This window comes from Felis catus, chromosome E3, assembly GCF_018350175.1.
Source record: "Felis catus isolate Fca126 chromosome E3, F.catus_Fca126_mat1.0, whole genome shotgun sequence".
In the NCBI taxonomy this organism is placed as follows: domain Eukaryota; kingdom Metazoa; phylum Chordata; class Mammalia; order Carnivora; family Felidae; genus Felis; species Felis catus.
The window spans coordinates 2,773,694-2,845,782 of record NC_058383.1 but is presented as its reverse complement, the minus strand read 5'-3'; positions in this window follow the sequence as shown (position 1 = coordinate 2,845,782).

Below are 72,089 nucleotides of genomic sequence, written 5' to 3'. Positions count from 1 at the left end.
TTTAAAGTGGAGACAATAGGGACGCCTGGGTGGCTCAGTCGGTTAAGCGGCCGACTTTGGCTCAGGTCATGATTTCGCAGTCTGTGAGTTCGAGCCCCGCGTCGGGCGCTGTGCTGACAGCTCAGAGCCTGGAGCCTGTTTCAGATTCTGTGTCTCCCTCTCTCTGACCCTCCCCTGTTCATGCTCTGTCCCTCGGTCTCAAAAATAAACGTTAAAAAAAATAATAAAAAAAAAATAAAGTGGAGACAATAGTAACACCCGCTTCACAGGTCTTTCTCATAAAGACAGCAAAGATGACGCAGAGAAGGTGTTTAGCTTTTTGTCTGGGTCAGGGCAGGTCCTCAGCAAATGTTAGTCATTGATATAAATTCTTTTAGAGACAAAGAAAACTATAAAACATGTTTTAACTGCTTTTTGTACAAATTTATTGTTCAGTATTTCTAAAGCTCTCCTAAGTATCATTCAAAAATGTCAACTATAATTTTTTAAATCCTTTCCATGTAAGATAATGGCATGAGCAGACTGTCAGGATGGCACTTTATACAATGCAGTTTCTTGAACGATGGACTGGGCTCTTAACACAGAGCCAGGACCCACGTTTCAACCTCCCAAATTCTTTACAATGTTACCACTGATCTTGTCCATCCTCTCCAGACTCCAGGTCTCCCATCTCTGTCGTAACACAGAGGATGATGCCTCTTCTCATTTCCTAGGGAAGACAAAGGTCACCTCTCATATTCCCTGCCTGTCGCCAAGCTACAAAAGTCCCTCTGTATCCATATGTCCTTCCTTTCTCCCACCTTATCCTTCCCCCTGGGCTCTGGAAAATAACCTTTCTCTAGGGTCACCAATGACTTTCCTTTGCTAAACCTCAAGTTCATACCTCAGTGCCCAACCAGCACATAGGGCAATGTAAACTCTGCCTCTCCGTGGGCTTGTGACACACCACACCATTCAGGGACTCGCCCTCCCACCATTCGCTCATGGCTACTCCTTAGTGCCCTTTGAGAATATATATTCCTCGGTTCCTTCAACACAACGTTCCTCAGTGAAGTTCTTTTACTGATTCTCTCCTTATTCTGCATACTCCTCTGAATAATTTTAATCACTCCTGACTTCAATTACCCCATTAGCAAATAAGTCCTGTGGCTGACACAGCAAGTTGCCTAACCAATGTCCACTCTCTCCTTTATTAATAGAAGTCTGCTTTTGCTTTAAAGAGCAATGTGCTTCCTTTTGAAAACAAAAAGCAGAAGCTGGATTTCTCAGGTTTCCTTATCATTAAAGATGGTTCTGGGATACAATTCTGGCCACAGACACGTAAACAGAAAACGAACGGGTGAGGTTTCTATGAATGCTATTATTTTGGATAAAAGGGGACAAACCTAACTGGAACATCCTTCCTCCTTTTGCCCGCCTGGATCACAATTGTAATTTCTAGAGATGCAGCAGCCACCTTGTTATCATGAAGTCAAAAGCCATAGAAGGATGATCAATCAGCAAGACAGAAAATGGATCCCTTACGGCACGGCACATTCAACTACCATGCATGTCCTAACTTTAAAAAGTTACAATTAAATTTAAAGATTGCTCTCTTTAAATTATTTACACAATTGTTTCTCTGGGTTTTAGTTACTTGCAGCCTATCTGATACAAGCCTAAATGATACAACACCAAAGTTGGCTAAATTAAATCCCCAACTCCTCAAACACACAGGCTAGGCCTGAAGCTACAAGCTATTCTGCAGACACTTCAGTGTCAAAGAATCCAAAACTCCCATTTTCCTGTAACTCTTAAAATACTATTTGCAAGATACAAAGATTTGAAGTCTTTCAAGATTATGAACCACTTAACAGCTTTAAAACAATTATATCATGAGATGCTAGTGAGAATTCTTAAGTATAAAGTAATTTTCTTCTAGTGCATGGGTTGGTTTAGCTACAATGGTATGCCATTTCCATCAAGTACATATTAACATCTTCATAAAACTGTAATGAATACTCCCTTCACCTATTAACACACTGCATTTTTTCTGTACCATTATAAGCCAAACCATAAAATAAATGTCAGTTTCTTTTCAGAACCTTTTTTTATTATAAAAGCAATCCACATTCATAGAAAACTTGAAAATCAAATATACAAGCATAAAAAAGGTCCTATCCATCTCCCAAGGATAACATTTTTGATACTAGCGTATTTATTGCTTTCTGATTCATGATACTTAAGTTTATGCTTTTTTGGTTTTTGCTAATATAATTTTCCCACATTATTCTTTGAGGCTTCCTAGTTTAAGACAATTTACGTAACTTTTTCTCCTTTCCCAATGGCAAGAATGAGAAAGGAAATATACAATGAAAATAAATCCATAGCAATAGTAAATATTCAGGACTGACAGCACTGGACCACGTTCCCCTTCATCTACCACGTCTTTTCACACCCTGTGCCCACTGCCGGGAACACTCCTGTCCTCATTCTTCATCATCTACGTTCTTCTCTTCCTTCTTATCGAAGGTCAACTGTCACTTACTCCAGGCAGAACTCCAGGGCAATCCCTCTCCCAGGACGTCAGCCCTTACATAGGCCTCCGCAGCTTCTCCTCCAAGAATGTGCACTCGTGAGTCAGTCATTTAACGCCTCTTCCCCATGAGACTATACAAGTCCAGCACAACAGGCTGTTTCTCCTCTTGTTTACCCTTATTTCCTAACACCCATCACGCTAACATTTGTGACACAGGTGAGTGAATTTCTGGGGGAAAAAATCTAAAATGGACAAGACACAATGATGGCAAATCTAAATACAAAGAACCTGTGACAGATGAAAAGTTTCCCTGACAGAACCTCCAAATAATCCCATTATCGGTGCAGTGCCGGCTAGAAAAGGGAGCTGACCACAGATAACTGGCCAAGTAATTAACTAAAGGGTACAGAGCTGAGTTAGTCCCCCTACTTCAAATGCCTGACTTGGAAATTTGCTCCAGAAAAGGGGTGGGTGGCCATGAGCACAGATGTCTGATAGAAGAGTCCTAGAAGAGAGGACAGGTGAGCCCACAAAGGGACAAAGTAAGTGGAGCAGAGCTGCCTCACCCATCAGGCCAGCTAAGCGAACACCCTGTCCTACAATCTGCCCCCTGCCTTCCCCCAAAAAGTTCCATGAGGTCAAGCTCCTGTATTTGAACTTGCATTTGCCAACAGGTGAGGAGAAACTCCCCACTGAGCTAAGAAAATCTAATCATAGATCCTTATGTACAGATGTGAACCGAAATACAAGAAACACCAAACTTTGAGGTAAAGAAAATATCATGAAAGAGAGGCACCATCCACCCAGAAAAGACGGCAACGGAGTTAGGGGATACAAGGATGGGCTTTTAGAGTCTGAATCGTGACCATGATTTCAGCATTTCCTCAGGTATAAAACAGGGTAATGTGCACACTCCTAACCCCTGAGGAAACAGGTAATACAGTAAGCAGAGGAAAACTCTGAAATGAATACACTCGAAAATTCATAGAGATAACACCCGCACAAAATAAGAACAGGTCATCTGAACACAAGTATCTATAGACCTCCCCTCCCACCGAAGACCTTGTGAACTGTATTTAAGTAAAGCTGAAGAACACTGGGACACAAAAAAATCGTAGGAGTGAAGGGAGCAAGAGGAAGCAGCAACTCTGCCTGGGAACACTAGACACTGAAGCACTCCAGGACAAAATCTCCTTCTCAACCCAACTTGCTGGCCCATTTCCCATCCCGGCAGCACCCAACAGGGAAGCCTGCCAAGCAACCCGCTCCACACACTACCTGGAGCCTGTGGTCAACCCTCCCAACTCCAGGATGCAGAAATGGACCTGTACGCCTGGAGACCAAACCCGTGACAGCTACCACCACTCATTAACCCAGGCCCTCATTCAAAACTATCAACAGTTAGCCAAGGATTATCAGGCCTTGGAGACAATCTAACAGAATGAGAGGGAAGAAGATAAAATGACACTAACAGTTAACCCTGGAAGAAAGTCACAATCAAGGAATGTGAAGTTAAAAAAAAAAAATTCTAATCAGAAAGATTCAAGAGCTATTATGCACATTACGCAACAGATTGCTGGAAAAGAATTTATCAGAAACAATAAGGTATTTTTAGAAGCTGCGATTAACTGGCAAAACAAACTTTTTGAAGTGGAGTTAAATGTTAGACTAGACACAAAACAAGGGACAGTAGGCAACACGGAAATGGAAGTTAAGGAAATTACTAATAAACAGAAGAAACAAAGATTAAATAGTAAGATCAAAATGTTGGTAAGTAAAGAAGAGATCCAGGAGGATCCAACAGGAATTTCTGAAGGGAAAAAAAGAAATAACAGAAGCGGAAAATGGGGGGGAGGGGGAGGGGAAGCAGAGGAAATCTGACTAGCCCAAAGAATCACATTTTGGGGGGGTTCATAATAATATATACATCTACCAGAATAAATTTATACAAGTAGAACAGCTAAATCACAGTGAGCACTCACTTTGTACCTGCAAATGTTGTCAGATGGCCTTCCAGAAAAGGGAGACCCATCTACATCCCCACCCACATTTTCTAACCTTCCTCCAGATCAAGCCATCTTTTTTACCTCATCAGCCATTTCACCTTTGCCAATCTGACAGGTACAATCTGATCTTTGATTGTTCTTAATCATATTTGTTGGATAACTACTGTTCATTCTTTTATCAGCATTTCTGTTATGAATTGCCTCCTCATGTCCTTGGCCATTCCATTTATAAAGAGTTCTTGAAGACATACTGCCTTTTACAATACAGGCTGCTAACATGTTTTCCCCATTGGTGTCTTTTCTTTCATCCTTGCTCATACCATTTCCTGGTCATAAAGAAGTTCTGAATTTTACTTTATGGTATGGAGATTTCACATTCATAATTAGTAAGTCCTTTGCTACCCCAAAAGTATGAAAATGTTCAGCTTTACTTTCTCCTAAATACATTAATGCTTCCATTTTGTATTCAAATCTTTGACCCATATGGAATTTCCTTGATAAAAGGGGCATAGTAAGAATCCAACTTACTTTTCCCCCCAACAATGGCTAGTTATCCCAACACCATTTACTTAATCCATTTGATCAGTTACCTACTGCTATATAACAAATTACCCCAAAACGTAGTGGCTTAAGATAACAATAAACATCTCACACAGTTTCTCTAGGTCAGGAATTTGGAAGCAGCTCAACTCTATGGTTCTGGTTTGGTGATCCTCTTGAAGTTCAAAGCAAGATGTCACCCACAGCTGCAATCATCTGAAGGCTTGACTGGGGCTGAGGGACCTACTTCCAACAGGGCACACTCTCATGGCTGCTAAGTTGATCTTGGCTGTTGACTAAGGCCTCAATTCCTCCTGACATGAACCACTCCATAGGGATGTTTGAGTGTCCTCAAGACATAGTAGCTGGCTTCACCCAGACCAAATGATCCAAGGGAGCACAAGACGGAGGTCACAATGTCTTTTACAACCTGTGTTAGATGCACACCAACATTTTCAACACATCCTTTAGGTTACACAAATCAGTCCTATACAACTGTGAGAAAGGTCCAAAAAGGGTGAACTAGGAGGCCAGGATCATTGGAGGCCATCTTAAAGGCTGGTTACCACCTATCTTTTTTCCACTAATTTAAAATAAAAAATATTGGACATATACTAAATCTCCATATATGCTTGGGATTACTTCCAGACTTTATTTCATTCCCCTGTCTATTTCTGGGCCACTATTCCAATGATTTAATAATTTACAACTTCATCATAAGTTCATTATGTGTAAAGGGAAGTCTACATTTCTGTTCACTTTCTAAAATTTTCTTCACAGGTCACAAATACAAGCATATCTTGACTACGTGTTGAAGAGACTATATATATATATATATATATATATACATATGTGTGTGTGTGTGTGTATATATATATATATATATATATATATATCTTTTTTTTTTTTTTTTTACAAACTGAAGGTCTGTGGTAACCCTACACTGAGGAAGTCGATTGGCACCATTTTTCCAATAGCATTTGCTCACTTTGTGTCTCTGTGTCACACCTTGGTAATTACCACAATATTTCTAACCTTTTCACTATTATTATATTTACTATGGTGATCTGTGGTCAGTGATATTTGATAGTAATATTGTCATTTGGCGGGACACCACAAACTACCTCCATTTAAGACAGTGCACTTAATAAATGTTTTGTGTTCTGACTACCCCACTGACCAACCATTCCCCCATCTCCCCCGCCCCTCTCTGGGCCTCCCTATTCCCAGAGACACAACAATATTTAAATTAGGCTAATAATTCTATAATAGCCTTTAAGTGTCAAAGTAAGAGTATCACGTCTCTCACTTTAAATCTAAAGTTACAAATAATTATGCTCAGTGGAGAAGGCATGTCAAGAGCTGAGATAGGCCAAAAGCTAGGCCTCTGGCACCAAACAGCCAAGTAGTGGATGCAAAAGTTCTCGAAGGAAATTAAAAGTGCTACTCCAGGGGCACCTGGGTGGCTCAGTTGGTTAAGCTTCTGACTCTTGATCTGGGCTCAGGTCATGGCCTCAGGGTTTGTGAGATGGAGCCCCGCGCTGGGCTCCGTGCTGACAGCGCAGAGCCTCTACTTAGGATTCTCTCTCTCCCTCTCTCTCTGCCCATTCCTCTCTCTCAAAATAAGTAAATAAACATTTTAAATACAAATGCTACTCCAATGAATACATCAATGATAAAAAAGCCAAACAGCCTTATTGCTGATATGGAGAAAGCTTTAGTGGTCAGGACAGAAAATCAAACTAGCCATAATGTTCCCTTAAGTCAAAGCCTAATCCAGAGAAAGACCCTAACTCTCAATTCCATGAAGGCTGAGAGAGGTGAGGAAAATGAAGATCCTAAGTTTGAAACTACAAGAGGCTGGTTCATGAGGTTTAAGGAAAGAAGCCATCTCCAGAACATAAAAATACAAGATGAAGCAGTAAATACTGATATAGAAGCAGCAGCAAATTATCCGGAAGATCTAGCTAAGATCATTAAGGAAGGTGACGACACCAAACAACACATTTTCAGTGTAGATGAAATAGCCTATCAGAAGGCTAGCTACAGAGAGGCCAACACCTGGTTTAAGTTTCAAAGGACAGGCTGACTCTCTTGTTAGGGGCTGCTACAGCTAGTAACTGTAAGTTGAAGCCAATGCACATTGACCATTCTGAAAATCTGAGGGCCCTTGGGAATTATGCTAAATCTATTCCGCCTGTCCCCTAAAAACGAAAAACAAAGACTAGATGACAGCACATCTGTTTACAACACAGTTTACTGAATATTTTAAGCCCACTGTTGAGGCTTACTGCTCAGAAAAAAGGTTCCTTTCAAAATCTAACTGCTCACTGACCATGCACCTGCTCACCCCAGGGCTCTGATGGAGATGAGGAATGAGATTAATGTGGTTTTCAACACAACACCCATTCTACAGCCCATGGGATCAAAGAGTCATTTCAATTTTCAAGCGTTATTTAACAAGTACATTTTGTAAGGCTATAGCTGCCACAGATGGTTATTCCTCTGGTGGGAAAAGTCCACTGAAAACCTGCTGGAAAGCATTCATCATTCTAGATGCCATTGAGATCATACAGGATTCAGAGGAAGAGGTCAAAATATCAATAGTGACAGGAGTTTGACAGAAGTGGATTCCAGCCCTCAGGGACGACTTCAAGGGTTTCAAGACTTGGTGGATGTGGTGGAACAGCAAAAGAACTATCCACAAGTGGAGCCCGAAGGTGGGACTGAATTGCTTCCATCTCACAGTGTAAGAGACCAGGATCGGCTTCTTATGGGTGAGCAAGTAGTTTCTTGAGATGGAATCCACTCCTGGTGAAGATGCTGTGAGGATTGTTGAAATGACAATAAAGAATTAAGAATCTCACATCAACTGAGTTGATAAAGCAGCAGCAGGTTTGAGAGGATGACTACCGGCATGAAAGTTCTCCAGTGGGTAAGATGCTATTGAACAGCATCCCACACTACAGAGAAATTTTTCAAAACAGGAAGAGTCCATCAGTGCAGGAAACTTCACTACTATTCTAGGAAATTGCCTGAGCCACCCCAACTTCTAGGAATCACCACCCTGATCAGTCACCTGTCAGCAGCATCGAGGAAAAACCCTCCAGCAACAAAAAGATTATGACTCCCTGATAGCTCAGATGATGGTTACCATTTTTAGTATGTACGTTTTTTTAAACATAACGCCATTATAGAATAAGGTAAACGTAACATTTATACATACTGGGAAACCAAATAATTCTTGCTTTATTGCAGTATTTGCTTTATCACAGTGGTCTGGAACTGAACCTGCAATATCTTCAAGGTATGCCCATATTCTTGTAAGTCAACATCAGGTTAACTTTGTTAGAAGGATAGACCAGATTGGCCTGTGACAGTGCTGAGGATTCCGGACAGGAGCTGTGTTAGGAAAATGCCTACATTAGCATCGCTAAATATGTTACAGGCACACTATTCATAAACCTTGCTTTAAATCATTATACATTTATTCATTCACCAGCAAATATGTATTTAATGTCTACCCTGTAGCAGGTACCTTTTAGGTGCTAGATATAAAATGGAGAACTAAACAGACACAGTCTCTGTCCTCTGAAGGGAATGACAAACTGTAACAAAAACCACGTATGATTATAGGTAAGTATTAAGAAAGAAACCACGGAGTCTGAACTAGTGAGTACAAGGGAATCAGTTTTGAAAGGCCAAGAGAAATCTAGGTTGTCACTAAATCTGAGTTCTGAAGGTTGAATGAGTCAACTAGGTGTTTGTCCATGTGGTAAGGAGTGGGGAGACCATGATTATAAACTGGTCCACGCTGAGGAACATCCTACATAAAGGGCCTGGGGTGGGGAAGAACTTGAAGTTTTCAAAGCACTGAACTATTAGAAGCAATTTGCTTTCAAGTGTAGAAAGGTGTTCATCAGTTGATCTTTTTCTTTTTTCTCATCATTCATCATCTTCAGATTGTAATAATTTTGATTCCTTTCTGTCATTCACTGTTTTTCAGTGTCACATAACATTATGTCATACTTCCAAAATGAAATTTTTAAATGTTGTTGATAACTTCATTAGGAATATTTAAATAAGCGTTTCTAGAATCACACCAGAATAAATGATGTTGACTTATTTTGAGCCACATCTTTGACTATGTTTAGAACATACTCTTCAATCTTTGTATTCTTTTCTTTCAAAACAAAAACTGTTAAATATTATCAAATAATTTCCTAACACCTATTGAGACCAAATAGTTTTCTTCCATTGATTTACTCCTAATTTCAATTATTCTTAGACTGAGCAAAATTCCACTTATTCTTTTTACATTAACTGCTGCATTCTAGTTTCTAAAATTTAAGATTTATCATCAAAATCCTACAGTTTTCTTTTTCGTATGTTGTTGTTGGAAAGTATTTTTTAAATTGGGAAAATGGGCACCTGGGTGGCTCAGTCCATTAAGCTCCTGGACTTAAGAGCATAACTCCATTAAGCAACTTCGGCTCTTGTCATGGATCCTGTGGTTCGTGGGTTCAAGCCCCGTGTCGGGCTCTGTGCTGACAGCTCAGAGGCTGGAGCCTGTTTCCGACTCTGTGTCTCCCTCTCTCTGTCTGCCCCTCCCTTGCTCGTGCTCAGCTTCTCTGTCTCACAAGCAAAACATTAAAAAAATAAATTGCGAAAATAACCAAAATATAAAAGATCTAGAATGTCAGAATTTAGATAATTTAAAATTCAAGATTTTGAAATAAGATCTATCATCTTTATAATTTGCAATTCTGCCAATACAGGGTATACTATCTTACATCATGTGCTATCTTCTGAGGCTAGCTTATTTTTACTTCAGTGTGTATCCCTAAAGGTACATTGAGCTGCACATAACAAAAACTCCAACTCAAAATCCCACGTAATTTTCACTATAAAGCTAGAACTAGTTTTAAGGTTCTTTAGTTCAGGGGCCCAATAATCTCAAAAACTCAGGTTCTTGGCCTCTGCTCTGTCGTATCAGGGTAGTAGACCTCTCAACAGATCGCTGCTCTTCCTAGTTTCAAAATGGTGTTGAGCAACTGGGAGTGTTCTGAAGCACAAAAGTGTCAATTTTGATAAAACTCAACTTACCAATTTTTCTCTCTCATGATTTTCATGTCACATCTAAGGAAGCACTTACCTAGTCCTATGTCCTCTAAGAGTTAGGTCTTCTGAGCTCTTATATTTAGGTCAGTGACACATTTTGAGTTGATCTTAGTAGATATGTAAGGCAAGGCCCCAGATTCTTCTTTTTGCACCTGAGGATCCAATTGTCCCAATTGTTAAAAAGCCTACTTCCTTTTCATTGAAGAGTTTTTTCAACACATGGTGCTAGGACCATTTCTTTCCCATTAATTGGCGCTTAAACCAATCATAGCCCACCACACCGAGCTAAGGATGGGATGGATTCCTGACAAAGTCAGCAATCTTTTCAGCAAGAAGGCAAGGAAAAATGGACACCTGACAGACAAGAGGGTGGTAAAAAGTTTCTCGCCTCTCTACATTTAGGAAGAATTTAAGTACTGTAGATATGATCTGTTAGGAAGAATTCAGCAACAAAACCAAGTGTATGTGTGCTGAAATGCAATGCTAACTCTCTAACCCTCACTTTCTGCTACTTAGTACTGCAAATCTTTATGGGTTTTCTCTACTTAAGGCAATTTGAGTAACATTTTCCTAGAAAAGTATCCATTTGAGTTTCAAATTTACGAATATATACTGACCTTTGAACAACCAAAGTTTGGACTGGGTGTACCCACTTATACATGGATTTTTTTCTTAAATACAAGCACAGTAAATATATTTTCTCTTATGATTTTCTTAAAATTTTCTTTTCTCTAGCTCACCTTATTGTAAGAATACAAAATAACTTTAAAAAAAAAACCTGTTATCAATAAGACTTCTGGCAAACCATAGGCTATTAAGTTTTTGGAGAGTCAAAAACTCTATGTGGTTGACACCTCTTTACCCCACATTAAGGGTCCATCGTATAGTCACCCAAAAGATATTTTTCCTGATTTCCCTTTCCATTCTTAATTTTTCATATTGTTTTCTAAATTAGGATATCTAAAGTCTGTTTTCCTCTAAAAAACTACTTAAATTTATCAATTGTATTGTTATTCTGTTTTCTAGTATTTTTATCTTTAATAACTTTGTGTTTTCTTTTAGAATGTCTGAGCTAAAGTGCATGATTTTTATTCCCTTTTGCTAAGAAACTTAAAAACATTACTTTTCCTCTAGGTCCTGCTTTGATCACATCTCAGTATTAATATGCACTTCCTGTAATTTGTTCTAGGAACTTCTAGAACTTTTGTAATTTTAGTTTTGCTTTCCTCTTTGACCCCATCAAAAGTTATTTAGGAAGTGGGGGCTACACAAGAATCTATGTTTTTTTTTAAATTTTCATATACATTTTTGAAATTTCATTGTGGTTAGACAATGTATTTTATATTATTCCCAGTTTGTTCGAAGTTTAGATTTATGATCTAGAAAAAAAATTTCTTCGGGGTCCTAAAGAGAAGACATCATTTCTATGTGCAGGGTAAAGCTCTCAATATGTATCTCCTAGGGCGTCCTTAATGATTATTCATAACCTCTACCATTATTATCTAACTTAATCTATGAAAAAGAAACCTATTAGTGTATTACTCTGCTTTTCGTTGCATCTTCCCATCATGTTCACTGTGATGTAATCTCACCCATAAAAATTATTTTACCGTGGCTTACACCTTTCATCTTTATGATTACTTCTGTCCCATTTTAATGTTCTTACAATACTGATAGAACTCCTATATTTTGTTTGCATTTACCATTTCCTTTTTTTTTTTTTTTTTTCCAAATGTAGCTTTTACAAAGGAAATATACTCGGACTGTTTTTGGTTTTATGTTTGGTTGGTAGGTTGTTAATGCTCTAACTGTAACTTGGGATACATTTTTCTTTGAAGGACCCAATTCCCTGATCAGTTGAGCTGCACTAGCCTAGGAACGCACCTGTGTTGCCAACCGCCAATCACAGGCCATGCCAAGTAACTCCCAAAAGATCAGGAGGCTACATGGCTTCACACTGTCCCTTCAAAGTCGACAAATGGGCTCAAGAGCAAGCGTAGACTCCTCCAGGAATAAAGATCTAAATAGCTTCTTAAGGGATGAACTATGAATGCTGTTTTGCACCTGAAAACAGCCATTTTATTCCATATCAACAACTTAGCAAAATATGTTTACCGGGCCACAGACTTCTGACATTTCATAGACAAGATACTGAGACAAACCTAATTTGTGTTCCTTTGTAAGTAACCCGCTTTATCTCCTGGGCTTGTTTTATCCTTAAAATTCAAATATTTTTCCCAGATAGATCTAAGCAGAAACCTTTTCTCAGTACTTCTGACTGGTTCTCAGGGGACCCATTTGGTATTTCCTCACACTCTTCCCTGACATAGCAAAGTTACCTCACGACTTCCCTGATGCTTGCCCTGGTTTCCTGTTCTGCAACACCTCTGGAGTTGAAGACCTGCAGTGTGTCCTCCACACCTGCTCTTCACACTGGTCAGTCTTTGCCACTTTTCCCCCTGCAATCTCGAAGTGTTCTCAAGGGTTGTTTTTTTGTTTTTTTTGTTTTGTTTTGTTTTTTATCCGTACTACTCTTCCATGTTTTCAAGTCTTCTTTTGGTGGCCTTAATAGAAATTTAAATTTTATTCCAAGTTTGGTTCCTTGCATTCTTTTATTTCAAATGGTTTTAGCATTTCTGACATCATCTCCTCATGTTCCTCAGGGTTTTCTGGCTTTTTACTCGAGGCCATGATGCTTTAAGACACAAGATTTACACTAGTTCTAACTTTATAGTAAAGATGTTTACATGTAATTTTCAAAGAGATGCACTAGGTCTTTGAAGTCATTCTTCCTATTTTCAGAATCTTTTCAAAAGCCACATGCTAGGCATCTTCTATGTATTTCGAAGAGGAGTTCTTTTTAGATCTGATGTTCTTTCAGATAGGTAACATGTCCTTCATCTCAATGCCCACCGAATGCTGGAAGGTTCTCTCTGATTGAAACTTGGAAATGGGTGTGTCCCACTCCCAGCTGGACTGGTAGTATGTGACACATATTCCCTCTAATGTAAGCATGTGGCAAGAACTCTTCCTGCTCTGATAGGTGCTCCTATCAGCTGTCACATGCACAGTACATAATACATGTAACACAGGCACACATGGCCCTATTTTTAAAGTTTTTCTTAGCATAGAAGACAGCAGAGAATCTATTGCTGCAGAGATTGAGGAACTAAAAAATAGTCATGATGAATTTAAAAATGCTCTAAATACGGGGCAAAATAAAGTAGAGGCAGTGACAATGAGGACTGAAGAGGCAGAGTGGACATTAAGTGAAACAGAAGATAAAACTATGGAAAAAGACGAAGCTGAGGAAAAGAGAGATAAAAAAAAAATGTGGACCACGAGGGGAGAATTAGAGAAGTGATTCAATGAAATGGAATAACATCTATATCATAGGAGTTCCAGAAGGAGAGAGAGAAAGGGGAAGAAGGTGTACTTGAACAAATCATAGCTGAGAACTTCCCTAATCTGGGGAATGAAACAGACATTGAAATCCAGGAGGCACAAAGAAGCCCCTTCAGACATAACTTTAATTGATCTTCTGCATGATGTATTACAGTGAAACTGCCAAAATACAAAGATAAAGTGAGAATTCTGAAAACAGCTAGGGATAAATGGGTTTGAACCTACAAGGGTAGACATGTATGGGTAGTAGCAGACCTATCTACTGAAACTTGGCAGGCCAGAAAGGAGTGGCAGGAAATTTTCAATGTGCTGAACACGAAAAATATGTAGCCAAGAATCCTTTATCCAGCAAGCCTGTCATTCAGAATAGAAGGAGAGATAAATGTTTTTCCAAACAAACAAAAACTGAAGGAATTCATCACCACTAAACCAGCCCTACAGGAGTTCCTAAAGGGGACTGTGTGATCACAATGTTGCAAAGACTACAAAGGATCAGAGACACCACTATAAGCATGAAACCTACAGGTAACACAAGGACTCTAAATCCCCATATTTCAATAACAACACTGAATATAAATGGACTAAATGCTCCAATCAAATATAAAGGGTATCAGAATGGATTAAAAAAACAAGACCCATCTATTTGCAGTCTGCCAGAGACCGATTTTAGACCTGAGGACACCTTCAGATTGAAAGTGAGGCGATGGAGAACTATCATGCTACTGAAAGTCAAAAGAAAGCTGGAGTAGCCATACTTATATAAGACAAACTAGACTTTAAAGGCTGTAACGAGATGAAGAAGGACATTATATCATAATTATGGGGTCTATCCCTCAAGAAGAGCTAACAATTATAAATGTTTATGTACCAAATTCAGTAGCACTCCAATATATAAAACAATCACAAACATAAGCAAACTTATTGGTAAGAATGTGGTAATTGTAGGGGATTTTAATACTCCACTTACAACAATGCACAGATCATCTACACAGAAAATCAATAAAGAAACAATGGCCCTGAAAGATACACTGGACCAGATGGACTTCACAGATATATTCAGAACTTTTCATCCTAAAGCAGCAGAATACACATTCTTCTGGAGTGCACATGGAATATGTTCCAAGATAGATCACATACTGGGTCACAAAACAGCCCTCAATAAATATAAAAGAACTGAGATCATACCATGCACACTTTCACATCACAATGCTACGAAACTTGAAATCAACCATAGGAAAAAGTTTGGAAAACCTCCAAAATGCATGGAGGTTAAGGAACATCCTACTGAAAAATGAATGGATCAGGCAATGAAACAAATTTAAACATATGGAAACAAATTAAAATGAAAACCAACAGTTCAAATCATCTGGGATGCAGCAAAGGCAGTCTTAAGAGGAAAATACAGTACAATCCAGGCCTATCTCAAAAAACAAGAATAATCCCAAATACAAAATCTGTTAGCACACCTACAGGAACTAGAAGCAGAACAAAAAAAACCCAAGGCCAGAAGAAGAAGAGAAATAATAAAGATCAAAGCAGAAAAAATATAGATTCCAAGAACACAGTACAACAGATCAATGAAACTCAGAGTTGGTTTTTTGAAAAAATAAACAGAAGTGATAAACCCCTAGCCAAACTTCTCAAAAAGAAAAGAGGAGGAGCCAAGGAGATGAAATCACAGGGGTGCCTGGGTGGCTCAGTCGGTTAAGTGTTGGACTTCGGCTCAGGTCATGAACTCACAGTTTCTGAGTTCGAACCCCACATCAGGCTCTGTGCTAACAGCTCAGAGCCTGAAGTGTGCTTCAGGTTCTGTGTCTCCTTCTCTCTCTGTTCCTCCCCCTCTTGTGTGCTGTGTCTGTCCCTCTCTCTCAAAAGTAAAGATTAAAAACATAATAAAAAAAATAAAATCACAAATGAAAATGGATTTATCACAACCAATCCCTCAGAAATACACGCAATTATCAGAGAATATGATGAACAATTATATGCCAGCCAACTGGACAACCTGAAAGAAATGGACAAATTCCACCCTAGACAGCCACACACTACCAAAACTCAAAGGGGAAGAAATAAAAAAATTTGAACAGACCCATAACTAGTGAAGAAATTGAATCAGTCATCAAATATCTCCCAACAAATAAGAATCCTAGGCCAAATGGCTTCCCAGGGGAATTCTACCCGATATTTTAAGCAGAGTTAATACCTATCCTTCTCAAGCTGTTCCAAAAAATACAAATAGAAGGAAAACTTCCGGACTCATTCTACAAAGCCAGCATTACCTTGATTCCCAAACCATACAGAGACCCCACAAAAAAAAGAATTATAGGCCGATCCTGATGAATACGGATGCAAAAATTCTCAACAAGATATTAGCAAATAGAATTCAATAGTTTATAAGAAGAATTATTCACCATGATCAAGTGGGTTTCATTCCTGGGTTGCAGGGCTGGTTGAGTATTCACAAATCAATGTGATACATCACATTAGTAAAAGAAAGGATAAGAACCATATGATCCTGTCAATATATGCAGTAAAAACATTCGACAAAATACAGCATCCTTCCTTAATAAAACCCACAGGAAAGTCAGGATAGAAGGAACATACCTAAATTTCATAAAAGCCATATATGAAGAGCCAACAGCTAATATCATCCTCAATGGGGAAAAACTGAGAGCTTTCCCCCTGAGAGCAGGAACAGGACAGGGATGTCCACTCTCACCACTGTTGTTTCACATAGTGCTGGAAGTCCTAGCATCAGCACTCAGACAACAAAATGAAATAAAAGGCATCAAAAACGGCAAAGAAGAAATCAAACTTTGACTTTTCACAGACAACATGGCACCCTACGTGGAAAACCCACAAGAGTCCACCAACAGACTAATCTAAGTGATACATGTATTCTGCAAAGTTGCAGGGTACAAAATCAATGTTCAGAAACCGGTTTCATTTTTATACACCAACAGTGAAGCAACAGAAAGAGAAATCAAGAAACTGATCTCATTTACAATTGCACCAAGAATCATAAAATACCTAGGAATAAACCTAACCGAAGATGTAAAATATCTATATGCTGAAATTGATAGAAAACTTATGAAGGAAATTGAAAAAGACACAAAGAAACGGAAAACCATTCCAATGTCATGGATTGGAAGAATACTGTTAAAATGTCAATACTACTCAAAGCAACCTACACATTCAATGCAATGCCAATCAAAATTGCACTGGCATTCTTCCCAAAGCTAGAACAAACAATCCTAAAATTTCTATGGAACCACAAAATACCCCAAATAGCCAGAGTAACATTGAAAAAAAAAAAAACCACAACAGAAGGCATCACAATTCCAGACTTTAGCCTCTTCTACAAAGCTGTAATCATCAAGTCAGTACTGTACTGGCACAAAAATAGACGCATAGACCATGGAATACAGAACCCAGAATTGGACCCACAAACATATGGACAACTCATCTTTGATAAACCAGAAAAGAGGGCACCTGGGTGGCTCAGCCAGTTAAGCATCCAACTTCGGCTCAGATCACAATCTCATGGTCTGTGAGTTCAAGCCCCGCGTCGGGCTCTGTGCTGGACAGCTCAGAGCCTGGAGCCTGCTTCGGATTCTGTGTCTCCCTCTCTCTCTCTGCTCCTCCCCCGTTCATGCTCTGTCTCTCTCTGTCTCAAAAATAAATAAACATTAAAAAAAAAAAAGATAAAGCAGAAAAGAGTATCCAATGGAAAAAAAGACAGTCTCTTCAGCAAATGGTGCTGGGAGAACTAGATAGCAACTTGCAGAAGAATAAAACTAAACCACCTTCTTACAACATATACAAAAATAAACTCAAAATGAAGGACTTGAATGTGAGACAGGAAACCATCAAAACCCTAAAGGAGATGGGGCACCTGGGTGGCTCAGTCGGTTGGGCGTCCAACTTCGTCTCAGGTCATGATCTCGCGGTCCATGAGTTCGAGCCCTGCATTGGGCTCTGTGCTGACAGCTCACAGCCTGGAGCCTGTTTCAGATTCTGTGTCTCCCTCTCTCTCTGACCCTCCCCTGCTCATGCTCTGTCTCTGTCTCAAAAATAAATAAATGTTAAAAAAAAAAATAAAAATAAAAAATAAAAAAAACCCTAGAGGAGAAAACAGGAAAAAAACCTCTCTGACCTCAGCTGCAGCAATACCTTACTTGACACATGTCCAAAGGCAAGGGAATTAAAAGCAAAAATGAACTACTGGGGCCTCATCAAGATAAAAAGCTTCTGCACTGCAAAGGAAACAATCAACAAAACTAAAAGGCAACCAACAGAATGGGAAAAGGTTTTGCAAATGACTTATCAGATAAAGGGTTAGTATCCAAAACCTAAGAACTTGAACTCTATATCTGAAAAACAAATAATCCAGTGAAGAAATGGGCAGAAGACATGAATAGACACTTTTCCAAAGGAGACATTCAGATGGCCAACAGACACATGAAAAGATGCTCAATGTTACTCATCATCAGGAAAATACAAATCAAAACCACACTGAGATACCACCTCACTCCAGCCAGGGTGGCTAAAATGAACAACTCAGCAAACTACAGATGCTGGGGAGGAGGTGGAAAAATGGGGAACCCTCCTGCACTGTTGGTGGGAATGCCAACTGGTGCAGCCACTCTGGAAAACAGTGTGGAGGTTCCTCAAAAAATTAAAAATAGAACTACCCTACGATCCGGCAATAGCACTACTAGGAATTTATTCAAGGGATCCAGGAGTACTGATGCATAGGGGCACATGTACCCCAATGTTTATAGCAGCGCTTTCAACAATAGCCAAATTATGGAAAGAGCCCAAATGTCCATCAACTGATGAATGGGTAAAGAAGATGTGGTTTATACATACAACGGAATACTACTTAGCAATGAGAAAGAATGAAATCCTGCTGTTTGCAACAACGTGAATGCAACTGGAGGGTATTACACTAAGTGAAGTACATCAGACAAGGATAGATATGTTTTCACTCATGTGGAACTTGAGAAACTTAACACAAGATGATGGGGGAGGAGAGGGGGAAATACAACTGTTACAGAGAGGGTGGTTGGCAAACCTTAAGAGACTCTTAAATACAGAGAACAAACTGAGGGTGGATGGGGGAGGGGCAGGGGAGAGAACAAAATGAGTGATGGGAATTGAGGAGGACACTTGTTGGGATGAGCACTGGGTGCTGTATGTAAGCGATGAACCATGGGAATCTACCCCCCAAAACCAAGAGCACACTTTACACAGCCAATTTGACAAATTATATTTAAAAAATAATAAATAAAACTAGAAAAAATAAAAACCTTTTCTTTACATTACATGCATTCGGGGGTGTAGTGTACCCTCAATCATTTCCCGTAGCTCCTGTTGCTGGGTTACACATTTGGAGTTAAAGTTTTCAGATGAAAATAGAAAAGGACTAGTAGCGATGGGGAAAGGGGCAGAGGGTAAGGACACTGGTCTGACTGGCTCAAAAGCCTGCAAAAGGCAAACTTTCGCCACATGGCATGACCCCTGTGCTTCCTGAAGTCAGGCACGATGAAGGCGTCCATTTTCAAAACCGCATCCTACTTTGTGCAGAGCTACTTGCCCCGTTCCAGCTGGGAAGGAGAACACAAGCTATGCAGTCCAAATCTAGTCTCGTCCACATTTAGGAGTCTTCTACTCCAAACCTGGCATAGGGCGTATGCTTTGTAGTGCAATTGCGTGTTTTTGTCACCTTCATGGATGTTTTAACGGGAACTGGGAAGCGGTCTATCAGACCGAAGTAGTCTGCTACGACATTATCCCAGAAATGTCGGACCTAAGAGATTCAGTAATTACACCGTCATCTATTTTAGTGAGAACAGAGATTACAGGCTGCACTTGTGCATTTCATGCATACATTTCTTAAAAATTTACTTTTCCACATCACTCTGAAGTCAAGCTACAGACTTAAAAAGAACAACTGACAGCAATTGTTTTTTCATTCCCTCAGGGGTTAACAGTCGTGTAGCTGTCTCTCTTGGTCGGCACACCCTATACTAAAGAAAAAGAGCCATCTGCCTTGCTGTCTAAAAAGCGCCACTTGTCTGCTATTCCCCTGCCAGTAAGGAGATTGCTCTGAAAACCCACGTATATGCATAAAGCAGGTTCACTTTTGAAACCTTATCACATTTCCAAAACCATACTCTCTAATACACATAATTCAGTTTAAAACCAGGCCTAAATTCAAGCTTTATCGAAGGCCTATGTTCACATCGTTCATGACTCTGAATCTGAGGGATTCAGATAATAGGAATGATACATTTTAAAACAAGGATTGGTTTTAAAAGTCCATTTCGCTAGTTACATGCTGCATCCCATGGAGTAAAGTGATACCACTGACTCCCCACATCTCCAGTGAGGTTCTCTGAGCTGGTATTTGGTACAGTAAGGCTCAGCACTACCCTGAAATACTCACACTCTTACGAAAGTAAACTAGTACCTGCCATAAATGTGAATAGGTATTTATTCTTAAAATAAATGTACCACACATTTTATGGGTTTAGTTTTTCATTATGTAAGAAACAACCTCAAATCTCTCAATTAATATACACAGTTTACTGAAATCCGTAATGTTTTATTAATTTACAATTTTTCACAATCAGCTCTTTGGTAACAACATAAATGAAGACCTAAGGAAAAATCTTATTTTGTGCTATCCTCTTATACAAAATCATTTCCTTCAATATGGGATGTAAAAACAAATGAAGATAAAATGCTGGTCTCATAAAGCTATTCTGTAATTGAGTACTTTTTATTCACTTTTACTCTGGTTCAGATGACCCCATGTATCAGGGGTTAGCAAGTTTTTCCGGTAACACCCATAGAGCAAATACTTATGGACTTGCAGGTCATATAATCTCTGTCACATCCATACAACTCGGCCACTGTAGAATGAAAACAGCTATAGACAATATGTGGACAAATGGGCATCAGTGTGTCAATAAAACTTTATTTACATTATTAAATGAAGCAGCAGAGAGCAAGGAGATAGAACAATCTGGGAAATCACAATTTCACAGAATTACAAAGACTTCTTGACTCTTATATGCACAACAGGGAGAAGTATCTATATTATTTAATAGCAATCAAATTGTATTCAGCTCTTAGACATGTCAAGCACTGTTCCAAATGATTTACATTAACAGCAACCCAGAAAGGTTAGAAATAGCGGTAAGACATAAACAAGATGCCATGTCCTATCAGGCTGCTTTTCCCTTCAAAGGGGAAACACTGAATAGAGGGAAGAGATGCATGGCAAGGCCCAAACGGCACATGCTCTGCATTCAAGTAACAGACTCAGCAAGTCCTTAACTGTTCCAGTGCCGCTGCCTGCTGCTATCCTTACTGGTTATCCCTTCAGCTCTACCATTCCATAATCCAAACCTTTCCTGGTCAACTTTACTTCTCAAATTATCAACTGCACTCAGGGTCCTCTACCCCCTATGAAGAACTGACAGTTCTTCATTACCATCAAAACTGGATGGAAATACAGCGGAGATTATCAGTCTTGCAATCCCCGATAAAATTCGGAACCAAAATGTTTCCTACAAAGTGAGATAGGCAAAGGGTGATTTTTAAACGCTCAAACAGTACAGCAGTCTATGTACTATAGCACCTGTTCCACCCTGTGCAGCAGTTAAACTATTTAACGCCAATCTGACAGTCATTTCAGGCCCTAATGGCACAAGTGGTGTCAGCCACCATCTACTCTGTTCTGTTTAGCAAGCAATCAGGTCATCAATAAGAGGCACCTTTACAGAAACAAAAGAAAAATATGTTAATGACTGGAACAAATTACTAAACACATAATTTACTAAATTAAATAAATAAATGTTCCGTTAAAGAGTAGCCTAATGGGAAGACAACTAACTTTGATGTCAATAGTAGATACACTGAAGGCTCTGTCTTTCAGGAAAGGAGCAACTTAAGACCACTTTCTTCTATTTGTAATGCCTAGAAATGATCAGGCCTTAAAACTGATTTGTAAATATTTAACTCAATTTTACATATTTTATCTGTTTCAGATTTTTTGTTACTCAGAAGCCCTTACTATTAAGTTTACCTTTAGCTGAAGACAAGAATATAGCTGCAAAAATATGACAGTACTCCTTCCTGTTGTAAATCATTTTCTCTTGGAATGATCACTTGGACAGTGATAAAAGATCTGATGATGCGACAGTATCCCTGTTTAAGCCTTTCTGCAAGGTTCATCCTAAAGGCAATACTGTCAGCAGCCTTAGTATCCAAGTAACAGGAATTTAAGCATGTTCTAGTTACTCTCATTTTCTAAGAAAAAACATTTTCCTATCTACTCATTTTGTGCTGTAATAATAGTGAACATTAAAAATAAAGTAAATAAAATCTAATCATCATCATCCAAACAATATACTGATTTCCCAGGAGGTACGTGACTCAATTATCCAAGCTTAGAGTTAGGTGAGTGATATTAAATTTACTCCCAAGAACAGCAAAGAAATAGGCATTTAAACCATTCAAAGGGGAGTTCAAATATAATGGTCTAGACCAGGGTTCAGCAGACTATGCCCCATGACCCAAATATGCACACTCTCCTGTCTCCACTCAACTTGCCTGTGTTTGTTAATAAAATTTAACTGGGACACAGCTACATCCATTTGTTTACATAGTGTCTAAGGCTGCTTTTATGTTCTAACAACAAATCTGAATAATTGTGACAAAGATTATACACCCTGCAGAATCTATAATATTTACTCCTGGTCCTTTACAGAAAAAGAATGAAATCTCCTAGTCTACACAAGAGACCAAAGGAACACAGATTATGGATATTAATTACAAAGAAAAGAAAGACCATGAATTCAATTCTACAAAATTAAATAACATCACCAAGCAACCATTTTACAAATGACAAGTTTAGAACAGACAAAAAAAAAAAAAAACACCAGTAATGTCATTGTGTGATTTTGTGCTATATGGTGAGAAGATTAATCAACATAGGACCTGGAATAACACACTGTTAGCAGTAGCTGGTTGGAAATATGGCCCAAAGCGGTGACCAGTTAGAGAATGTGAACATGAAAGGTAACTCCTAACTTCTTAAACCCAGCTACATAGATTGTGTGCACAAAGAGCTAGAGCATATAAAATAACAACTAAGATTTTTTAAAACTTGTCCATCCAAAAATCAAATCGTAAGACAAATGGCAACCTGGGATATAATATTCACATTTCTTTTTCTGAGGACACAATATTCTTCTTTCTTTAACAATCCAGGAAGTACCCAAAACCCGAGAGACCAAGAGGCAAAAGACATGAACCAACAGCTGACGGAAGAGAAAAGCCCACAGACCTTTTAAAAGATGCTCAACTCATCATCCATAGCCGAATTACGGAAAGAGCCAAACCATCCAGTAACTGACCAATGGGTAAGGAAGATATGGTACAGGTGCTCCTGGGTGGCTCAGTCAGTTAAGGATCCTACTCTTGATTTCAGCTAAGGTCATGACCTCAACAGCTTATAAGTTGAAGCCCCACTCCATGCTGTCTGTGCAGAGCCTGCATGAGACTCCCTCCCTCCTTCCCTCTCTCTTTCAAAACGAATGAATATACTTAAAAAATTTAAAAACAGATAAGGCATACATACAATGGAATATAGCCATCAAAAAGAATAAAATCTTGCCATTTGCAACAACATGGATGGGGCTAGAGTGTATTATGTTAAGCGAAGTAAGTCAGAGAAAGACAAATACCGTATGATTTTACTCATGTCAAATTTAACCAACAAAAACATGAGCATAGGGGAAGGGGGAAGAAAAAGGGGGAAGCAAATCCTAAGAGACTCTTAGAGAACTGAAGGTTGATGGAAGGAGGTGGGCTGGGGATGGGCTAAATGGATGATGGGAATTAAGGAGGGCACTTGTTATGGTGAGCACAAGGTGCTGTAGTTAAGTGATGAATCACTGAACTCTACACCAGAAGCCATTTTACCCTATGTGTCAACTAACTAGAATTAAAAAAAAAAAAAAAACTTGAAATAAAAAAGATGTTCAACTATACTCATTAGAGAAGTGTATGTAAATTAAAACTACACTGAGGGGCGCCTAGGTAGCTCACCTGGTTGAGCAACCGACTTGATTTTGGCTCAGGTCATGATCCTGGAGTAGCAGCATGCAGCCCTCATCAGGTTCAGTGCTGGGTGTAGAGCCTGCTTGAGGGTCTGCCTGTCTCTCTCTCTCCCCCCAACTAAAATTAAAAAATAAAATAAAATACTACCCTGAGACACCACTTCTCACCTATCTGGAAAAAATCCACTCTCTCTTGGCAAGACTGAAAAGAAACTGAAAATCACAAACACTATTGATAAGAGCAAAAAGCAAAATTCCTATAAAGGGGAATCTTGCATTATCTAATAAAATTACATATGCAAAATTATGCAGTACTTATGCAGCTATAAAAAGGAGGAAAAGCTCTATGTACTATTACAGGGTAATCTCCAGGATATATTGGGAAATAAAAAAAGCCAGGTGGATAACATCTTTTGTTTAAGAAAGGTAAAAATAAATATGCATTTGCTTATTTTTACAAAAAAATAAGATACAAATGGAGGAACACTAGTAAGGAGTGAATGGGTTAGAAATGGAACTGAGAGTTAATAGGTAATATTAAGAAACCAATATTTTCAGTATAAGAAGGAAAGAAATATAAAGTGAAATAAGAGAAAAATCTGCTATTAAATTTGACTGTGAAATATCAATGTGAACTCTATTTTCACCTCCTAGCTCTGACTATGCAAAGAGTTTTAAAGCAATGGCCTCCTAATGCAATAGCACCCATATCTTGGTATGGGAACATGCTGTGGCTCTAAAAGAAACCAGGGCTTCTTGGGGACAATGCTGGCTTCAGGTCTTAAAGTACAAGATGAAAAGTGGCATTTCCCAAGTGACAATGAGTGACATATGTGAAGCCTTCAAAGTCCTTAAAATCAAGAGGCATTTCCATCACCACCATTCTCTAGCAATCTACTGTTTAAGTTACTCCAGTTCCCTTTCTGCCTTCTTCAAGTGCAATGGCTTTAGATTTACAATGAAGCAGTGTGTGTGATCAGCAAGGTTACAAGAAATAAGATTAATACATAAAAATTTTATATGCTAGCAATGAACACACGGACACAAAAGTTGAAAATATTATTTGTAACTGTTCAAAGAAAAATTGAATAATATACAGGCCTTGTACAGGCCTTGTGTGCCAAAAACTAAAAAATGCTGATAAAACAAGAGGTAAACAAATGGAGACACATACCATGTTCATGAATTGGAAAACCACACAGTATAGATGTCAAGTATCTCAAAATTGATCTAAGGATTTAATGCAATTCCTACCAAAAGTCCAGGAAGATATTTTGTAGATATAAAGAGTATTCTAAAGTTTATATGGAAATGCAAAGGAACAAGAATAGCTAGAACATTTTTGAAAACGAAGCAGGAATAATCAATATATTATTTTAAAACGTACTATTTATGCTTTGGATAAATTCCTAATAGTGCAATTGCTAGGTCGAAGGGTAGATCTATTTTTAACTTTCTGAGGAACCTCCATACTGCTCTCTAGAGTGGCTGCACCACTTTGCATTCCCATCAACAGCACAAAAGGGTTCCCCTTTCTCCGCATGCTCACCAACATCTGTTGTTTCCTGAGTTACTTTTAGCCATTCTGACAGGTGTGAGGTGGTATTTCATTGTGGTTTCGATTTGTATTTCCCTGATGAGTGACGCTGAGCATCTTTTCAAGTGTCTTCTTTGGAAAAGTACCTATTTATGTCTTCTGCCCATTTCTTCACTGGATTTTTGTTTATTTGGGTGTTGTGTTTGGTAAGTTCTTTACAGATTTTGGATACTAAATCTTTATTTGATATGTAATTTCTAAGTATCTTTTTCCATTCCGTTGGTTGCCTTCTAGTTTTATTGTTTCCTTTGCTATGTTGATGAAGTCCCAATAGTTCATCTTTGTTTTTATTTCCTTTGTCTCCAGAGACATGTCAAGTAAGAAGTTGCTGCTGTAGCCTAGATCAAAGGGGTTGCTGCCTGTTTTCTCCTGTAGGATTTTGATGGTTTCCTGTCTCCCATCTAGCAGCACTATCAATAGTCAAATTAAGGAAAGAGCCCAAATGTCCATCAACTGATGAAAATTAAAAAGATGTGGTATATATAAACAATGGAAAACTACCCAGCAATGAAAAGGAATGACATCTTGCTATCTGTACCATGTGGATACAAATGGAGAGTATCATGCTAAGGGAAATAGGTCAAAGACAGATACATGATTTCACTCATAGATGGAGTATGAGAAACTCAACAGATGAACACAGAGAAAGGGAAATAAAGAGATTAAAAACAGAGGGAGGCAAACCATAAGAGACTCTTAAATACATATAAAATGAGTGTTGTAGGGAAGGAGGTATTAAATGGTTGACAGGCATTAATAGGAGGGCACTTTTCAGAATGAGCACTGGTTGTCATATGCTAGAGATAAACCACTGGGTTCTACTCCTGAAGCCAAGACTACACTGTATGTTAACTTGAAAAAAAAATTATATAGCTACAGTAACCAAAGATTGTATAATATTGGTTCATAGACACATAGATCAATGAAACAAAGTAGAAAACAGACTGGCAAATGTATCCCAACTGATCTCTGTCATGGTACAAAGCAATTTGATGAGAGGAGGAAAAAAAAAAAAAAAACCTTTCAACAAATGGTGCTGAAACAAATGGACATCCACAGGTGGAAAACTGAACCTCAACAATATACAAAAATTAACTCTAAACGGATCATGGACTTTAACGTGAAACAGAAAACTCTAAAACTTTAGGAGAAAGAAATATAGGAGAAAATCTTCAGGATTTATAGCTAGGCAACAAGTTCTTAGACTTGACACCAAAAGCATGATCCAGAAGAGGAAAATTGATTAATTCAATTTCACCAAAATTAAACTTTTGCTCTACAAAAGACCCTGTTACAAGGATGAAAAGAGCCTATACAGTGGGAGGAAATATTTGTGAACCACATAGCTGACAAAACACTAGTATTTAAAATCTATCAAGAACTTTTGGGGATGCCTGGGGTGGCTCAGTCAGTCAAGCATCTATCTGACTCCTGATTTCAGCTCAGGTCATTATCTCACAGCTCGTGGGACTGAGACCCATATGAGGCTCTGCGGTGACAGAATGGGATCTGCTTGAGTTTCTCTCTCCCCCTCCTGCACCCCCCTCAATAAACAAGCAAACATTTAAAAACTCTCAAAACTCAGTACTGGAAGACTAATTAGAAAATGGCAAAAGATATAGAATGACTTTTCCCCATAAAGGACACATGGGAGAAAAACAAGCAAATGAAAAGATGTTCAACCTTAGGGAAATATAAATTAAAATCCAAATGAAGTATCACTACACACCTATCAAAATGGCTAAGGTAAAACAACACTAAATGCTGATGAGGATGTGGAGAAACTAATCATTCATACAATGCTTCTGACAATATAAAAAGGCACAGCCACCTCAGAAAAAGTTTCTCAAACATTAAACCTTCATCTAACATACAACTAACATTTATATCCCTAAGCCCATTTTTGTCACAGAAAAATGAGGTTGGCAAAAAAATAAAATAAACCTCAACACAAAAGTTTAGAGCAGTTTTACATGTAATAGCCAAAACATGAAACAACTCAGATGCCCTCGGAGGATGAATGGTTAAGCAAACTCACACATCAATAGCATGGTCCACACTCAACAATAAAAAGAAATTAGTGATATACACACAACAATTGGAATAAACCTCCAAAGAATTATGCTGAGCAGAAAAAGACAACCCCAATGGCTATGATGTGTATGACTCCCTGTACCTAATTCTTGAAGTGACAAAATATTAACGTATTAGTGGTTGCCAGGAGTGGTGCTGAGGGCAGCAGAAGGAAAATGTGTGTGGCTAGAGGGGGTAACAAGAAGAATCCTTGCAATGGGCATGTTCTCAATCCTGACTGTATCAATGTCAGCATCCTGGATAGGATATTGTTCTATAGTTGTCAAGATGGTACCATTGAGAGAAACTTGGTTAAAAAAAAAAAAAAAAAGGCGGAGTATCTCTCTGTAATGTACCATTATCTCAAAATAATTTAAATGAGTAAAGAAAATTTAGATGACGAGTTACAAATATTTCCTAAAGTTATCCAAGTTCTTAGAAGTCTAGCAAAATAAGCATGGAGAACTGTCAAAGAAAAGGATGATAACAGTCCCCACAAGTACCTTTTAGATGGTACAGGAAAATGTCTTCCAAGAAAAAAAAAACTGGTTGTATATTCCTGCAATTCTCAATCAATATTGTTTTCCTTAGTTATATGTTTCAATATTTCACACTGCAAAGCGTTAATGCATTCTAAATCTTGTGTATTCCTTCAGAAGTCTAAAAAGAAAAAACTGTAATTAAAAAAATTTAATGTTTTTTTTTTGTTTTTTACTTTTGAGGAGAGTGTGTGAGCACACAAACATGGGGGAGTGGCAGAGAGGGAGACACAGAATCTGAAGCAGGCTGCAGGCTCTGAGCTGTCAGCACAGAGCCCGAAGTGGGGCTTGAACTCACAAACCATTGAGGTCATGACCTGAGCCAAAGTTGGACTGTTAACTGACTAAGCCAACCAGGTGCCCCTGATTACATTTCAAAAAAACATTCTCAGGCTTAGGGGCATCTGGGTGGCTCAATGGGTTAAATGTCCAACTCTTAATCTTGGCTCATGTCATGATCTCAAGGTTTGTGGGATCAAGCCCCACAGCGGATTCTGTGCTAACAGTGTACAACCTGCATGGGATTCTCTCCCTCTCTCTGCACCGCCCCTCACTGCTCACTCACGAGCTCTCTCAAAATAATTAACGTTGAAAAAAGTTTTTAGACCTTAGTATTCTAATGAAGCTTGAAAAGATATAAGATATGGAAAAACAGCATTTTTCAGATATAGTAAACCCAAAAATATTATGAATTTGGTTTTGTATACATTCTCTGCCACTGCATATTTATATTCAAACAATCACCAAAATCCTACCAAGTAAGAGTTAACTGGGTGTTAGATAAATCCTTTCCAAGAAGAGTCTTCAAAAAGACAGTCAAGGAAAGGTAAAGGCAGGCTGCAATTACACTCAGCTCACACACACACACACCTGCGCACTCCACCGTGTGAAAACATTGCTCAATTACACTCAGCTCACACACACACCTGTGCACTCCATGTGAAAACAGATCAATTACACTCAGCTCACACACCTGTGCACTCTATCGTGTGAAAACATTGATCAAAAACACTCAGCCCACACACACACCTGTGCAGTCCACTGTGTGAAAACACTGATTACACTCAGCTCACACACACATACCTGTGCACTCCACTGTGTGAAAACAGATTACACTCAGCTCACACATACCTGTGCACTCCACTGTGTGAAAACAGATTACACTCAGCTCACACACACATGTGCACTCCACCATGTGAAAACACTGCTCAATTACATTCAGCTCACACACATGTGCATTCCACCGTATGAAAACAGATCATTTACACTCAGCTCACACACATCTGTGCACTCCATTTGAAAACAGATTACACTCAGCTCACACACACATCTGGGCATTCCACTGTATCAGAACAGTTTACACCAAATCATAATCAGCCACCTAATGCCTCAGGGATACATACACTCTCCCAGGGTTAATTTCATCCAGATTCTACAGTAAGAGTTATTTATCACAGTGCAGTCCTCAGATCAGAATGCTATTACAACTAGGTCCCTTCAGTAAGGAAACTTCTTTTCCTTTCCTTTCTTTTGCATCCTGCTCTAAAATTGCAGTAATAAACCTTAAGTCCTTTAGGTCTGAGTGTTTGCAATAAAGAGTACTACCAAGACATAACTCAATGTAGGGAAGAGGAGGACTGCCATTGAAAAATTAATCTGCTCCAAGGTATACACCTAGAATACTTAAAACAGGTTTTTTTAAAAGAACCAGAAGATACAAGAAAAACCATTCTAGACAGAAAGCCATAGATTCCACAAGTTTGTACATATCGCTTACTTTTGGTATCTATTATCAGTACAGCATTTTAAATCATCATCCTGAAAAATTCGCTAGTCATTTTGAAACTGAGATTAAAAAACCTGCTCAGGTGTACTAATCAAAAATTATAATTTTTGTCTAGTAAAAATACAAAAGAGCTTATATACTTTGCATGACCAAAGGACGATTCTGGCCAACAGTTTCAGCTACAGGCAAGTTCATCTGGAAACACATTTTGCACTTATCCTATTTGAAACTGTTTATGACATTTGTCAGTAAATAAGACAATCCACTTGTAGATTTAAACAGAATCAATCAAAAAGCAGGCAAAGGATGGACACAGAAGGTACAGGAAATGGGGGGGAAAAAAACAAGGAAGGAAGAGACCAGATTAGGAAATTAAAATACAAATTAAGAGAACCCACCAGTAGGTGGGACAAAGAGTAGGTTCAAAGTTTAAGTAACAAATAGTAACAAGTATCAGGTACTACAAGGTAAACAATTAGTCTCACCATAAGTGTTTAGAAAATCAGTACTAATTCAACTGAGGTTTTTCCATTAAATTATTTTAATATAGAAACAACTACAGTAACAGATACGCTATACACATTTTCTAAGATTTTTGGTATATGTTTATTATCCTTTGACCATCATTAAATTTCTTACAGTGTCACTTTAAATTCCACCTTAGTGGAACGACCACAGATAGGACTTTCAACTCACCATTTTGTTTCTTCAACACAGTCTATAAATGGCAACTGGAGGCCTAGCTGTTCAAACATACTGACTTGCTCCTCCGTGTCAAATGCGTCATATAACACATAGGGAGAACCATTTCCAATATGGCAATTCCCCAAAGGAACGCCTCCGCTCACCCCTAGTGGGCTCACAATTTCCTGAGAACACTCTTCTGTTCCTTTGGGGCGGGGCCCTGCTAAGGCACTGTCCCACTGCTCCAGGACCCAGCAGGCCGGGTGGTGGCGATGCAGCCACAGCACTGGAGCAGGTGACAAAACGGGACCATCAACACAGCACTAGCTTCTCGCATATTCTCGACGTGTTTTAAAGCACACAAAAATGCAAAGTTTGTTTCAACAGCCATCTTCAGCAGTGGTTTATATAGCAGATTGTCAATAAATTTAAAAAGGTCTAGTATTAAAAGAGAATGTAAAGAAAGATCTGGTTCCATCGATTTGAACGTATTTCGACATACACTCCCTAATTTTCCCCTAAGGGGGTGGTTGAGTGGGTGTGGGTGTGTAGGCACACACGTGCACACTGTAGGTATTAAGGTTATAAACCTAGCATTTGAACAGATTACCCCAGAGCTACACATTTGCATAACAGTGTTTTTAAAACACCTGATCTAATGACAATCAGCCCCAGCCATCACTGAAAATTCCTTAACCCAGGAGCTCCATTCACTCATTCGACAAACTGTGTACTCTGGCAGGTACTCCGCGGGAGAAAAACTTAACGCTGAACCAACTTGACCTCTAACCCTCTTGAAGTCTATATTTTAACAGTAAAGAAGCAAACTAACAGAAGTAGTTGGATACTAACAAGCGCTCCCTGCAGTCTAAGATTGCCCAAGGCTGTTGAAGAGTAAGAACGCTTCTCCTCCTGCCCCTAATGTCACACAGCTTACGAAGTCAACAGCAGAATGGCAGAACTAGATTTAAAATGTACGAAGCGCTATTATATTTTGTTTATAAAATTTCTTTTTGAAAGTGTTGCTATAAAGGAGGACAAAAACCCCAGCGGCAAGGCACAAGCCTCAAAATTCACTCAGCCCAACCAAGACCCTCCTCAATTTGCCCTAAGACCCTAAGGGTCACAGCTGCAGTACGAATTCCTACCTCGAAGGCTTAATTACTGAATATGATTCCTTCTTACAGTGACCTCCAGAATGCCCTCAACAGTAGCATCCCCGAAGAGTTCCACAAAGCCTAAAGACGCTGTCCTGAAAGTGCTCAACTCCTGAAAGTAAGGCCGTAAAGGCAACAGTGGGGGCAAGAACTGGTCAGGAACTGGCACATCTGCTCTCGCGTCCTGGAGATATTTCAAACCGCGAGCCCCAAATCCTCTGGGGTATAAATAACGTCAGCAGTACTAACAGACCACATAGTAATCCTGTTCTAAGAACAGACTTTTCAAGAAGGTATTCAAAATGTTTTATTTCAAAGTATTCCTGGCCAGGTGCAAAATAAACTTATCACAAACAAGCCAAACAAAATAATTTTAAAGTTAAAAACTATAAGCCTAGACTCTAATTCTTTTAACTATGGCCAACAGTATAGCTCCTACTTGTTAATTCTCTGTGGAAAAAACACCACATAGTGAGCAAGCATGCGCACACGCACGGTCCTCGTCAACGACCCTCGAGTGAAAGGCCTTTGCCTGGGCGAGACCCACATTTTCCCAAGTGGCATGAAGGCTCGTGCCCCCTGGTGGTGCTCCCTCCATCCAGTAGCTCTCCCACACAGCCCAGAGGGAGGCCACTCAGCAGCCTGTGCACCAGCGGCAATCCACGAAGAAAGGCTGTCTTCCCTTGGAACCTGCAGAGAATTACTAAATGGGACACCCAATACCTGGTGGGTCCCACGCCCATCCCTTGAACTCAGTGTGTCTCCAAAATGAGTTCTGTGATGGGGGAAAACCTAAGCGGCACGGTAACGGACAGCTTCCAGCAGACTGCTGCACTCAGGCCTGCGCACAGGGTGGGATAAAAGGCAGCTGTGCAAGAAGAACCGGAAGACAGGAGAAAAGCCATTCTAGGCAGAAAGTTATAGATGCCAAAGCCCACTAGACTAACTTTTCAACTTTTCTTTTTTACAAAAGCAAACCTTTCTTTAAATCTTACATTGTGGGGACGCCTGGGTGGCTCAGTCGATTAAGCATCCGACTTCGGCTCAGGTCATGATCTCACTGGTCCGTGGGTTTGAGCTCCTTGTCGGGCTCTGTGCTGACAGCACAGAGCCTACAGCCTGCTTTGGATTTTGTCTCTCCCTCTCCCTCTGCTCCTCCCCCACTTGCGCTCTCTCTCTCAAAAATAAACCTTAAAAAAAATTTAATAAAAATCTTACATTTTTATATAGAACCAAATAAATAAGAGAAAACCAGAGCTGCAAACCAGAGGAACAAGGTTGACCCCCTAACACACATGCTTACCTATATTCCTTCCCCCACCAGGTGATGCCTGAGAAAACTCCTGTAACTCCTGAACTCCCGAGATCAGTCTGAAAACCGGGGCTCTGATTTAGAAGTTTCTGGGGAAAACTGTACTGTTACACACTGTGCCTTAGAAATGAGTGTACCATATTCTTATCTACATCAATCATTATTTAGTCCTTATTTGCAGCTGGAAAGAAAAATTTATTCGTTAAATGTTTAATCCTTTTATTAAATGCTTAAAGATCCATCACATTTTGGCTCCATCTAGAATGAATTTTAATTTTTTTTTCACATTTATTTTTAAGGGACAGAGAGGGACAGAGCACAAGCAGGGGAAGGGCAGAGAGAAAGGGAGACACAGAATCCGAAGCAGGCTCCAGGCTCTGAGCTGTCAGCACAGATCCGACGTGGGGCTCGAACTCATGGACCATGAGATCATGACCTGAGCCAAAGCCGGACGCTGAACCAACTGAGCCACCCAGACGCCCCATATATTTTTTTAATGTTTATTTATTTTTGAGAGAAAGAGAGAGAGCATGAGGGAGGGGGGCATGGGCAGAGACAGAGGGAGGCACAGAATCCAAAGCAGGTTCTGAGCGGTCTGCTGGCACAGAGCCCAACGCAGGGCTCAAAGTCATAAACCACGAGATCATGAAGTTGGACACTTCACTGACTGAGCCACCCAGGCACCCCTGCTGTCATTTTTTAAATGTTTATTTATTTTTGACAGAAAGAGCATGAGGGGAGGGCGGGGCGCAGAGAGAAAGTGAGACACAGAATCCAAAGCAGGCTCCAGGCTCTGAGCTGTCGGCACAGAGCCCGACACAGGGCACGGACCCATGAACTGTGAGATCACGACCTGAGCCGAAGTCAGACACTTAACCGACTGAGCCACCCAGGCGCCCCCATCTAGGGGAAATTTGCTTTTACTATAGTGTGGGTACCTATAAAGATCTCAGAAACCAAGTCCTCCAGAGAATGAGTATCAATTGGCTTAATTTTCAAAATCAGTCTCAATGCTCAAAAATGCTACAATCTTCGATCCTACAGAAAATTCTAGGTGCACAGTAACTCCAGACAACACTTAATTCTGAGACTTTTATAGAAAAACCTTTTCATGAGTCATACCTTAACTCCTGCTGGAAGCCTGAAAGAACACCGTAATGACTAGATTCATGGTTCCAGATATTCTCCCTCCTTAAAAAATAACTTACTATCTAAACAAACTGTCCAAGATCACCACTTCTAGTACTTCATTCAGAGATGAATGGGAAAAGCTTACCCATCAATCTACAGGTATCATTAATGGCTTAAAGTTTTATTATACTGTACCGTGTTACTATATAGTTTTTGAAAGCAAATATAAATGAGAAATACGTCTAAACGTAACTCAGCATGAATGGGGAAGAAAAGATAGGCTTACTCCCAAATCCTAACTCCAATAGCACAGAAAGTTCACGGTTTATCTTTGTTTTCAAGACAGTACTGTCATTGCAGAAGACATGCTCGGTGGTCACATAATAGTATGTGACCTATCAGACCATCCTAAAACACGTTCCTAACTCTTTACTCATTAAAATCAGTTGGCCTATCTCTTTAGTCCCTCAAGGTCACACTATAGGTTATCTAGCACTTGTGCCATTGGTCTAAAAACTTGATTTTGTGCTTTTGTTGTTGTGTTTGTCACGTTCAAGTTAGAGTAGCTGACAAGAAGGGAAGAGGGGGAGAGAAACAAAGGTGGACAGAGAAGAAAAACACAAGAGGAAAAAGCCTGATAAAGAGGTGAAGAGGAAAAAAACACAAAAACAAAATGTCACATTCTCTGAGACCATGAATATAAACATGTAAAACAAGAGGTGTGCCAGAGTTTGTGAAAGATCAAATTCTGACGTAAACACATGATTTCAAGGAGAAAGAAATGGAAGAGATACTTGAAAAGATTAAGGCAGCCAATGGGGCGCCTGGGTGGCTCAGTCAGTTGAGCGGCCAACTTCGGCTCAGGTCGTGATCTCACGGTTCGTGAGTTCGAGCCCCGCATCGGACTCTATGCTGCCAGCTCAGGGGCTGGAGCCTGCTTCAGATTCTGTGTCTCCCTCTCTCTCTGCTCTTCCCCTGCTCACACTCTCTCAAAAATTAAGAAAAAAAAATTTAAAGATTAGGGTAGCCAAGCAGGTATTTTTCTAATGAGCTCAGGTTTTTAAAGGAAATGATGAAAAGACAGGCACCATGTGTATAAAAGAATGGCAAATTATAGCTACTAAAATTAGCACCGAGAAACTGAATCTAAGAATAAAATTAGGTTTTAAAAAAATGAAAAAAGTTTCTTTAGTTACATTACATTGTAACAAACAATTCTGGAAAACAGGTAACTCTCTACACCTACTTATTTGGTCAAGGAAAATAATCTTCAGAATACATACAGAAAACTAAACACGAGAAACAGGAAACTAAAATCCAAGGACTGGCGAAAACAGACAAGGAGTTAATCTCAGACGCTCTTAAATAAACGGCAGCCTCCTAACATGTTTGAATCAAAATAGAGGAATTTGGGGATAAACTCAAGGAATACCTGCCTTAATCTTTAAAGAACAGTAACAGGTGTTTATTTTACAGTGCGTTGAAATGCACATCTGCTTTATACACTTTATTTGTGCTGTGTTTCACCAAAGGAAAAAAAAAGGCTAAAAAATTTAAGAGGCGCAGGATGACGCTATCTCCATTTTCAAAACCTACAGCCAGATAGACTGTGAATCCCTAGAAGATCTTTACGGAGTACGTTTGTAAAACTCAATGGGACTGACATGGGGGTTCCTACTCTACAAGGTCATGAACTCCCTTTTTCAGCAGCGTTAGTCATCAGGAACCGCCCTCTGTAAGGGCTATGCGGTGTCCTACTCACACAGTGCAGTGCTCGTGAGGAATGGGGAGGCAAGGGCAGGGTGAAGAAATGCTGTGAACGTTGGGACAACAGTGTGATTTTTAACTTTGCAGAACCAGACAGAAAGAGAATTAATTATTCGATCAAATACCCTCTAAAGGATGACTCTGGCAATGTTCTGCAAAGGTCTATGCCCTGCCATTCTTCAACATGTGAAGGTAATATGGAAGGCATACAACAGATTTAACGGATGATGAATTTGGACATGACGAATTTAATTCAGGAGATAGTTTCTAACTTTTAAAGTATCAACAGTGAGGACAGTGGCCTCAATGAATCAACTTGAGGACAGGTAGGTAGGAAAATGAGGATATGCCCACCAGCAGCTTCTCTTTCTCCTATGAAAGGCACCTGCACAATGAGAAGAATGGGCAAGACTGGATGCAGAGAACAGAAGAGGAACCTGACTGGAGACAGAAGATGTGTTGGGACTAAAACGTACAAATGACAAATGGTACATTTTTACCAACAGAGCTCTATATTTTAAAAGTAACTCCATTACCTATGTGAATGACGACTCATTTCTATTTCAACAAAGCTGGGGCACCGGGGTGGCTCAGCTGACCGTCTTACTTCGGCTCAGGTCATGATCTCACAGTTTCTGAGTTCGAGCCCCATATCAGGTCTGTGCTGACAGCTCAGAGCCTGGAGCCTGCTTCGGATTCTGTGTCTCCCTCTCCCTCCCTCCCTCTCTCCGCCCCTCCCCACTCTCTCTTTCTCTCTCTGCCCCTCCCCCACTCATGCTCTGTCTCAAGAATAAACATTAAAAAAAATTTTATTTTTCATGATCAAATTTTAGATAGGAGATATTCTGAAATCTTGTTACATTTTTTTTAAAAAAACTTAGCTGCATATCAATATTATCAGTGAAATTATCACCTAACATGACTCAAAAGTAATAGCTGTGGCCAGACAGGTCCCATTCCAGTTTAATCAAAGAAAATGAGAAAATAAATCAAGACTTACTTATATGATTAGAAAGTAGACCACTTACACATACAAACGGTTCCTGACTTAGGATCGCTTAACTTAGGATTTTTCAACTTTACGATGGTTCAGAGCCCTACGCATTCAGTACAAAACACACCTCTAATTCTCCATTTTGCTCTTTCATCAGGCTAGCGATTGCAGTAGGATTCTCTCCCGTGACTCCGGGCAGCAGGCGGCAGCTCCCCATCAGCAGCACCATGATGAGCGTAAAGGATTGATACACTTAAAATCATTCTGTACCCACGCAACCATTTTCCACCTTCAGAACGGTATCCGATGATACCGTTGGGATCCATGGGATACTCAGCACCTTATTATAAAACTGGCTTTTTGTTAGATGATTTTGCCCAACATAAGTGTTCTGAGCGCCATTAAGGAAGGCTAGGCTGAGCTAGGACCTTTGATAGGGTAGGTGTATTAAATACATTCTTGACTTAATGATATTTTCAACTTACATGGGCTTATCAGGACTTAAATGATACTTTCAACTTACATGGGCTTTTTCCTAAGTTGAAAAAGATCTCTACATTGTTGTCTGGTGGTTTATTTTTAAGCACAGCAGCAAGAATTCTTTTACACAGTCAAATAAACACAGTCCAATAGTTTCCTTGTTTAACTTTGCTTCATTCTATTTCATTTAAGCATAGCAGAGTCAATCATATTTTGCCCTTATCCTTCGGGGTATATTTTTAATAAGGCCAAGGGTTAATGCCTTAGCTAGCAGGGTTATTTAAACAGTCTACTCCAGACTTATAAAGTCGATATGAATTCCCAATGAAATGTAATTAACTGTATGTGATTTAATAATTGTGCGACTCTGATATACATGAAAAAAATAGACTGATCATCTGACTTAATTTTTTTCAGGAGCTATTAAAGCATTAAATGACTAAATATGTTCTTGCAATAAAATATGAAGACTGTTAAATTTAACTTTTATGATGTTGCTTTTATCAACATTTTTCCCAGAAAATTAATTTCTAGGATGATCATCAGTACCAATGAAAAACAGTATTTCAAAAACAGCCTTTTCCTTATATTCAATTTTCCAGACATAAACTTAAGGCCTAAAATCAAGTCATATTGGCCTGGTTTGTCCACAGTCCTGGTTTTTTGTCTTAAAAAATCATCTACATCTTGATGAAATAGATAGAAGTCTAAAATATTCATTCGAAGCCCAGTTCTACCATGACATGTATTACTTGAAGAAGTCGGTCGACCTCACTGTGGCCTGGTTTCCCATCTCCAACCTCATGGAATCATAAGGACTATACGAGGTGCCATAGGGAAAACACACCCCATGCAAGACGACACAACACACCTGCCCAAGTACATCACACTGCTTCCTCTAACCACCATTTGTATGGAATCCACGGTGAATTGTCCTTCACCCAATAACGACAAACACAACCCCTGTAGCTATGATTCTCATGGTCTGTGTTAATCCAGTTATTGTGCTTTCTGTTCATGACACGGTGGAAATATCATTTATCACAGGTCTGGGAATTGGTGGGCAGTCCTACTGGGCATGCAGAAATAGGCAATTTTGGGGTGAACCCTTAAGGAAACTATACAGGGCACAACTAATATTTTTTTGAATTTTACCAAGAGTAGAAACATAGAATATGAGTTAATTGTAACAAGTATAAATGTGGGGCACCTAGTGGCTCAGCTTAAGCATCCAACTCTTGGTTTCAGCTCAGGTCATGACTTAACAGTTTCTTGAGTCCAAGCCCCACATTGGGCTCTTCATTGCTTGGGATTCTGTCTCCTCTCTCTGACACTCTCTCAAACGGTCTCTCTTTGAAAAGAAATAAACTTTAAAAAGTTTTGTTTTTTTTTTAAGTATAAATGTAACTTTTACCTCAGTTATTTTCTTTATGTTATAGTTATTTAAAAAAACAAGGATCATATTCCTTATATTTTATAAATCCAAATATGAAGTTTATATGAATTTTTATTCTAAATGTCATCAAGTTTCAAAATAATGCCAAAATGAAAGAGAGCCATTAAATTTTCTAAGTAGTGACCCAGGATTAAGTAAGGCACTTTAAAATGAAGAAAAAAAAAAAAAAAGGATATAATCTACTTAATAGTTCTTGAGTTTTTCCATGCTATCATTTACATCACTTACATACCCTGCCTCTACTCAAAAAAGGTAGCAATGACAGTAACAGGAAACAAGTTAGAGAGACTGCCTCAGGAAAAGAAACTATACATTGGGACAACCTGGAAAATTTTTAAAAAACTAATGAGCCAATGGGACCTCATCACCAGAAACACACATATCTACCGGACACTTAATACACCTTTCTACACTTTTTCTTTAAGGCAGAGGCTCTCTAGTCCAACAAAATACTGTATTCCCATATATACATGTTCCTGCATCCATGACATGACAAATCTCTTCTTCAACCTGGGGTCTGTTCTAATTTAGATTCTCACTCTTTAAAAACACAGGCTTGTAATTCATTTCCTTACAAGAAGCAGGGAATGCCTGAATCTTTTCATGCTACTCAAACCTTGGAAAAGGAAAAAGCAGGAGGGGGTGGTGGGTAGATTTCTCTAGATGACCAACAACACGTAGCCATGTGAAAAAGTCTCTTTTTTCCTCAGAAATGGAAATGAGAAAGGGTAGTTAAATCCCAAACCTGTGTATATTTGACAGCCTCAACGTGCCTCTGTTACCATTATTTAAATACAGAAGTAGAAATAATTTACTACAGCCTGTCTGAACCACACTATAGGCTCAGTAGGTCTTCCAGTTCAAGGTAAATAAAAAGAGGGGACACAGACAATGAATGAAAACCAGCGTATATATACATGTCCTGGGTTTTTTTAATTTTCTTTTTAACATTTATTTTTGAAAGAGACAAAGCACTAGTGGGGGAGGGGCAGAGAAAGACAGAGGGAGACAGAATCCAAAGCAGGCTCCAGGCTCTGCGTTTTGAATACAGAGCCTGAGGCCGGGCTCAAACTCACAAACAGCAAGATCACGACCTGAGCCAAAGTTGGATGCTTAAACGACTGAGCCACCCAGGTGCCCCTACATGTCCTGTTTCTAATAAATCCACAGGCTTCCTAGTCATGACACACCCTCTTACCACCAGCAGGAAGGAGTTTCTCCCCATTGGCTCAGAGACTTACTTTTCTAATCCAACTTAAGATCATCCAGGGAAAAGAAAATTTTCAAAAATATTGGAGGCTCTCCGAAATATAGAAATATCAAATATTTAGTCATTAAGATAAACATACTCAAAAACTGACAGTTTTTAGTTACTATGTTCAGCAGCACAGTGAGTTGGGTTTGTTTTGTTGTTATCTTGGGGTGTTTTTTTTGGTTTTTAAATGACAATTTTTCATCCTTCCAGTGTTTTTTAAAACTTCATTAATTTATAAGATGTTTTCAAGTATATTCCTTAATTTTTAGGCATATGGGTTTACTTCTTATCTTTTGATTATTCTCAGCGTAATTCCACTATAGTTAGGCAACATAATCTAAGATTTCAAACATTTGTTGAGACTTGCTTTACAGTTTATACATAACCAATGTCAAATGTTCCATATGTGCTTGGAAAAATCAGTTATACAGTAAGTGTAATGTTTTATGTATGCCTATTAGGTCAAACTTGTTATTCATGATCTTTAAATCACCTACATCTTTCTGAATTTTCTGTCTGCTATATTCAGAAAGGTGTGTTAAGTTCCCCCAGGAGTGGGAATTTGGCTTTTTTCGTGTTTCTGTATATTTTATTTATATAATTTGCAGCAATGTTACTAGGTACCTAAGTTCTTATAGCTGATAAAGTGAACATTTTACCACTGTGTAGAGATTTCATCTCTACTAATGCCTTTTACCATTCTCTCCATCTTTCTTAGGATTAGAATAAGCTGAAATATAATTTTGTGGATTTTCTTTTCTGTTTGCTTATGTTTTAGTTATGCTTCTTGTAAACTTAGCATCTCCATTGAATTTTGGGGTTTTTTTAATCCAATCTGAGAAACTTTGTCTTTTAACTGAATCATCTAGTCTACTTACATTTATTGTAATCACTAATACTTGGATTTATAATTATGTTATTTTGCACTATTTTCCATGACTTGTCTCCCTTTTTCTCTTCATAAAACACAATAGTGCAAAGGTCCATTATTCTCTACTTGCCACCTTGTGTTCCTTTTGAGTAATGACAGTAAATTATTAGGTAAATAAAATGATTCATCAATTTTTATTCTAATTTATATGCTTGTTTTCTCATTGAGATAGGGTAATGTTTAACTTTCCCAGTTAATAAATTCTCATGCTTTTCGCTGATAGCACAACACAGGACATAAAATCTTTATGAAATTGTGCTACAACTACCATCTGGTTTTTAAGATTAAGCAGTCCATGAAAGTACAAGACTACCCCATTAAAACCAATGGCAACAGACTCTTAGAATAACTGCTGTTTAGGCAGTTACCAAGCAGCTTTCAGTTTATCCAAGGAAACTAAGGTATATTAATACACAATAGATATCTATGTATCAGACATTATTGATCCTTGCAGCAACCAGATGTCACTAATTGTGTTTATTGTAACTCTTAACATCAAGCCCAAACTAAAAACCAACTGAAGCCAACTTCCTCAGAAGCAAAACTGTTCTTTCACTTTTAACAGGGGAAAAATTGATTATTCTAATGGTCTAATTTTTTAAAGATTCAAGCAAACTTCTACAAGCATGATTAACTGTGAGAAGTGAATAAACAAACAGGTAAAAAGTTTAGCATTATAAAATGGAGCAAAATTAGCATAACGTGTTTGGCAAGCATAGAGGAAACAGCTGAGACATCACTAAGAAAAGGCTAGCTGGCCACACCCAAATGCCACACACAGCAGCAAGTGAGGATAAGATCCTCAGTCTTATGGCCCAGAGACCTTTGCCCAATTCTAGAAGCGATCAGACTCAGGAAAAATACCTTAAACAAACAGGACTAACAAAGTGAAAGGCAATCAATTCTATAAAAGCAAAGTGACATGGTCTCAACGTTATTAGTCATTTACAAGACAATGAAAAACTGCCAGAAAGGGAGAACACTGAATACTTCTGATCACCATCATCAGTCCTCACTGGTGACTTACACTGGAGAACGAGTAATATCGGATGAGCACCCAGGAGAATGGAATCATGACAAAGAAGTTATTTGCTCGTGTTTGAAGTCTGGTACCATGTATGTATTCTACTATGAGTATATGCCTGCCCTAGAATGCCGTCTCTAATAGATCAATCCTTCTTCAAAAGATAATGCTCAACAGACAACGACAAAAAAAGTTTTTGATTCTGAGATCACTGCCAAACAACCAGTTCTTCCTTTGTGGCATAGTCATCCTATTACCGCTTTTAGATCATGTCACCTGCTGGTCTGGGGTCTCTCTTTCCCTTTGATCCATTATATACGGATTGACTCAAAATAAGTTACCCCATCCCAAACCAAACTTACTATTATTGGGGCACTTCACCTATACACCACCAACAGCATGAATGTTCATTACTGTGCTACATTAAAAAATGCCATAAACATGGGATATATGAAGGTTGCCTGGGTGGCTCAGTCGGTTAAGCGTCCGACTTCGGCTCAGGTCACAGTCTCACAGTTCATGAGTTCGAGCTCCATGTCTGGGTCTGGGCTGACAGCTCAGAGTCTGAAGCCTGCTTCCAATTCGGTCTTTCTCTCTGCCCCTCCCTCGCTCATGCTCCATTTCTCAAAACTAGATAAATGTTAAAAAATAAAAACAAAAAACAACCTTTTAATAAAAATTAAGGGAAAAAAACATGGGATATATGAAGTCCCCAAGTCAGTCACTCTTCATCCTCCTGTTACTACTTCATGAACAGCCCAGCAATGCCCAAGGAGTAAACCCCTTGGACATCTACCAACCCAGGAGGCTATCTTAATGTATGTGTGCTCTGGCCCCAAAAGGCAGGTTTAACTACAGACTACTTGTCCATATTCCTTACTTTCAGTCCTCTATCTGCCTCCACATAGTTGGTCCCTACTGGAAAAATACCAGGACAGTTCCTCCTTTCTGGACATCCTGGTCACTCACATTCAAGTCCAAGAGTCAAGGGGGAATTTCATCTTATAAACCAGAGTTCTTCCTACCTCCCCCTCCCCAGCATAGTCCACTCTGCAGCCTGAGGAGCTAGCCTCTTTTTTAAATGGGCAACTCTAAGAATAACTTTCCCCTTGATAATGAGCCATAGTCTAACAAAGCTAAAACCCTGTTTGTACCACAAAACCAGAGTCCTCATTATGCCAAGGTCATACACCTATGTACGTGATGCTTTTATTTACCTGATACCATAGCGCAGTTGAAGGCAATGGAAGACTTAGGAAGTAGGCAGCAAAAGTAGGAAGAAAAGGATATAGAAGGGAAAAGAACAAAATGCCAAAAGTAAAGCTCACCTCCAAGATATTGCTGCCTAGATGGCCAAAAGGAAGAGCAAGTCAGCCCCTTAAACTCTATGCTAACGTGTCCAAAACTGAGAGGAGGGCCTTCTCGAGAAGGGACAGGGCCTAACGACACAAGAAACGAGGTGAAGCGTGTCATGGTATTTTATAGAAGTGGCTTATTACATCTGCAACTTACAACAGGAACTCTAACACAGCAAAAGCTATCCTCCCTTCAGTGTTTGCCAGTATTCCTAGACACAGTACTTGGCACTTTCTATCTCCTACTTCATTTGATCTGTTCCAAAAGTCTTACCAATGAATACTAAGAATAAAAATATTGAGCTGTTACTACTCATAACAACTTTATGTATTAGATACTAGGATTATTCCAGTTTACAGGTAGAAAAAAGCAGAGTCCGAGAGGTTGATTAAGTGAAGGTCACACAGCTATCCAATAGTTAAACCCAGAAACAAACCCAAATTTTAGTGCATAAGCCAGGTGTACTAAGTCCCTAACCACTCTTCTGTCTCTGATGTAAGCTTCATCCCTACTTTAGAAAGGAGAAAAACAGAGAGAGGTTAATCCATCAAAGTCTCACAAAAGTACAGGGCTGATGCTTTGGATCCTCTGTCCCCCTCTCTGCCCCTCCCCCGCTTGCACTTTCTCAAAAATAAATAAATCTTAAAAAAAAAAAAAGTAAACCACTAAACTGGGATTTGAACCTGCTTCATCTTTATTTTTATAACAATACCCCTTCTCTCAATGAAATGTTCCAAGTTTACTTATTTATGAAACAGCGTCCTTAGATTTAAGCTCAAACTCCATTTGTTTTCAAAGGTTCAAATCTACTTTCCAAAGGGGGGAAAAATTCCGTACTGTGTGTCTAACTGACGAGATACTAAGCTACACTCTAATGCATAAATTATTCCCTGGGAATTAATAAGGTACTTAAGAAACTTGTATTAACTCTTTCAGGCCACAGGGGTATCATTCAGTGAACTGAATTCTTAATTTACTAAAATGGTACCCGAGAGGTTCACAAACACATAACTTCCTCTGAGGGCATGGGGAGAAAAAGACTTGTAAAACCATTTAGGAATATAAACTAAATTCAGAACACAATTAAAAACCAAGCTACAGGGAAATACTGTTCCAGTGGATTAGCCTCTGGCCTTCAAGAATTTGGCAGAAATGAAACTAAAGGGAAGCTGGAAATATCTAGGTCTTCTGGATAGAAAACCACCTTGGGGATAGTATTTGGGCCCGATGGCTAGGGTGTAGACTCGACTGATTCACCGGAGAGCAAATGAAGTAAAGTTGTTTTGCTCCTGCTTCATTAAGTACTTTTGGCAGAGGGAGTAGGAGCAGTGGCTTTGGGAAAAGTCTCCAGGTCTCCAACTGGTGCCACTATCTTCCCATTCTGTCTTCACTGACAGTTCTAACCTATCCGTCTGTCTGCCAAGAATCCTCCCCCTTCTGTCTTGTGGTGACAGTACATCAGTGCTCAAGTCTCCAGCCCTGCAAACCCCACTGTATGCACTGTATACGCAAGACAATGTATACACTAATAATGCCAAATGAAACATGCTCTTTGGGGCGCCTGGGTGGCGCAGTCGGTTAAGCGTCCGACTTCAGCCAGGTCACGATCTCGCGGTCTGTGAGTTCGAGCCCCGCGTCAGGCTCTGGGCTGATGGCTCAGAGCCTGGAGCCTGCTTCCGATTCTGTGTCTCCTTCTCTCTCTGCCCCTCCCCCATTCATGCTCTGTCTCCCTCTGTCTCAAAAATAAATAAATGTTAAAAAAAAAAAAAAGTAAAAAAAAAAAAAAAAGAAACATGCTCTTTAACCTATAAAGCTATCGCTCCACATACTAGAGAATATCTGAGGATTTACGTCAAGTGCTGTCAGAATAGTACAGAATTGCTGTGATAAAAGCAACAACATAAAATCATTTCTGGTTTGTGCACCTGGAACGAACTTCGGGGAGTAAGTGCCATCTAAGCAGGGTCTTTAAAGCCAAGTACAACTTTAAATAATAGGCTAACGTCTAGATGCAGGACATACAAGAAAGCAAAAGCAGTATGAGCAAAGGAAGAGAAGTGAGAAGACATTAACTCTTTCATGGAGCAGCAAGGAATGTTAACTGCAGACTAGTGTCTGAAGTAAAACTTTCTCCAATTTCTGTAGTAACCAACAACAAAGACTGCCCTTAGCTTCACTGATAACTTTTCCTGTATGTGTCACTGGCTTCCTTCTTACTGATTCTGATGTTTTTGTCAATATTCTCCTTTGAGATTTTTGCCATTTCTAATTCAAATAAAAATACAACTAACCTGGGGCACCTCAGTGGCTCAGTCTGTTAAGCTTGCGACTCTTGATTTCCACTCAGGTCATGATCCCAGGGTCATGGGATCGAGCCCTCATCAGGATCGGAGCTGAGCATGGAGCCTGCTTGAGATTCCCACTCTCCCTTCCTTCCCCTGCTCGTACTCTCTCTAAAATAAACAAATAACTAGCCATACTTAGTACGATTTAATTGTTCTTTTCCAGCATTCCCATTTTATAGATTCCTTTTTATTAAAATACTCTTACTTTGATAATATTGCTGTCCTTGTATGACACATGCTTTTCACTCTCCTGTCAAAGACAGGAGTACTGACGTGGGTACTCAGTAGCTGAGTCCAACATTCCACCTGGTTTTGGGAAGCCTAGTGTTTCACCTAACCTAGGAAGTTTATCTTCCAGAAATCCAAGTCTCTGGTGTCCCTAAAGACCTACAAGAAACAACCTAGAAGTGCAACACTTCTTCCAATGGTGATGGTCAGGCAGCAGCTGAGGGGTGGGGAAGGAATCCTTACATCTTACTACGCTGAACAGTTTGGCTCCACATTCCAGAATAAGATGTTGTATTATCCTACATAACCAAATACCCACTTAAGTGAACTTCCCAAAGCAGCCTTTTGTCCTCAAACGTGACCCCAGGCCATCTCTAGACAGGCAAGAAAACATCTACAAACTTTAGAAACAGTAATAGTAAAGCTAATTGGGACAGTAATCATAACTTTCCAACAAACAGAAGCCCAGTACCAGATGGCTTCTCTGGTGAATTCTATCAAACATTTACAGAAAGAACTAATCTCAATCCGCAAACTCTTCCAAAAAATATTAGAGAAGGGAATACTTGCAAATTTATTTAGCAAGGCCAGCATTCCCCTGATACTGAAACCAGACAAAGACATAAGAAAATAAAATTACAGGCCAATATCCTTGATGAACACACATGCAAAAATCCTGAACAAAACTATCAGCAAACTTAATTCCAACATTACATTAAAAGGATCATACACCATCATCAAGGGGGATTTATTCCCCCTTGGAAATAAATTCTTGGGATGCAAGAATGGCTCAACATCCACAAGTCAGTTAATGTCACGTAGGTTAACAAAATGAAGAACCAAAATCATATCATCTCAACAGATGCAGAAAAAGCATTTGACAAAATTCAACATCCATTCAGGATAAAAATTCTCACCAATGTGGGTACAGATGGAACGTACCTCAACCATATAGGACAAGCCCATAGCTAACATTACACTTGGTGAAAAACGAGATTTTCCTCTAAGGCCAGTAACAAGACAAGGATGCCTACTCTTGCCACTTTTATTCAACATAGTATTGGAAGTCTTAGCCAGAGCAATTCAGCAAGAAACAAAACTCATCCAAATCAGAAAGACAGAATTAAAACTGTCTCTATTTGCAAATGACGTATTGTATATACAAAACCCTAAGACTCCACCAAAAACTGTTAGAATAAATTCAGTGAAGTGGGATATAAAAATCAATATACAAAACTCTGTGGTGTTTTTATATACTATTAACTAGCAGAAGGAACAAGTAAGAAAACACTCCCACTTACAATTACATCAAAAAGAATAACATATCTAAGAATAAATCTAAGAAAGTAAAAGACTAGTAGACTGAAAACTTTAAGACACTGATGAAACAAACTGAACAAGGCACAAATAAATGAAAAGATACTCCATGCTCATGGACTACAAGGATACTCTTCAAATGTCCATACTACCCAAAGCAATCTTTAAGGTCAATGTAATTCCTGTAAAACTTCCAGTCTCATTTTTTCCACAGAAATAGAAAAATACTAAAACTTGTATGGAACTAAAAAAAATCCTGGATAGCCAAAGCAATCTTCAGAAAGAAGAACTAAGCTGGAGGCATCACACTTCCTGATTTCAAACTTGATTAAAAATCTATTGTAATCAGTACAATAAGGTATTGGCATAAAAACAGATGCATAGATCAGTGGAATAGAGAGCCCTGAAATAAACCCATGCATATATTGTCAATTAATGTACAACAAAGGAGCGAAGCATATACAGTGGGCAAAGGACAGTCTCTTCACTAAATGGTGCTGGGAAAGCTTAACAGCCACATGTAAAAGAATGAAACTGGACCATTTTTCTTACATCATACACAAAAACAGACTCAAAATGGATTAAAGATTTGAACAAAAAACCTGAAACCATAAATCTCCTGGAAGAGAACATAGGTAGGAAGCTCCTTAACATTGGTCTTGGCAATGACATTTTGATTTCTCACCAAAGCAAAGGAAACAAAAGCAAAGATAAACAAGTGAGACTACGTCAAACTAAAAAAGCTTCCGCACAGCAAAGAAAAACGATCCACAAAATGAAATGGCAACCTATGAAACAGAACATATCTGTGAAACATACAGCTGTTAAGAGGTTAATATCCAAAATCTATTAAGAACTCATACAACTCAACAAAATAATCATATTAAACAGGTAAAGGACTTGAATGACCTTTTTTCAAAGACCTATAAATAGCCAACAAGTACATGAAAAGGTGCTCAGCATCACTAACCATAAGTGCAAATGAAAGCCACAGTGAGATATCATCTCACACCTGTTAGAATGGCTATTGTCAAAGAGAGATAGCCAATGCTGGTTGAGAATGTGGAGAAAAGGAAATCTTTCTGCACTGTAGGTGGAGAATGTAAACTGGTGTGGCCACTATGGAAGTCAATTTGGAAGTTTCTCAAGAATTAAAAAAAAGAATAAGAAAAAAAATACCATATAATCTAACAATTCCACTTCTGGGTATTTATCTGAAAGAAACAAAACCATTAATTCAAAAGGTGTCTATACCCCCACAATCACAGCACCATTATTTACAACAGCCAAGACACAGAAACAGCCTGTGTCCACCAATGAATGATGGATAAAGCAAATGTAGTATATATACAAGGGAGTATTATTCAGCCATAAACAAAAGAATAAAATTTTGCTATTTATGACAACATGGATGGACCCTGAGGGCATCATGCTAAGTGAAATAAGTCAAAGACAAATACCATATGATCTCACCTATTTGTAGAATCCAAAAAGAAAATCAAACTCATCTATGAGAACAGACTGGGGGTTGCCAGGGATAGGGGCTGAATTTAATGAGTGAAGGTGGTCAAAAGATATAAACTTCTAGTGATAATTAAGTCCTGGGGTATATTGTATAGCATGTTGACTATAGTTAAAAATACAGTATTGTATTTTTCAAAGTTGCTAAGAGAACACATCTTAAAAGTTCTCATCACAAGAAAAAAATTTTATCTATATGTGGTGGTAACTAGACTTACAAGTGCTGATCATTTCTCAATGTGTGCGTGAATATTTATATTATGTATGTATATATAAATGTCTCAAATCATTTTGTACACCTAAAACCGATTATTATGTTATATATCAATTATACCTCAAAAAAAAAAAAAAGAGTCCAATCATCATAGCCTGGGTTCAAATCCTGGTGCCACCATTTTATAGTTCTGTGATCCTGGACAAACCACTTAACATTTCCTCAGGTGTACTTAATGGAGGCAATAAGAGACCTATCCTCATTTAATAAGGACTAGGTAAGATAATGCCATAAAGTTCTGGCATAAATGTTTAATCAATGTTGGCTCTCATTATTATTACAAGAAAAGTACTGTAGCACATAGTACATTTGGAGAACTTCAAGTGGTTTTAAATAACAGGACCATAATAGATACAGGTCTGTGATACTGACCAGAACAGAGAATAAAGTGTAGCTTAAAGAAAGCAAAAGCCAGATGAAAAGCCTTAAGTAAACCCTCCATTAGCCAAATGATGCCTCTGAGTGAACTGGACAAGTGCCCGACCACCGCCACCAGCCCTAGAGCTTGGGTAGATGAACTGGTGGGACTCGACTCCTTACGGATACCCACATGTAGGGCACAACCAACTTTACCATGAGCAGCAGTCCTGCAAGCTTAAGAGTTTGAATTTTATTCTGCAGAGGAATCCCCTGAAAGATTTTAAGCAGAGTCTGAGGTATTCGTAGCCGTTTAGAAAAATTCACAGTCTAAATCTTCAAAGTTAGACCCAAACTAAATACAGGTTATTCAGGACTACAAACACCAGAAACATCTAACAACAGGATTGATCTGAAAGAATGTTTTACTTATTTTGCCTAACAGAGCACGAAAACAAGAACTCAAAACTATAGCATGTGATGAGTGTAATTGTAACAAGCTGATAATGGCTGGATGTGGATGTCAGAGCAGCCCAAAGCACATAATCTAGACAGGGTCATGTGCATCCCAACAAAGATATCAAATATTACTGCCAGAAGCTGACTAATATGAAAAATCTCATACATTTCATAAAACAAGGTCATTTATTACTAAGGTGGAGATACTCCAGGGAAACACTGAAAGGAAAGGCATGACCAGAATAAACAGTTCATGCTGCAAGAACCCGTTCCGGAATCTGGGTTTCTGTAAACATGTCACAGGGCCTGATGAGGGAGGTTACCATACTCCAGATAAGAATTTTCTGGAAAAATGAAAGCTTATGTAACTGAATGGTGTTAATTCTTCGCAATTAAAAAAAACTACCTTGCATGGGGCACCTGCATGCCTCAGTCAGTTAAGCGTCCCACTTCATCTCAGGTCATGATCTCACGGGTCATTAGATGGAGCCCCGCATTGGGCTCCGTGCTGACGGCTCAGAGCCTGGAGCCTGCTTCGGATTCTTTGCCTCCCTCCCTCCCTCCCTCCCTCTCTCTCTCCTTCAAAAATAAACAAACATTAAGAAAAAAAAAATTTTTTTTAACTGCATTGCACATCATACCTCTTGGTGTAGGAGTAAGTAAAAACAATATGTTTACATCACTACAAAGGATTTTACAGATTTTTTTTTTTTTTTTTTTTAGAAAATCTGAGCTCAGAAAAATGACAACTACTTTATTTTGTTTACATGATGTATTTAGGTTTAATTAAAATGTTAGCTCAGTCTTTTTTCATCCTCATTTGTTTCTTAACGTATGTTATTATCCCAAAATCTTCTTGTGTATGTGTTCTTTTGAAATGAAGATATTTACACTGTGGAAATACTGTCACTGTCGAACAAGCCAGGTCTTAAAGAAACCAGAAAACAGATTTTATCAGCATAAACTGTCTTAGTATACCATAACACATCTGAAAAATAAAATTCTCCAAACCCAAAAATGCAGTTTCTCGTGACATTTCTCCCACATACCACACTGTAGTACTAATCAAACCATGTTCAATGAAGCTCCAAAGTTCAGCGACAAAGCTTCAAGGCTTCTATAAACATTAGTTTTTTGCAATGTATTTTAAAATCTGTAATAAAGCACAAGTCATAATCACAGGGGTACTAACCTCAATTTTTTACATATAGAAGTCCCCCCAAAGTACTACCCTGCACAGTCAGGTTAATTTGTACTTGAGTAGACCTGGAAATAAACTTTCTCTAGATAATACTGTAGAAGGACATGTTTGACTTACAGTGATCATGTCAGTAATGATTGTTTTCTGAATTTGAGACTGTTGAATTTCTATGTTCACTCTCCCATAACTCAAGTACCAAGCACATTTCTGCATCACCTATGTGCCAAATTAAATTATATACCAGATAGGGCTCAGGCACATCAGACTGAAATGTGCTTTCAGCATTTATATTCAGTCCAGCAACAAAAAAATGAAGACATAATATCCATCTATTCTGAGGTCCTAATGTAGTTTTAATGTTTTCTTGCAAATTTGAGGGGCTTTTTCTATTTATGATAATAACAAGCAGCTGTCACATTTTTATTCAGCTTGGAAATAAACTTCTATAATTCTTTTTAAGCTCCTATGTTAATATAACTAAAGTACATCTTGAAATTACAAGAGAAACTTTTTTTAATATTTATTTTTGAGAGAGAGAGAGAGCGAGAGCGCGCACATAAGCAGGGGAAGGGCATAGAGAGAGGGGGACAGAGGATCCGAAGTGGGCACTGCATCGACAGCAGCAGTGAGCCTAATGCAGGGCTCGAACTCACAAACCATGAGATCACGACCTGAGCCAAAGTTGGACGCTGGACTTAGCCACCTGAGTCCACCTGAGAAACTATTTTTAAAAGCTATTAACTACTCCCACTACTAAAGTTAATCAATTTTCTCAGTATCATATAAGTAAAATAAAACATGGAAACAATTGGACCCTAAAGCCAATGATTGCATACATTACCCATAAATCTTCAATTCTTTGTTTGCAACCATCTAGCTCTTGTTGATAAACTTTACTGCAAGTAAATGTCATAAATATGAGCTTCTAAGACACCCTTGGGTGCTAATGGCCTAACAACAAACATGTAAAGTACAATATGGAAAACTTTATCTGAGTCACAAAAACAATGCCAAAAAAGCACATAACCTCACTTGATGAGTCAAAGAAAGCATCACAAACAAAGGTTTCTAACATGAACTGTGGGGCGCCTGACAGTCTCTCCTAATAGACTTTGTATTTGGTCTAAGGACAAGTGTGAACAAAGTGGCTGAGCCCAGCACTGCAGGGTGTGGTTACTACCTCAAAGAACATCTATGATCTAAAAGAGGATATGCACAAGAAAACACTGTGTAGGTCTGTTTTCAAGTCCAGTTTTTAGAAATTATCATGCATATACACTTTATAAACAATTTAAATATAATATATAGGAACTCTGTACATTTTCTACAAAGGATTAGTTGTGGTGATATCATACAGACCATTCGGTAAGGTTTTAGTGGTCTCTCCTTTTGCTTCCTACTCTCCCCTCCCTTAATATACATTCCTCTATAATTTTCTCCATCATATAATCATATGAATACATATACAGAAGTTTCATCACTGTTTGTAAAATAGAATCCATTTATACACCTTTCTGCAATTTCATTTTCACACTCAGCGCCTTCTAAAATTTCCTCCCAGACATCTGCCACACAGCTATACTGCTTCTACTTCATGGCTGTAGACGGTCTGTCACATGTGGCTTATTTCAGTCATACCTTGACTACTTTTGTTTCCTGTGGTCTCTGTAAGCAATGCCACAAAACATTCTCTATCATCTTACACATTAGCAGTTTATTCCAAGACAGAATTCCAAGAGTGGAATTGAAATCTAAGGGTGTATCCATGCATGTGATGCATACTGGCATATATGTGCATTGTGTGACAAATTTTAATAATTTATGTTGCTATATTGCTTTCCCAAAAGGCTATATCAAGTTATGTTGCTACTTTTCTCCACATACCCACCAGCAGCCAAGAGGATGCCTTTTTAATTTTACCTGGCCTCATTATCACTTTATTTTGAATTTTTCTGCTGACTAGGGACTACTGGTAAATTTTAACAACTTTCCATGTTGATGATCATTTCTATTTGCTCCTTTATTATTTGATTAAGCAGATTTAATGTCAATTTGTAAGAGTTCTTTATATATTCCTTTATCACTTGAATTGCAAGTAACTTTCTAAATATATTTGTTTTTATATTTTATAGTGAAAATGTGTTAGGATTTCATATCACCAAATGTGTTGCATTTCATAAGTTCTGAGTTTCCAATCTTGGTTTAAAAAGATGTCCCTGGTGTGCAGGGGGAAAATATACCCCCATAGCAATTGGATTGGAAAGCCAGAGGGACTAAATTTTGTGACTTCTGCCAATGAGCTGGGTTTGAAGTGTGGAGTTTTGTTTTTGTTTTTTTAAGTTTTTCCCCAATATTTATTTATTTATTTTCAAGAAAGAGAGCACAAGTGGGGAAGGGGCAGAGAGAGAGAGAGAGAGAGAGAGAGAGAGAGAGAGACAGACAGACACACAAAATCCGAAGTAGGCTCCAGGCTCTAAGCAAGCTGTCAGCACAGAGCTCAACACAGGGCTTGAACCTACAAACTGCGAGATCATGACCTGAGCACAACATCAGACCCTTAACCGACTGAGCCACCCAGGCGCCTCTAAAGTATGGAGTTCTAAAGGTAAGTGGGCTTGGCTTGGATAGAGAATGGATATAATGAACTCCTCTTAGAATGCAGGCAAACAGTTCATGGACACACAGCTTGAAAACAGTGATGTGAAGAGCACCTGGGGTACACAGTGAGGAGGTTATTCACTCATCCTGGAACATGTCCCAGAGGAAGTATTGATGGAGAGAAAACTCTAGCAACAAAGGAACTGGCAGGCACCATTCCCCCCCACCCTCTGACCCCTGCCCCAGCGTAAGCACAGGGCTACCCACAGGAACCAGTACAGCGCCTACACTTGCTACCTAACTTGCTTACACCAAGCCCCACCCCTCCCCATGCACCAGTGGAACCATCCTTCCCAGTCATGTTTGCCTAAGTACCAGCACAGTAGGCCCCCTTCCCTAGAAGACCAGCCCAAATCCCTGCTCACACCACATCTCCTGACCTGGAAGTTTTGCAGAGCCTCAGTTCCACTGGCAGTAGTAACAGGTCTCATTTCACAAGCAGACCAGAGCACACCAAGTTACACCTTGCCACATTTAAGCCAGGGACAAAACACTGACCACAACAGGCAACTAGAGCCTCTGCAGTCAACTGAACTGAAAGATAAAGCAAGCAAGACAAGAAGGAGAGCACATTCAGCACATATTGCAGACACTCTTGGAAGCCCCAGGGCCTGGGAGTGCACTATGGGACCAATTCTTCATAAAGCCATTACCCTCAAGAACCAGGAGCTGTTGGTAACTTACCTAACATACACAAACAGGCACAGGGACTTAGACAAAATGAGAAGACAGAGAAATTTATCACAAGTGAAAAAACAGGATGAGGCCACAGCCAGAGATCTAAGTAAAATAGATACAGTAAGATGCCTGATGGAGAATTTAAAGCAGTGATCATAAGGATACTCAATGGACTTGAGCAAAGAGTGTAACGAGACCATCAATGAGACCCTTAACACAAAAATAAGAACCAAAGATATAAAAAGGAGGAGGAGGAGGAGAAGAAAGAAAAAGAACCAATCAGAGATGAAAATTAGAAACACATCTGATGCAATCAACAGCAGGCTGGGAGAATCAGAGCAATGAGTTAATGACCTAGAAGACCGAGGAATGGAATCAAACAAAAAAGAAAAAAAATTATGCAAAACAACAACAGACTTAGGGAACTCAGTAACTCCATCAAATGTATTAACATTCACATTATAGGCATCCTAAAAGAAGAAGAGATAGGGGGCTGAAAATTTATGGGAAGAAAGAATAGCTGAAAACTTCCCTAATCTGGGGAAGGAAACAGAAATACCAATCCAGGAGGCACAGAGAACCCCCAACAAAATCAAGAAAAGCAGATCTACACTAAGACCTACTATAATTAACAAAATAGGGGGCACCTGGGTGGTTCACTTGGTTAAGCATCCAACTCTGGATTTCGGCTCAGGTCATGATCTCACAGTTGATGAGTTCAAGCCCTGCATCCAGTTCTGTGCTGACAGTGTGGAGCCTGCTTGGGGTTCTCTGCCCCCCCTCACCTCCCCCACTCACACTCATGCATGCGCAGTTCTCCCTCTCTCTCTCTCGCCAAGTAAATAAACTTCAAAAAAAACTGACAAAATATAGTGATAAAGGAAAAATTTTTACAGCAGCAAGCCAAATAAGACAGTAACATAAAAAGAAAACCTCCTAAGGGTAAAGAGGAATTCTCCAGCAGAAACTTTTGAAACCAGAGGGAGTGGCAGGATGTACTCAGAGTGCTGAATGGGAAACATCTGTAGCCAAGAATACTCTATCCAGCAAGGCTATCATCCAGAATGGAAGGAGATTAAGAGTTTCCGCAAACAAAAACAAAAGGAGTTCATGACCACTAAACCAGCCCTTCAAGCAGTATTGAAGGGGACTCTGAGTGGAAAGGAGACTATAAATAATAGCATGTGGGTAGGAAACACAAAAGCAGTAAAAATGAATTATTTCTGTAAAAAAAAAAAAAATCAAGCAACTCACAAAATTAAAAAATGTGAAATATGACAACATAATAGACCTAAAACGTGGTGAGGAGAGGAGTAAAGAATGGGTTCAAATTTAAGCAACTTAACATGGACTGCTATATGCAGATGATCTTATGATACAAACCTAATGGTAACCATATATCAAAAACCACTAATAAACATGCAAAGAATAAAGAGAAAGAAACCCAAATACATCACTAAAGAAAATCAGCAAAGGAGAAAGAAAGGATCAGAGGAAAATATTCAGAAATGACCACCAAACAAGTAACAAAGTAACAAATCTGTATCTATCCATAATTACTTTGAATGTAAATAGACTAATCAAAAGGCACAAGGTGACAGAATGGGGGGAAAAAGACCCATTTATATGCTGTCTAAAAGAAAGTCATTTTAGACCTAAAGACACTTGTAGATCAAAAGTGAGGGGATGGAGAAAATTTATCATGCAAATGGATGTCAAAATAAAGTAGTAATACTCACACTGGACAAAACAGACTTTAAAACAAAGACTGTAACACAAGACAAAGGGGACTATCCAGCAAGAATATATAACAATTGTAAATATTTATGTGCCCAACATGAGAGCACCCAAATACATAAAACAGTAATGAACTAATCTACAATAATACATTATTAGTGGAGGACTTTAACACCCCACTTACATCAATGGACAGATCATTTAAACTGAAAATCAACAAGGAAACACTGAATTTGAATAACACATTGGAACAGATACGTTTAACAGATATATTCAGAACATGATATCCTAAAACAGAATACACATTCATTTCAAGTGCACATGAAACATTCTCAAGAATGGATCACCTATTACTCCATAAAACAAGCCTTAACAAATTCAAGAAGAACTTTCTGACCACAACTCTACGAAACTAGAAGTCAACCACAAGACAAAATTTGGAAAATAATGTGCTACCAAACAGTTAACAGGCCAACCAAGAAATGAAAGAAGAAAAAAGCACAAGAGAACAAATGAAAATACAACAGTCCAAATCCTTTTGAATGCAGTAAAAGCAGTTCTAAGAGAGAAGTTCATAGCAATACAGGCCTACCTCAAGAAGCAAAAAAAATCTCAAGCAACCTGACCTTACACCTAAAGCAGCTACAGAAAGAACAAACCAAATTTAAAACCAGCAGGAGGAAGAAAATAATAAAGATCAGAGCAGAAATAAATGATACAGAAACTGAAAAAACAATAGAACAGATCAATGAAAGCAGGAGCCAGTCCTTTGGGGGAAAAATAAATCAATAAAATTGAGAAGCCTCTTGCCAGGCTTACCAAGAAGAAAAGAGAAAGAGCTCAAATAAAATGGCAAATAAGAGAAGATAAATAAAAACACCACAGAAATGCAATCATAAGAGAATATTATGAAAAACTATATGCCAACAAATTGGACAACCCAGAAGAAACAGATAAATTCCTGGAAACATATAAATTACCAAAAGTGAAACAGGAAGAAATAGCAAATTTGAGGCCAATAAATAGCAAAGAAATTGAGTCAATAATCAACAAGTTCACATCGAACCAAAGTCTAGGACCTGATGACTTCAGAAGCAAATTCTACCAAACGTTTAAAAAATAGTTAATACCTATTCTTCTCAAACTTTCCAAAAAACAGAAAAAGAAGGTAAACTTCCAAATTCATTCCACAAGGTAAGCATTACTTCAATATGAAAAACAGATAAAGACACCACAGAATAAAGAACTACTGACCAACATCTATGATGAACATAGATGAAAAATTCCTCAATAAAATACTAGCAAACCAAATCCAACAATACGTTAAAAAAATCATTCACCACAATCCACCGGGATTTATTTTGTCAGCGCAGAGACCGATGCCAGGCTCAAACCCACAAACCAGAGGATTATGACCTGAGCTGAGGTTGGATGCTCAGCCAACTGAGCCACCCAGGCATCCCTCTGTACAGGTTTTTATGGAACTGTTTTCATTTGTCTGTGATAAATACCCATAAGCACCTGGGTCCTATGGTAGTTGCACATTTAGTTTTATAAGAAACTACCAAACCATTTTTCTACAGTGGTGGTTCCTACCAGCAGTGTAAATGTAAAGCTGTTTCTCTATGTGTTTCCCAATGTTTGGTGCTGTCATTTTTTATTTTACCTTCACCAGGGGTTTCTTCCTATGGTTTTAATTTCCCTAATGGCTAATGATACTGAATGTCTTTCTCTATGCTTATCTGCCATTTATAGGTCCTCTCTAGTGAAACTTATGTTGTCTTTTGCCCATTTTGTAATTGGTTTGTTTCTGTTACTACTGAATATTGATAGCTCTTTGTATCTTCTACTTAAGGCTTTCTGGCAGATTTGTCAGTCACAAATATTTTCTACCAGTCTATAGCTTCTCTTTTCATTATTTTAACATGGTCTTACCATCAGCAAAAGTTTTTAAATTTAAGGGGCTCCAACTGATCACATTTTTTTCTTTTGTGGATTGTGCTTTTGGTCTCAACACTATGAATTCACTGTCTAATCCTGGATCCTGATGACTATTTTTTTTCCTTGAAGTCTACTGTACTGAACATAATATATGAACACAGTATGTGTCAACATTTATCTAGCTCTTTGATTTCATTAGCATTTGTAGTCTTTAGTACAAAAATCCTACACCTGTTGAAGGTTAAGCCTCAAAATTTTTTATTTTTGGAGCAATTATAAATAGTACTAGTTTGGGGGCCCCTGGGTGGTCCAGTCGGTTAAGTGCCCAACTCTTGATTTCAGCTCAGGTCATGATCTCAAGATTCGTGAGTTCAAGCCCCACATCAGGCTCTGTGATGACAACATGGAGCCTGCTTGGGATTCTCTCTCCCTTCCCCCCTTCCCACTCCAATCTCTCTCTGCCCCTCCCCCCTCTCAATAAAGTATTGGTTTTAACTTCAGTTTTCACGTATCTCTTGTCAAATAGAAATGTGATTTTTGTGTTTATCTTGTATGCAAAGGTGTTGACCTCACTGTTCCTTTTTTTCTACGATTCTGTAGGATCTTCTAGGTAAATAATAGTGTAATCTGCAAACAGGAATATCTTGTTTAATTCTTTTTCCTGCTTTATTGCAGTGGCTAGAACTTCCAGTACTGTTTGAATAGCAATGTTAGCACACACCCTGGCCTTCTTCCCAACCTTACAGGGATAATGTTCCACTTTTAACCATTAAGTATGGTGTTAGAAGGAATTTCTTGTGGATGTTATCTAGGTTCAGGAAGTTCCCCACTCCTACATTTTGGATTTATTAAATTATGAATGCATGTTGGATTTTATCAAATGCTTTTTCTGCGTCAATTTTTTTTTAATTTTTTTTTAACGTTTATTTATTTTTGAGACAGAGAGAGACAGAGCATGAACGGGGAGGGGCAGACAGAGAGGGAGACACAGAATCGGAAGCAGGCTCCAGGCTCTGAGCCATCAGCCCAGAGCCCAACACGGAACCCACGGACCACGAGATCGTGACCTGAGCTGAAGTCGGACGCTTAACCAACTGAGCCACCCAGGCGCCCCCTGGGTCAACTGTTAAGTCACACGATTTTTCTTCTTCAGCCTGCCAAGTCAGTAGGTCACACGCTGATTTTTAAATGTTGAACCAGACTTGTATGCCTGAAATAAATCTTATTTGGCTACATTAAATTTTATATGTATAATTTATACATATACACAATTATGATATATATATAAATGGATTTGATGTGCTAATATTTTGCTTGTAAGTTCATGAAAGATACTGAGATGGCAGAATTCCTTTTGCATGTGTTGTCTTTACCTGATTTTCCTATTAGGGTAATAACTAGCCTCATAAACTGAGTTTGTGGATATTCCCTCCTCTTCTTTTTTCTGGAAAACATTACAGAAAAATTGTATTAATTCTTTAAATATTGCTTAACCTTCTTTAAATTTCCGCAAGCAAAACCATCTGGGCCTGGAGGTTTTTCAGGATCTTTTTAATGAAGAATTCATTTTCTCAAATGGCTACATCATTAATTCAGGTTATTTCCTCTTAATTTAGTTTGGGTAGGTTTTAGTCTGTTAAGAATTGATTCGTTTCCTCTAAGTGGTCAAATTTATGAATGCAAAGCTGTATCATTCCCTTATTATTCCTTTAATAGCTACAGGATCTTTACTGAAATCCTGTTTCTTTCCTAATTTATTGGGATGTGTTTTTTTTTCTTTTTATCTTTGTCAATCTTGCTGGAAATTATCAATTTTATTTTTCACAGAATATTTTTACTCCATTTTTTCCTTATTAGTTTCAATTTCATTGGTTTCTGTTCTTTACTATTTCCTTCCTTCTCCTTGCTTTCTGTTTTTCTTTTCCTAGTTTCTTGAGGTTAAGAGCTTGAGTTACTGATTTTAGACCTTTCCTCTTTTCATATAATTATTTGCAGTTATGTATTTCCCTCTTAGCACTGCTTTAAAGTACATCTCAAATTTGGTATGTAGTATTTTCCTTCAGTTTTATGCTTGTTGTTTTTTTTTCCAATTTTCCTTTGGGCTAGTTCTTTGATCCATGCATGGATTATTTATAAATATGTCAATATTCATGTGTTGAGAGATTTTCCTCTTATTTGTTGGTAGTTTCATAAATTGCTGACAATGGAGGGATAAAGAGTCCACCTTTTGATTTATACATGTAAATAATACATACTTAATCTATTAGACATTTATTTCTCCTTTCAGTTCTATCCAGTTTTCACTCCATGTATTTTGAGGCTTTGCTCCCTGGTATGTACACATTTAGGATCGTTAGGTCTTCCTAATGGATTCTTTTATAAGTAATGTGTCTCTGTCTCTAATTTTCTTTGCTCCGAAATTTACTTTTCCTGATAATATGGCCACTCACTTTTAATTTTAATTAGTGTGTGTATGGTGTATCTTTTACCATCCTTTACTTTCACCCTACCTATGTCATTGTGTTGAATTGAGTTTCTCGTATATAGAGTAATTTAGTATCTTTTCTTATCCACTCTGCCAATCTCTCCTTTAATGGGTATATTCAGACCCTCTACATTTAAGGTAATTATAAATGTGACAGGCCTTCAAGTTTGCCATTTGTTTCCTGTTTCTTCCTCTGCTTGTCCTCACCTTTCTTTCCTGTGGGTTATGTCAACTTTAAAAATTGCATCTTTCTTTTTTTAGTGCTTCGAGTATCTTTGTTTAGTTTTTTTTTCATGATTTTCTAAGGATTAAAATATGTATTCGTAACATCACACTCCATTGTTATTAGTATTTTATCAGTTCAACACAGAAAACTTACTTGCATTTAAGTCCCTTCATCTTCCTCACTTTTTAAGTATAACGGTCTTAAATATTTTTCCTACATATATTTAGTACCTTATCACATTGCTATAATTTGTGCTTCAACAACCAAATATGATTTAAGAAGCTCTAAGGACAATCTATTTACCCATTCCAGTGTTGTCCTTTCCTTTCTGAAGTTCCAAGCCTTCTTCCAGTATTTCCTTACCATTTTAAGAATTTCTTTTTACCTACACTTTAAAGTTATGTTTGCTAGCAATTCTCTTAATGTTCCTTCATCCAGTAAGTTTTCCTTTTCCTTTCATTCCTGATTTTGTCAAAGAATTTGTGGTTGATAGTTCTTTTCTTTCAGTAATTGGAAAATGCTGTGTCACTTCTTTCTGGTATGCATGGTTTCAGATGAGTAAGCTCCTCTCATTTGGACTTGTCCCCCCCCACCCCCCAACCTGTAATGTATTGTGTATCTTGGAGTACTTTCTTTTGTATTTTTTTCCAATGTTTATTCATTTTTGAGAGAGAGAGAGAGAGAGAGAGAGAGAGAAAGAGAGAAAGAAAAAGAGAGAGAAAGAGAGAAAGAGAGAGAGAAAGAGAGAGAGAAAGAAAGAGAGAAAGAAAGAGAGAGAGAGAGAGAGAGAGAGAAAGAAAGGGCCAGAGAGAGGGGGGGGACACAGAATCCGAAGCAGGCTCCAGGCTCCGAGCTGTCAGCACAGAGCCTGATGCGGGGCTCCAACTCACGAACCGTGAGATCATGACCTGAGCCGAAGTTGGACACTCAACCGACTGAGCCACCCAGGCGCCCCAATCTTGGACTACTTTCAATTATTTTTAGTCTTTCGTTTCCACAAGTTTAAAATATGATGTGTCTAGGAATGAATTTCTTTGGGTTTTCTCCTTTTGGGAATTCATTAAAGCTTCTTGAGGGGCGCCTGGGTGGCTCAGTCTATTGAGCACCGACTTCAGCTCAGGTCATGATCTCACAGTCTGTGGGTTCAAGCCCCACGTTGGGCTCTGTGCTAACAGCTGAAAGCCTGGAGCCTGCTTTGGATTCTGTGTCTCCCTCTCTCTCTGCCCCTCCCCTGCCTGTGCTTGGTTTCTCAAAAATAAACAAAAATTTTTGTTAAAAATTAACGTTTCTGGCATCCGCAAATTTTATGTCTTTTGCCAAATTCTGCATGTTTTCAAGTATTTCTTCAAATACTTTTTTGGTCTCACTTTGTCAGTCCTTTCCTTCTGAGTTATGGTGACATGGATATTAACTTCTTGTCTCACAGGTCTGTGAGACTGTTCATTTTTTCTTCTGTCTTTTCTGTTGTTCACATTGGGTAAATACTACTGATTTATCTTCAAGCTCACTGATTCTATCCCCTCGTCTCCATTCAGCCATTTTTATTTGTTCTTTTTCAGCTCAAATTTTTTTGATACCTTTTAATGAATTTTTTGCTTGAGATTTTCTACTGTATTTGTTACAAGTGACTTTGTGACAGCTTGCTAAAACGTTTTCAAATCTTTGTCAGATAATACTCACTGTTGGTACCTGTTCTTTCTCATTCATGAGTGATTTTCCTGGTTCTTGGAGTAATGAGTGACTATCTATACGCAGTACTTTTTGTTAAGAAACCCTGGATCATATTTAACCTTCTTTCAGCAGCCAGTCCCCTGGTAAGTGTAGTGCCAGAGATGGGTGGGTGTACACATTCTCATACCCAATTAGGCTCTCCCCCTACCAATACCCAGACAAGAGCCACACACTGACTCACACTGTCTCGCTGCAGGCAAGTGGAGTCAAAGTTCAGCACACTGACACCTTTCGGGCCAAAGTGTGGCTCCAATTTACCCTTCCTGTTGCCCCCATTTAACAAGATCAGCCTCCCCTTCAGCCAAGCCACCACCAGAGATGGAAGCCAAGGGCCGTTAGGCTACTTTGTTGTGGCAAACTTGCTATACCCCAGCCAGCCCCATTATACCAGGGGAGGGAAGCAACAAAGCAGAGTGCCAACTAGCCTGCCTCCTTCCATCTCTTCTACCTTCTTGATGGCAGTAGGTGTGAAGACTCGGCTCCTCCACAGGGGACCAGAGAGAAGGCGGCAGGGAGGAAATCAAGCTCAGTAGTCCCTAATCGCACCAGCTCCTTAAGCCCAACTTCAGCTGGCTGGTCCTGTCAACAGTACCTGGTAGGAGAACTGAAGTGCCACCTGCTGCTGCCAGGCAGGGAAGGGATTAGCGCTCTGCTCAGGCATACTTACAACCTCCAGGTGGTGGCCTAGAGCCTGCTGCCTGTGTTCAAGGGCATGGTAGAGTCAGCTCCCAGCTCAGCCTTGCTGAAACTGTGTCAGAGGGGAGGTTTCGCTTGGTGTCTGGCAGGAGGAGGATGGAGTACCGACACCCATTTTCTTAGATCCTCTTTTCCCTTTACTTTGGCTAGGGAAAGGCTCTCCTTTGCGTTTCTCCTGCGCTGCTGGCTGTTCCAGGTTGGAGGCTTCTGCAACATGCTGTCCAGGATGCATGGCAGCCAATAAGAACACCTCAAGAACTCGCCTTCTTGTCTTTTCTCAAGTCCCCAGACTGCCCACCACCTTCTTTCCACTTTTCTGAGCCTTCCTATGCTTGTTTGTTGTATTACTTCCAGGAGGTCTGGGCTTTAAGACAATGGACCTGGGATGAATGGACTGCTTCATCTGGCCAAACAGGGAGTCTCTGGCCCACTCACTTTTGTTCCTTTCATCTTACTTTGCCATTTTATACTGTTTCCACTTTCCCTTTCCTAATGCCTACCATTTTGCTCAGGTTGCTGCTATTCACTTCATTTTTTCTATGATTTCCAAAGTTCAAAACTTATATTATTCCTGAATGCTTACTTTCTCTTACCTGTAATCTGTCACATATTTTATTATTTCTTACAAACTGTCCCTCCACTAAAAACACTTTTGTGTCTTTAATCTTCAATCTTTAAACTTCAATCTTCCACTGAGACAAGACCTTTAAAATAATTTCACTGCCCCTACCTTCCAATGAGCCAATACATCAGTACCCATGTGCCAAAGGAAGCATAAAACAGTGAGTAAAATTAAGTTCCTGAGAATAAACCATTCTAGTGGGGAACAGAAAAATAGATATATACGATTATGTATCTACCCAGTAAGTTGGGGGGTTGTTACACTTAAAAGACCAATGTGGACGAAGTTTAGTAAGCTAGACAGAGACAGGAGGTATGGTCAGATAGACCACCAGGACTATATACATAAAGCCTTGCAGGCCACAGTAAGACCTTTCTATCGTATCCTAGGCACAATGGATCTACATGCTAAGTGAGCAGCAGAAAGGTATGATCTAGGGACTTACTCGCTCTGGCTGTTGGGTACAGAACAGTGAAGTGAGGGTACCACTCAGAAAGCTTGCTACTGTTGATGGTGTCCTGGGATGGCAACAAGGATGATTACAAGTGACAGTTTCAGAACTTAGTTTGAAGGCAGAACCAACAAAATTCATTAGTAGAGTGAATATGAGAAATTAAAGAAGATCAAGGACAGCTCCAGGGTTCTGTGCCTGAGTTACTGGGTAAATTATAATCCATTTAGTAAGATAGGGTACACCGGGTAAGAGGCAGATATGGGCGAAGAAAACCATCAAGAGTTTGGTTTTTGACATACTAGACACCTACAAGGGGATCAATGTGGGCCACCGCAAGTTCAAGTCTAGACTTCTGGGAAATACAAGACTAGAGATCAATTAAGGAGAAGATTGCCCACAAAGAGAAGAAGAGGACTGAGCCCTGAGGCAAGGAGAGGAATCAACAAAGGAAACGGAAAGGGTTTCTGGGCAACAGGAGAATAAAGCATGCTGGGCACAGTGCAGAAACATTTTCACGAAGCAAAGAGTAATTTCATGGTGTCAAATGCTCCCAAGAAGTTGTTTTTGAAGCCTCCAGAATGTTTTTATTTCTCTCCTCATTCTTGTCCTTTGCACCTCCTGGACACCAATTCCAAGAGTCTCGGTATCCCTAGGGTCTTTCTGACTCTCATCTCCTCCTCCTTCCTACATGCCACACAGTGGTATTGCACCAACTTACAGCAATTTGAAAGTAACAAAAGATAAGGCAGGAAGAATGATTAAGTGGAGTTCACACCCAATAATAGCTTCTTTCTTTTCCTCTCAAGCTTACGCTCCAGTCATCTGCTAAAAGGGACCAGAGTAAGGTAGAAAAGGAATTGCCATGTTCATGAACAGAAGAATCACTATAAGGACAAGTGAAAGCATGGTAGGACAATTTCAAAGAACCAGCTTTAGCTGGAAACCATATACTAGTAGAGAATACCCCAGAGTGACTCAAATTATTCCAGCCTTCTACTAACAAACTGCAGAGGGCTGGAAAGCTCAAAACCACATCTCCCAGCCCCCTTGCTACTGGTATTCTGGACTAGACTTAAGTTGTATCCATCAGATCATGATAAATATGAATCCTATAAAATATAAACCTGTATGATCCACCTGAGTTACATCTGAATCTGACTTAAGTAGGGAGCAAAAAAGAGCATTGACGTATCCATCACACCACTGTGGATGGCAACAGAGGCAGCAGGATTGTGGGGTCGGGAGCTCATCAGCACCATCCACTTCAGCCGTGAGCTTCCTGAGCAGCTGGACTATCAGTTCCCCTGGCAGCCCGGTTCTGAAGGGGGTATGTGAGAGGTGCTCTTGGCAGGTCAGGCTTGAATGTGTCTTTAAGCCCCTCAACAATTCAGCAAGACATTTAATTCCCTGCCATAAATCCCTTTGTGTTTAAAGTAGGAAGAATTAGACTCTCTTCTCTACACAACTGAAAGCCGAGCAACACAAACAACCATCTTCAAAGTTGTCCTGTCGCACAAAAGTACTGAGCAACGTGGCCACAAGAGCAGACAAGGAGAGGAGTTTGTGTGACATTAGGGACAGGCCTGACAGGTTCAAAAACAGAAACAAAGATGTTCACTAATGTGATAAAGTTCAGGGTACTGATTTAAGAGTTAGAGAGGACCCTGGAATCCAGGCTGCGCACAGCAAGAAAGCAAGCCACCACCTAACCAGAAGTCAGGGATAAGGAAAGACAGGAAAACACGCAGGAGCCCAAATAAAGGCAGGCAGAACCAAACTCTCAACATCCCATAGTTGCAATAAAGCTGCTTCTTTGACCTCTCTAAAGGGTAACATACAATTATGAAATGTAATGAGCATCTTCTCAGTGAAATTCTCCTTTCATATGACCCCAGAAGTCAGTAGACTCCCCAGAAATAAGAAATTCCAAGTATTTCACAAATACATTTTGAACATCATAATTTGGCCAATAACTGGTCTCATTAGCTCTCTGCATTTGGGTTTCATTAGGAGTCAGAGGCTCCCAGAGCAGCAGAACCACAGGAAGCAGACTAACTTCCACTTTATTAAACAAGAAATTTGAACTCACAGTGTACCTGTGAGAATGCCAAAGTCAAATCCACAGCCTGAAGGAAGCAGTCTCTTCCTTTCTTGGCAATGCCCTGACAGAAGGTTAGGATATACTGAAAAGAGACTTTTATGGACAATGAAACTCATTTCCCAGGCTCAATTTAGCGTTCAATTCTCATCAGTGGTAATGTCAAAGTGGCAATGTAAGTAGCTGTTTGACTAAAAATTATTTAGGCAGCTTCAATGATATGAGAATCATACAAAAAAAAAAAAAAAAAACTAGGCAGATTTACCAAAAATACTTCTTGTATCTACTCTTGGGAGGAGGGGGAGTTATTTGGACATAGAAACACCTTACTAGATGAATGTCAGAACTTTTAAAAGTACTACTGTCCCCTATGGCATATTAGGACATTCCTAGAAACTGTTCCAACTTCTACTAAATTATGAAATGCAGAATCTTTCTAGGGCCCAGAAATATAGTAATTTTAAAATAAACAGCAGGCCATTTACATGTATTATAATGGAAATAAAATTTGTTTTTCTAAATCGGTAACAGATTCCATTATCATTCCTGTATAATTACTCTGACTTCATTTTAGCAGAGTTATTACTTATTAGAAATGTGAAGGAGAGCAATTTTTAAGTTCTTGAATCCTACTGAACCATGTCCCTTTTCACCCACAAAATAAGAATTTGCATCTACATAAGATGTAACACCAGAATAACAGAAATAATGTGAAAACAATTTACAGAGCTGACATTAAAGGATGGAGCCCTGCTAGCATTAATTTGTACAGTTCTAGTCATACTTATCAGTAAGCTGTGTCCCGTACGTTAATTATCTGAGGAAAAAGTGAGGAAATTCACAACTACAATAGTAAGGAGAAAATTTTAACTTTCTCTGAATGACCAAAAATAAATCAGTTTAAATCTCAAAAAAAATCTCATTTATCAATTAGTGGCAAAAATTTCAGAGATATTAACTTTTAAGATAGATAAGCTATTTTTCAACCTGCAATACATTAACCATCTTCTTAGCATAGATAATATGCTTAATGATCATCAAAATAAGGCACAAGAAAGCTACATTCTGAAACTGCAAAAACAGATTTTAATACCTATAATGTAAGCAATAACAAGTGTTTTATCATAAATATGCAAAACTACATTGCAAGATCATATACTATAAAAGCTAGACTTTATTAACATACCTTTAAACCTATTTCCAAGTAAAATATCTGTAAGTCAACTCCGTTGGTACTGCCTTAAAAGAAGCTGCAAACTGAGATCACCTTCAAGGAGAAAGTGGTTGAGATGAGAAACATGTTGCCTACAATCTGATGCACCCCGTAACCAATAAAAACATGTTTCATCAGGCAAAATTCATCATCAAAACTATGTTCACATAGGACACGAAAAGTGCAAGCAAAGAAAAAAATTATAAACTAAGCTTCATCAAAATTAAAAATTTTGTACTTCAAAGAATAGAATCAAGAAAGCAAAAAAAAAAAAAAAAAAAAAAAACCCAAAGAGAGAATACCCAAAAATCATATACTTGATACAACAGTTGTATCCAGCATATATAAAGACCTATCACAACTCAAAAATAAAAATGGGCAAAGGATCTGAATACGTATTTTTCCAAAGATATGCAAATTGCCTATAAGCACATAATAAAGATGCTCAACATTATTTGCAACCAAAGAAATGCAAATCAAAACCACAATGAGATACTACTTCATACCTATGAGGATGCCTGTAATTAAAAAAAAAAATTTTAAAGAAAACAAATGTTGGACAAGATGGAGAAATTTGTACATTCACTGTACACTATTGGTGGGAATATAAAATAATGCACTTTGAAAACAGTCTGACAGTTCTCAAATGCTGAAACATAGTTATCAAATGACCCAACAATTCCACGTCTAAGTATACACCAAGAGAAATGATAACCTACCTTCACACAAGCAGTTGTACATATCTCAGCATTACTCATAACCACGAAAAAGTGCAAAGAACAAAAGAGCTGTCCATCATCGATGGATATAATGTGATCTATGCATGCAATGAAATACTACAACACAGCCATAAAACAAGAATGAAGTACTGATACATGCTACAAGATGAATGCACCTTGAAAACATGATGCTAAATGAAAGAAGCCATATGCAAAAGAGCCACAAAAGGCAGAACTTTATTTACATGAAATGCCCAGAATAAGCCAATCTATAGAGACCCAAAGTAGATTAGCCGCTCATCTAATAGACCACTAATCAGATTAGGGGTTGAACTGATGGAGGGATTGTAGTTAAGGAGTGTGAACCTTCTTCTGGGGTACTGAAAATGTTCTAAAATTGTGTCCATTTTAGAATCAACTCTGAATAGAACAAAAGTTATTAAATTTTACATTTCAATGATTGAATATATATCAATAAAATTTTTCAATAAAACAGTATATCAACAATGGGCTTGTTTCCTCCCAAGGAGGTCAAATGATAAGGGAATTAATCTGTTTCTCCCCCAAAGTCATAAGAGTGCCTCATGAAGGGAACTCCAAAGGTGTGGGAGTATGGAACCTGAGCCTACATGAGTACCAACCAGGGTCCACAAAATGCAAATATGGTTCATACATAGAAATTATTTTTCAAACATAAATTGGTCATTAAAAAATTTAATATTCATTATGTTTAAAAACGTATCTACTTTAATGCAAAGCAGCACCGAAGAGAGCGAATAAACAGCATTTTTTAACAGAATCAGTTAAAAGACCTTTTTGTGTGGGTAATTCAAAACTATTGCTATGTTTACATGTAGAAACCCAGTATTACCATGCTACAAATCTACCCTTAGGTTTGTTTTTTTTTTAAGAATAGGTCAACCTACACGCATAAAGGGGTTTACTGCATCATCCTTTTTAATAACCAAAAAGAGAAACAGCCTACAAGTCCATCAAAGAACAGCTATGCAAGTTATAATAGACCTGGAACACTACACAGTGACTAAAAAGAAAGTACATCTATGTGTGCACTTACAGAAAGATCTCTAAGACACATAAAAGAAAAAGCAACAGAAAATAAAGAATATAGGCTCTTATTTGTGTAATTTTTAAAAAATATATATATGGGTGGCTCAGTTGGTTAAGCATCCGACTCCTGATTTCAGCTCAGGTCATGATCTTATGGTTCTTGAGATCGAGCCCTGTGTCCAGCTCCACACTGAGCATGGAGCCCGCTCAGGATTCTCTCTCCCTCTCTGTGCTCCTCCCCCAGTTGCAGGTGCATTCTCTCAAAAGAAAAAAAAAATTAAGTAAAACATACATATATACTAGCAATATAATAAACAGTTGTATTCAGCATATATTTGTGTATTAGATAAATACACAAAAAAAATTTAATAGTTATCTTTGGGTAGAATGATTGAGGGAAAGAGACTTTTACACACAGTATATTTTCCTGATTTTTTTAACCAAATTGTTGTTCTTTTTATAAATACATTATTAAACCATACTGCCCTTCTTTTGTGTAAAGTTTGCGGTGTGGCTCACAACACCAGCAATTTTGATCACTTGAACTAGGATGTTAGCATGATCTAAAATGAAATCATCATCGTTTACAAGCAACTTCAAGATCTATGCCTAAAACCAAATTCAAAAAGGTCATAAATGTATACGTAAAATAGGCCTGATTTTATTTATTTATATATATACAAGAAAAAGCAATAGAAAATAAAGAATATATGCTCTTATTTGTGTATAGATATTTGTGTATATAGATATTAGAATACATTATATATGTATGTATATACACTTATATATATCTATGTGTATTATATATATAATATATAGATATAGATTATACAGATAGATCTATATCAGGATTTATTATTACACATTTCAAGTAATTCAATACAATACTATAATAACACTAATCAGATTGGATGAAGTGAAAACATTTAAAAATATCAGTTGCTTCTAGAAGACATCTCTATTCAACAGTTATAATATTTCAACGATTTATTTCCACACTGTTCTTCCCGCTTTCAGAAGAATGTTAAACATGTATAGAATAATGCCATGCTAGCAACATGTTATTTTGGGGCAGTCCTAATTTGAATATGTTCTACATATTAACCTAATCTCACCGTTTCCAAAAGGACAAATAGGTGTAAACTATTATCCTCTTTTTACATATGCATAGTGATCAGGTGTCCAAGTACACAGTATATCATTCAACATTAAAAAAAAAAAAAAAAAAAAACACAATCATAGGTACAAAAACCTTTGGGCTAGGAAAGTTTCAAAATTCAGACTTCTCTGGGTTTTCAAAGGGTAACAATACAACATTACGTAACATCCCGAGGAGTACCGGGAAGTACACGGTCATCAACCACATTACTATTTCTGCAAAGAATTGTATGAATATTCACACCAAGTGGAATAAATACAGACATCTGTTCAGGTCAAGTTTTGCCTCTGAATGAGTTATGATAAGTATTTCAGAATTTTTTTGTTTTGTTTTTGAAACTATGGATATATACAAGATTGTGAGTCTATACTGGGCAGCTTTCTCACTAAAAAACAAAACAAAAACATTTTTTTCTAATGAAGAGTATTTTCTTATACAGCAAAATCACTTTAAATATCAAAATTAAGTCTTAGTTTGGAGAAATGTATGTGCAGAGTAAAACCTAACAAAGATTATCTCAGGGTTTCCCAGAAACCCAGAAGCACCATTTGCACCACACAAAAAATCACTTTTCATCAGCAAGTATAGAAACAATATCAGTAAAACTATGAGCCAGAGAAGCCAGAGCCAGACGAGAGATAATTTATTGCTACTTAATTAGCAGCTTCTTCCTGATCCCTGAAGCCCTTCCACGTGACACATCTTTAGATGGCTGTTACCCTTCACCACTTTCTTCCCTGTTTTGTTTTCTCCAAATTAGAAATCTCCACCCAGCTCCTTCAACCATTCCCTACATGACACTGTTCCCTAATTTCACCACACTGGTCACTCTCTTCTGGATATGCTCATTTGTCAATGTCCTCAAATGTCACAGCCAGAACCAAATGCTGCAGATGTTATATGGCCAGCACAAAGTTTAGTTACTTTCCTGGAAGTGAATCTTATCTCTGTATCTAACATCTTAAGATTACTAAACCTAAGTGCTACATCACACTAGTGTTACTGGTATAAAACCAGACAAAAAAAAAAAAAAAAAAATCAACTAATCCACTATGAAATTAAAATGTATAACCACTTCGTACCCAAAATGTGTATAAAAGGATACTCATTCTCAGTAATAAGTGAGGAGACATACATAAAAATGAGATACAAAAATTTAATACAGGTTAAATGTGAGTATGTCTGCAATTTGCTTCACAATAAATGGGAGGAAGGTAAATAGGTATGATACAGATGAACACGACGACTAACCATGAGCAGAAATTACTGAAACGGGTACATATTCTACCACTGCATTTGTTTACATTTTTCATGGTAAGTTAAAACAATAAACAATAAAGAAAGGAAAGATAAAGTCGTGGGGGGGGGGGAGCTATTAGTTTGCATATTCCTGATTTGCAATATATTTTTTAAAATGGCAAAGCAGTGCTGGCAAGAAGATGCAGAAATGATGACTTGGCAAAAGTGTAAAAGTAACACACACTACCTTTCTGAACGTCAGCCTGGTGATACAAGAAACAAAATAGAGCTACTCTATGACCTGGCTGAGGTGACAGACAAGAAGGAAAACATGCATACCTCTAACCGTATTCATCATTTCTGGATTTAAAATTAAGAACTAAAACAACTCCAAC